This window comes from Mus caroli, unplaced genomic scaffold, assembly GCF_978045245.1.
Source record: "Mus caroli unplaced genomic scaffold, Mus_caroli_1 scaffold_8, whole genome shotgun sequence".
In the NCBI taxonomy this organism is placed as follows: domain Eukaryota; kingdom Metazoa; phylum Chordata; class Mammalia; order Rodentia; family Muridae; genus Mus; species Mus caroli.
In genome coordinates this window covers 105,610,110-105,666,049 of record NW_028227263.1, presented here as the reverse complement: position 1 = coordinate 105,666,049, position 55,940 = coordinate 105,610,110, and the positions used below count along the sequence as shown (strand labels likewise).

Here is a 55,940-nt window from a genome sequence, read left to right as displayed (position 1 = left end):
GTTCTGTAGATATCTGTCAGATTCATTTGTTTCATAACTTCTGTTAGTTTCACTGTGTCCCTATTTAGTTTCCGTTTCCATGATCTGTCCATTGGTGAAAGTGGTATGTTGAAGTCTCCCACTATTATTGTGTGAGGTGCAATGTGTGCTTTGAGCTTTTCTAAAGTTTCTTTAATGAATGTGGCTGCCCTTGTATTTGGAGCATAGATATTCAGAATTGATAGTTCCTCTTGGAGGATATTACCTTTGAAGAGCATGAAGTGCCCCTCCTTGTCTTTTTTGATGACTTTGGGTTGGAAGTCGATTTTATTAGATATTAGAATGGCTACTCCAGTTTGTTTCTTCATACCATTTGCTTGGAAAAATAGTTTTCCAGTCTTTCATTCTGAGGTAGTGTCTATCTTTTTTTCTGAGATGAGTTTCTTGTAAGCAGCAAAATGTTGAGTCTTGTTTGTGTAGCCACTGTGTTAGTCTCTGTCTTTTTATTGGGGAGTTGAGTCCATTGATATTAAGGAAAAGTAATTGTTGCTTCCTCTTTAATTTTGTTGAAGTTGGCATTCTGTTCTTGTGGCTGTCTTCTTTTAGGTTTGTTGAGGCATTACTTTCTTGCTTTTTCTAGGGCGTGGTTTCTGTCCTTGTATTGGTGTTTTTCTGTTATTATCCTTTGAAGGGCGGGATTCGTAGAAAGATAATGTGTGAATTTGGTTTTGTCATGGAATACTTTGCTTTCTCCATCTATGGTAATTGAGAGTTTGTCTGGGTATAGTAACCTGGGCTCGAATTTGCGTTCTCTTAGTGTCTGTATAACATCTGTCCAGGCTCTCCTGGCTTTCATGTTCTCTGGTGAAAAATCTGGTGTAATTCTGATAGGCTTGCCTTTATATGTTACTTGACCTTTTTCCCTTACTGCTTTTAGTATTCTATCTTTATTTAGTGCATTTGTTGTTCTGATTATTATGTGTCGGGAGGAATTTCTTTTTTGGTCCAGTCTATTTGGAGTTCTGTAGGCTTCTTGTATGTTCATGGGCATCGTTTCCTTTAGGTTTGGGAAGTTTTCTTCTATAATTTTGTTGAAGATGTTTGCTGGTCCTTTGAGTTGAAATCTTCATTCTCATGTACTCCTATATCCGTAGGTTTGGTCTTCTCATTGTGTCCTGGATTTCCTGGATGTTTTGAGTTAGGATCTTTTCGCATTTTCCATTTTCTGTGATTGTTGTGCCGATGTTCTCTATGGAATATTCTGCACCTGAGATTCTCTCTTCCATCTCTTGTATTTTGTTGCTGATGCGCGTATCTATGGTTTCAGATTTCTTTCCTAGGATTTCTATCTCCAGAGTTGCCTCCCTTTGGGTTTTCTTTATTGTGTCTACTTCCCTTTTTAGGTCTTGGATGGTTTTATTCAATTCCTTCACCTGTTTGGTTGTGTTTTCCTGCAATTCTTTAAGGGATTTTTGTCCTTCCTCTTTAATGTCTTCTACCTGTTTAGCAGTGTTCTCCTGTATTTCTTTAAGTGAGTTAATGAAGTCCTTCTTGATATCCTCTACCATCATCATGAGATATTCTTTTAAATCCTGGTCTAGCTTTTCAGGTGTGTTGGGGTGCCCTGGACTGGGCGAAGTGGGAGTGCTGGTTTCTGATTATGGTAAGTGGTATTGGTTTCTGTTAGTAAGAGTCTTATGTTTACCTTTCGCCATCTGGTGATCTCTGGAGTTAGTTGTTATAGTTGTCTGTTTAGAGATTGTTCCTCTGGTGATTGTGTTACTCTCTATCAGCAGACCTGGGAGACTAGCTCTCTCCTCTGAGTTTCAGTGGTCAGAGCAGTCTCTGCAGGCAAGCTCTCCTCTTACAGGGAAGGTGCACAGATATCTGGTGTTTGGACCACCTCCTGGCTGAAGATGAAGGCCCAAAAGAGGACCTTTCCCTGAAGCTGTGTTGCTTTGGCCTGTCACAGAAGCTGTTAGTTTCAGTATTCCACACTCTCACCTGTGCAGACTACTTTCTGCAGAGTCCTGGAACCAAGATGGCTCCCGAGGATCCTGAGGCAAAAAGGAATTTCTTTTCTGGTTCAGTCTATTTGCAGTTCTGTAGGCTTATTGTATGTTCATGGGCAACTCTTTCTTTAGGTTTGAAATGTTTTCTCCTATAATTTTGTTGATGTTATTTGCTGGGCTTTTAACTTGACAATCTTCGTTATTATTAACCGTAGGTTTGGTCTTCTCATTGTGTCCTGGATTTCCTGAATATTTTGATTTAGGATGTTTTTGCATTTTGCATTTCCTTTGATTGTTATGTCCATGTTCTCTATGGAGTCTTCTGCACCTGAGATTCTCTCTTCCATCTCTTCTATTCTGTTGCTGATGCTCACATCTATGGTTCCAGATTCCTTTCCTAGGGTTTCTATCTCAAGCATTGTCTCACTTTGGGTTTTCTTTATTGTATCTACTTCCTTTTTTAGGTCTTGGATGGTTTTGTTCAATTCTATCACCTGTTTGGCTGTGTTTTCCTGTTTTTCTTTAAGGACTTGTACCTCTTTAGCAGTGTTCGGCTGTATTTCTTTAAGTGAGTTATTAAAGTCCTTCTTGATGTCCTCTATCATCATCATGAGATATGCTTTTAATATGGGTTCAGCTTTTAGGATGTGTTTGGGTATCCAGGACTGCCTGAGGTTGTAGTCCTGGGTTCTGATGATGGTGAGTGGTCTTGGTTTCTGTTAGTAAGATTCTTACTTTTTTTTTTTAATTCTCTCTCTTTTTCTTTTTTTTTAAGATTTATTTATTTATTGTATGTAAGTACACTGTAGCTGTCTTCAGACACTCCAGAAGAGGGAGTCAGATCTCGTTACGGATGGTTGTGAGCCACCATGTGGTTGTTGGGATTTGAACTCTGGACCTTCAGAAGAGCAGTCGGGTGCTCTTACCCACTGAGCTATCTCACCAGCCCAAGATTCTTACTTTTACTTTTCACCATCTGGTAATCTCTGGGGTTAGTTGTTATAGTCGTCTTTGGTTGGAGCTTGTTCCTCTGGTGATTCTGTTAGCCCTTATCATCAGACTTGGGAGACTAGCTCTCTCCTGAGTTCAGTGGTCAGAGTCCTCTCTGCAGGCAAACTTTCCTCTTGCATGGAACGTGCACAGATATTTGGCATTCGTTCCTGCCTCCTGGCTGATGATGAAGGCCCGAACCTGTGCCTGTCCCAGAAGGTGTGTTGCTTCTGCCTGTACCAGAACAGGCTCCTTCAGCTGCTCCGGGCCAGTTGGACACCTCTCCTCTGGCAGGGAAGGTGCCCAGATATCTGTAATCCGAAATGGGTTCTGCCCCAGAAGCTGCGTCGCTTCTACCTGTCCTGGAAGGTGTTGTGCTTCTGTAGTTCTCAATCTCTCCTGTGCAGATTAGTCTCTGAGAGATCTGTTAACCAAGATGGCTCCCCCAGTTACGCTGGCAAAGCACTCCCAGGCGAGGCACCTCACTAACTATTTACATCATACTCAAAGATATTTTCATTTAATCCACTAAAAAGTCTGACTCTAAATGAAATAGTCCTCTATGGTAAAAATAATATATTATGGTTATTTTTTTATTTACCCACAGATTGATGATTAAAATACAATATATTCAACAAATTTTATTCATACATAATTAACATCTAAACCATAACATTTTCAGGAAAATCATATCAATTTTTCTATTATTTTACTACAAAAGAATCAAATACATAAAACAAACAACTCTTACTCTACTATATACACCCATATTAAATTTTTACATATACATAAATATGAAGAAAGTAAGGCTTACAGTTCATAACCTTAGAAACTTATCTGTGACATGGAATAAGAATCCTGAAGGGAAGTGGAAGAAAAGAGAATGCATCAGGAAAGTATAGGAGGCCAAATGTTTAGAGGAAATGATAAAATAAAATAGATCTCAATTAAAAAAGATGAAAAAGAGGTTAGTCAAAATGACCTTATTAAACACTTGAAAATCAATGTATGCTAGCTAGAAACATAAAGAGTAGAGAATACTAGAGGATACTCAAAACATAGTCCTAGGCAAGAAATATAATCAGCTACCACAAATGAGTAAAAGTGATAAAGAATGTTAAGAAGGTGAGCAGAATTATATCATTTGCTCCCGTAAAAGTATGGAGTGAACAAGTTAAGATACATTAAAAAGTGTTCAACTTGCATTAGAATTAGGGTAATTGAAGTAATCATTAATCATTATGGGAAGGTGAAGTGATAAAATTTAATAGTGGTCATGATAGTAACCTTTCCCACAAATTATTTGACTATTTCATTTCTCCATGGACACAGGGTTTTTAACATCATTTCTTTATATTTTCAAACAATACTCATTAGCATGCAGTATTCACTTAAAACTTGGATTCCTTACATTCTCTTCATCTTTATTTCAGGTATGAGTTGTTGTTTTTTTTTTTTTTTTTTGTAGTTTTGTTGTTGTCTTACACAGATGGTGACTAAAGAGTTAGGTTTGATTTTACTAGTATATTTATTTAATCTCTGTCACTTCTAAGTTTCTTTTGTTTTACTTATTTCATGTTATATGATCCTTTAAAATGTTTCTCTCCCTTTTATTGAATATAAATTATTTTTCTTTCTTTCTTTCTTTCTTTCTTTCTTTCTTTCTTTCTTTCTTTCTTTCTTTCTTTCTTTCTTCTCTCTCCCTCCCTCCCTCCCTCCCTCCCTCCCTCCCTCCCTCCCTTTTTTCTTTCTTTCTTTCTTTCTTTCTTTCTTTCTTTCTTTCTTTCTTTCTTTCTTTCTTTCTTTCTTTTCTTCTTTCTCCCTCTCTTCCTCCCTCCCTCCCTCCCTCCCTCCCTCCCTCCCTCCCTCCCTCCCTCCCTCCCTCCCTCTCTCTCTCTCTCTCTCTCTTTCTTTCTTTCTTTCTTCTTTCTTTTCAAGACAGAGTTTCTCTGTGTAGCCCTGGCAGTCCTAGAACTCACTCTGTAGACCGGTCTGGCCTTGAACTCAGAAATCTGCCTGCCTCTGCCTCCCAAGTGCTGGGATTAAAGGCATGCGCCACCACTGCCAGGCTGCATAAATTCTTGTCTCACACAATATGATTTTAACATATTTTCCCCTCCCCCCATTTCTTCCAGATTCTTTCACACCTCCTCTCTCTTCCAGATCTACTGCTTATCTGTCTCTCATTAGAATAGAACAGGATTCTATGAGATACCAACAAAACATAATAAAATAAAGTTTAATAATATAAAAACCCTCATATTGAATCTGTAGATGAAAACACATTAGAAAAAGAAAAGTTCCAAGAAAGTACACAAGAAGAAGTGACTCACTTGCTTAGGAGTCACACAAAAAAAAAAATCACTAAACTGAAAGCTTTTGTATATATGCAGAGAACCTAGTATAGATCTGGGTAGGCCCTGTGATTCCTGCTTAGATCTCTGTGTTCATATAAGCATTGCATATTTATTATAGAAATCACAGTTTTTCTGGTGTCCTCTCTCCCATATGGCTCCCCTACTCCTTCTGCTTCATCTTCTATGGAGTGTTCTAAACATTGAGAGGAAGTATTACATGCAGAGATATCTCACTTAGAGCTGTCTTTTTATTTCCCCTCTCTGTATATGTCTATCTCTCTGTCTCTTTCTCTTCCTCTGATGTCTCTACCCATCTCTCTCTCTTAACAATGTGTGGCTCTGTACTTGCTCGTTTTTGCTGCAGAAAAAAGAATGAATCCTCTCTGATGGTAGCTGAATAATGAATTTGTCTATGAGTATTGCAGAATATTTTTGGAGTCACATTTTAATATGAATAGTATTGAGTTTACCCAAAGTCTTTGATCTGCCAAGTCTCTTGTTCTTGATTTTCTCAAATAGTGTCAGGAATGGGTTCCATCTCATGGAGTCAAATCAGACATTGGTTTGTTACTCCTTCAAGGTTTATACTACCAATATCCTTGCAGAGTTTGTAGGTAGGAATAAATGTAGATCAAAAATTTGTGGTTGAAAGAGTGAGCATGGTATAAACCTAGGCCCAAAATACACATGTAGCTGAAATACAGCTTAGTCTTCATGTGGGTCCTCCACCAACTGAATCAGGGACATGCTTCCACTACATGTTTGATGAGTTGTGTGGTGTTATCTTGAGCAGTGGGACTTTGCTGTCAATTTTTGTAGAGCAACAGCCTGGTTTTTGACAGGTAGGATTCTACTGGATGTTTTAAACCAAAAACTCATACTAATGGTGCCCAGTCCCAGTACTCCCTGCTTCATTTGTTGAGCGGACATAGCCAGTCAGATTTTTTTTCCTGTCATTAAATGGACACTTCAATAGGATCACCTTCATATTCTATGGAATGAATTCATTGCATCAGGTTTTCATGTTGCTCCTTCATGTCCCCTATTTGTAGCTGTTCTTGTTATCATTTCCTCACACAGTTGAATTTCTCCACCCATCTCCTATATGCTCATTTTATTTTCATCCTCCTTGGCTCAGTCCACCCAGAAATTCTATCCTTCAATGGATATTTTTGGGAATGCCAAGTCCTTTCCTCTATTCCTAAATACCACAGGATGTATCTTGACTATTGTCTTAGGGTTCTACTGCTGTGAACAGACACCATGACCCAGGCATGTCTTATAAAAAACAACATTTAATTGGGGTTTGCTTACAGGCTCAGAGGTTTAGTTCATTATCATCAAGGTGAGAGCATGACAGTATCCAGGCAGGTATGGCACAGGCAGAGCTGACAGTCCTATGTCTTCATCCAAAGGCTGCTAGTGGAAAACTGACTTCCAGGCAACTAGGGTGAGGATCTTATGCCCACACCCACAGTGACACACCCATTCCAACCAGGTCACTCATATTCCAACAAGGCCACACCTCCAGTTGGTGCCATTCACTGGTTCAAGGATATACAAACCATCACATTCCACGTCCTGGTCCCCATAGACTTTTTCAAAAACATGAGTCTATGGGGGCCATACTTAAACATAGCATAATGCAAAATGCATTTAGTCCAACTCTCAAAGTCCTCATAGTCTATAGCAGTCTCAACAATGTTAAAAGTTCAAAGTTCAAGGCCTCTTCTGAGATTCTCCAATCACTTACCTGTAATCTCCAAAGAAAGACAGGAAACCAGATGGGCAAACTGCAAACTCTGTATTTCCATAGCTGATGTCAAATCGGTCTTCAGATCCCCAGTCCTTTTTCCTCTTTGTTGACTGCAACAAACTGCTTTCTCCTGAGCTGGTTCCACTCCCACTTAGCAGCTTTACTCAGCATGTATCCCATGGCTCTGGCATCTTTGCATCTTTAACATCTTTGAGTCTCCAAGGCAAGTTGATGTTACAGCTTCTTGTTTCGGTGTCTGGGATTCCACTTGATCTTTTGGGGTCCCCATAAGGGCTGGCATCACTTCTCCAGCTCTACCCTTTGTAGCACTCTAAGCTCAGGTTGATCCACTCTACTGCGGCTGCTGTTCTTGGTGATCATACCGTGGTACTGACATCTCCAATACTCTGGGGTGTTCCACTCCAACTAGGCTTCACCAATAGCCTTTCATAGGCTCTCTTCATGGTGCCAAGCCTCAAATCTTTTGTATGACCCCTTCAGTCTTGGGCCATCAACTGCAATTGAGGCTGCACCTTCTCCAATGGCCTTCCACGACCTCTCACAGTGCCAAGCCTCAGCTGTTCTTCATGATACTTTCATGCCTTCAAAACCAGTACCACCTGGATGACTCTTACACATTACCAAGTCCAGCTGCAGCACGAGGTACAACCTTGGCTATCTCTGGAACACAGCTTCTTTGTGCTCCCAGAAAATAATTTCCAGATTTCACCTCAGTGTTGCTGGTCTCTTCTTAATCATTGCAAATTTCTTAGCTCCAGCTAACCAGCATCAATTGTCCCAGTAGTTCCTTCCATTCTTAACTCTAGAGCCACATGGCTGAAGCTGCAGAGTTCTGCTGCTTGCAGGAACTATAACATGACCCACTTGTGCTATTACATTGTCTCTGGCTTTCTGTTTTCTAAATCCTTCACTGCCTAAATTTGGCTATCCTGGATCTTGCTCTGTAGATTGAGTTTGAATGCAGAGATCAGCATGCCTGTCTCCTGGGATTAAAGGTGTGTACCACCATGCTTGGATCTAAATTTATCTGGGTAGGATGTTGCCCCAAGGTCCCACTCCCTTAATCTGTTATCTCCTAGAACACAAGATTTTGCTCTATTTCACTTCCTAGTACCCCTTTAATACTCGAATCATATATTTTATATTTTTCCTTTCTAAGCTTACTATGCTTGTTCAAACTTCTCTTCATAAGACTTAACCAGAGAACAAAGTCTCTGCTGGGCTTTTTTGAAACTTCCTTTGTCAATGCAATTAATCTGAGTGTCTTCACCTTAGCTTCAGGTAGACTTTTCAGTCAAGGGCAAAAAGTAGTCACATTCTTCACCCAAATACCACAAAAACAGTCTTTATGCCACATTCTGAAATTCTTCTCCTTTGAAATATCTTGGGCCAGGTCAACACAGTTCAAATTACTCCCAGGAACAAAGACTTCCATATTCCTACTAGGATGACCCATTAAGCCCCATTTAAAGCATTCCACTGCTTTCCAAATCCAAAGTCCCCAAATCCACATTCTTTCAAATAAAAGCATGGTCATGCTTATCACAGCAATACCCCACTCCCAGTACAAACTTCTGTCTTAGTTAGGGTACTACTGCTGTGAACAGACACCATGACCCAGGCAAGTCTTATAAAAAACAACATTTAATTGGGGCTGGCTTACAGGCCCAGAGGTTCAGTCCATTATCAAGGTGGGAGCATGGCAGTATCCAGGCAGGCATGGCACAGGCAGAGCTGACAGTCCTATGTCTTCATTCAAAGGCTGCTAGTGGAAAACTGACTTCCAGGCAACTAGGGTGAGGATCTTATGCTCACACCCACAGTGACACACCCATTCCAATCAGGTCACACCTATTCCAACAAGGCCACACCTCCAGGTGGTGCCATTCCCTGGTTCAAGGATATACAAACCATCACAACTATAATCTGTTTAACAGCATATATAAAGATATAACAAAAACATACAATATTTAGCATTCTAGGATTACTGTACTTAGGATAATCTTTTCTATTTTCATTTGTCTGAAAATTTCATGATACCATTTTTAACATCTGAGTGTTAATACTCTATTATGTTAATGTATCATATTTACTGTATTCATTCTTCTGTTAGAGACCATCTAGTTTGTTCCCAGTTTCTCTTTCTTGTAAGTAGAACAGCAATGAACATGTTTAATCAAATGTCCTGGAGGTAGGGTGATGTATACTTTGGGCATATTCCCAAGAGAATTTAAGCTGGATCTTGAGGTATACTGATTTCCATATTTCTGCAGAAATATCATACTGATTTCCATAGTGGCTGTACAAGTTTGTTCTTCCACCAACACTGGGAGAGTGTTCTTCTTGTTTTATATCCTTGCCAGAATGAGCTGCCACTTGTGTTATTATTCTTAGGCATTCTGAGAGTTTTAATATGAAATGTCAAAGTAGTTTTGATACATAGAATATATTCTTGTGGTCTTTCACCCCTAAATTCCTTTCAAGTACTCCCTATATTGGCACCCACACAAATCCATACCCTTTCTTTCTCTATCATTAGAATATACAATGACATCTAGTTTATAAGGATAAAATAAAATATAATAAAAGTAAACAAAAAAGATCTCCATATAACAAAACAAAGTAAATAAAATAAATAAATAAATACTAAAAATTGGAAGAATCACATGCAAACATTAACACAAACACACACACACACACACACATACACACACACTCACACATACGTTTTCACAGTGGTACATCCAATAAAAACAAAATCAGAATCTGTATCATATACTCAAAGATTAGAAAGGTAAAAACAATAATGCCAAGACAAAGCACTGTGAGATAATAAAATCTTCTAAAGTATCATTGAATTAATTTTGTATTGGTTATCAGCTAATAAGCCTGGCCTTTAAGTTTTATTTGATTACTGAGTAGAAATCCATTGAAAAAATAAAAATATGTATTTCCAGCATGTATTATTTTGGAATATCTTGTATTGTAGCAATAAGGCTTATGTATAGTTGTTATTTCTGCAATAAAATCTTATCAGACTTATACATATGCAACAACTTTACATGCTGCCAACTCTCTGTCATTTCAGATCTTATAAATCCTTGTGTGGAAAGGATTTCTTTGTGTGAAAAGCTTTCTTTCAGCAATGTCTTTCCTCATCACTCTTACAATCTTTCTTAATGCTTTCCTGCTTTTTTCCCTAAGCCCTGAAGCCAGGGACCTTTATAGAGATTCCCATTTTAGAACTGAATATTTCAGTCTGTTATTCTCTGGTAGCTGTCCTTTTATATACCACAGTTTTCATGTTTATCTAGCATAGCAGAACACTTCTCTGATGAAAACTGAGAAAAATATTGACATATGTGTACAGAAAAGTGACATTATAAGCAGATTTCATTGCTGGGTTACTGTTGTAGAACAGTAGTATTTAGATTTTCCAAAGTCTATCTTTCCCTATCTAATCTCAGGTGTTTGGCTACCTAGGCATTGTCATATCATGAAGTGGGCCTCTATTTGAATCAGATAGTGGGTTGATATTTCCACACATTTTGAACCTCTACTGTACATATGTTGAGGGCAGGTCACCATCTTAGACTACAGCATTAAAAGCTGTGGTTTTTTTTTTCTCTTTTCCTCTAGTAATATGTAGAATACACCTGAATACTGTGAAATCTAGTCAATGACAGTAAAGGCTTTAGGTATGTGTCAGTATGAATTATCTATGCTCAGTGAATTATGAGCTGCTGTCTTGAACTATTGTGTAGAGCAACCGATTGCCTTGACAATAACCTGAGTTGTAGGGATTCTCATGGATCCCCTTTGGCTAAAAATTATTTGCAACTCATTTGACAATAAAACTCTCTTTTACTGGCTAGAGATGTTCTTTTGGATTTTGGTTTTACCATTATTTTACCATTATTTATGGATTCCAATTAAATTTTCTTATACACATACAGATACACACAACACACACACACACACACACACACACACACACACACACACACACACACACACACATCTTAGTAACTTCAACTGTAGTTGTTTTCAAATACAATCCCTCAAATGATCCATAGATTTAGCTCTTCATTCCCATATTCCCTTCTGTATTCACTTTTCTTTTCATTCCTCATTTTGTCTTTTTATAACAGTCTTGCGTCCCATCCATCCATAACTATATATTTTATTTCTGTTTCCTAGGGTAATTTTTCATACTCCCAGGGAATTATTTTATACATAACATCAGTGGCTATAAGTATTATTGCTTGCTGCATAAATACTTAACAGATAAAACCTCATGTAAATGAATAGACAACACTTTTATCTTTCTTGTCTGATTATCTCACTCAGGATAATTTTTTCTTTTAGCATCATTAATTTATCTTGTAAATTACATAGCATGCATAAGATTCAAGATTCCCTCTAACTGTCCTGCTTCACTTCAATCAAAACAGTAAACTCAAGATCATATGATCATTCTCCAATGCAAAGATATTCAGAAATCTGTGATGCAATGCACATAATCCCTTGGGAAATACCTGAAAATCATATTCCTGATCTGACCCATTATGAATAAAATTTCAAAATTTCGTTCTTTAAATATTTTCATATATTATATTAATTTGACAGTTGGATTTCTTATGTAATTTCAATAATGAATGTCACCAATACAGATGAAGATTTTAAACATTAAAGAATGTCATAATTAACATTAACTCATCAAGACCAATATGTCTATGATATATAAACAGTATTAACAGAATGTTTGACACTTATTACATAGATTAATATCGAATCATGTCTTTTTAAAAAATTTTTAATATTTTTATTACATATTTTCCTCAATTACATTTCCAATGCTATCCCAAAAGTCCCCCATAGCGCCCCCCACTTCCCAACCCACCAATTCCCATTCTTTTGGCCCTGGCATTCCCCTATATTGGGGAATATAAAGTTTGCAAGTCCAATGGGCCTCTCTTTCCATTGATGGCCGACTAGGTCATCTTTCGATACATATGCAGCTAGAGACAAGAGCTCCGGGGTTCTGGTTAGTACATCATGTTGTTCCAACAATAGGGTTGCAGATCCCTTTAGCTCCTTGGGTACTTTCTCTAGCTTCTCCATTGGGAGCCCTGTGATACATCCAATAGCTGACTGTGAACATCCACTCCTGTGTTTGCTAGGCCCCGGCATCGTCTCACAAGAGACAGCTATATTTGGGTCCTTTCAGCAAAATCTTGCTAGTGTATGCAATGGTGTCAGCGTTTAGAAGCTGCTTATGGGATGGATCCCTGGATACGGCAGTCTCTAAATGGTCCATCCTTTCATCACAGCTACGAACTTTGTCTCTGTAACTCCTTCCCTGGGTGTTTTGTTCCCAATTCTAAGAAGGTGCACAGTGTCCACACATTGGTCTTCATTCTTCTTGAGTTTCATGCGTTTAGCAAATTGTATCTTATATCTTGGGTATCCCAAGTTTTGGGCTAATATCCACTTATCAGTGAATACATATTGTGTGAGTTCTTTTGTGATTGTGTTACTTCACTCAAGATGATGCCCTCCAGGTCCATCCATTTGGATAGGAATTTCATAAATTCATTCTTTTTAATAGCTGAGTAGTACTCCATTGTGTAAATGTACCATAATTTCTGTATCCATTCCTCTGTTGAGGGACATCTGGGTTCTTTCCAGCTTCTGGCTATTATAAATAGGGCTGCTATGAACATAGTGGAGCATGTGTCCTTTTTACCGGTTGGGACATCTTCTGGATATATGCCCAGGAGAGGTATTGCTGGATCCTCCGGTAGTACTATGTCCAATTTTCTGAGGAACCGCCAGACTGATTTCCAGAGTGGTTGTACAAGCTTGCAATCCCACCAACAATGGAGGAGTGTTCCTCTTTCTCCACATCCTCGCCAGCATCTGCTGTCACCTGAATTTTTGATCTTAGCCATTCTGACTGGTGTGAGGTGGAATCTCAGGGTTCTTTTGATTTGCATTTCCCTGATGATTAAGGATGTTGAACATTTTTTCAGGTGCTTCTCTGCCATTCGGTATTCCTCAGGTGAGAATTCTTTGTTCAGTTCTGAGCCCCATTTTTTAATGGGGTTATTTGACTTTCTGGAGTCCACCTTCTTGAGTTCTTTATATATATTGGATATTAGTCCCTTATCTGATTTAGGATAGGTGAAGATCCTTTCCCAATCTGTTGGTGGTTTTTTTGTCTTATTGATGGTGTCTTTAGCCTTGCAGAAGCTTTGTAGTTTCATGAGGTCCCACTTGTCAATTCTCGATCTTACAGCACAAGCCATTACTGTTCTATTCAGGAATTTTTCCCCTGTGCCCATATCTTCAAGGCTTTTCCCCACTTTCTCCTCTATAAGTTTCAGTGTCTCTGGTTTTATGTGAAGTTCCTTGATCCACTTAGACTTGACCTTAGTACAAGGAGATAGGAATGGATCGATTCGCATTCTTCTACATGTTAACAACCAGTTGTGCCAGCACCATTTGTTGAAAATGCTGTCTTTCTTCCACTGGATGTTTTTACCTCCCTTGTCAAAGATCAAGTGACCGTAGGTGTGTGGGTTCATTTCTGGGTCTTCAATTCTATTCCATTGGTCTATTTGTGTGTCACTATACCAGTACCATGCAGTTTTTATCACAATTGCTCTGTAGTAGAGCTTTAGGTCCGGCATGGTGATTCCACCAGAGGTTCTTTTATCCTTGAGAAGAGTTTTTGCTATCCTAGGTTTTTTGTTATTCCAGATGAATTTGCAGATTGCACTTTCTAATTCGTTGAAGAATTGATTTGGAATTTTGATGGGGATTGCATTGAATCTGTAGATTGCTTTTGGCAAGATAGCCATTTTTACAATGTTGATCCTGCCAATCCATGAGCATGGGAGACCTTTCCATCTTCTGAGATCTTCTATAATTTCTTTCTTCAGAGACTTGAAGTTTTTATTATACAGATCTTTCACTTCCTTAGTTAGAGTCACGCCAAGATATTTTATATTATTTGTGACTATTGAGAAGGGTGTTGTTTCCCTAATTTCTTTCTCAGCCTGTTTATTCTTTGTGTACAGAAAGGCCATTGATTTGTTTGAGTTAATTTTATATCCAGCTACTTCACCGAAGCTGTTTATCAGGCTTAGGAGTTCTCTGGTGGAATTTTTAGGGTCACTTATATATACTATCATATCATCTGCAAAAAGTGATATTTTGACTTCTTCCTTTCCAATTTGTATCCTTTTTATCTCCCTTTGTTGTCGAATTGCTCTGGGTAGGACTTCAAGTACAATGTTGAATAGGTATGGAGAAAGTGGACAGCCTTGTCTAGTCCCTGATTTTAGAGGGATTGCTTCAAGCTTCTGACCATTTACTTTGATGTTGGCTACTGGTTTGCTGTAGATTGCTTTTATCATGTTTAGGTATGGGCCTTGAATTCCTGATCTTTACAAGACTTTTATCATGAATGGGTGTTGGATCTTGTCAAATGCTTTTTCCGCATCTAACGAGATGACCATGTGGTTTTTGTCTTTGAGTTTGTTTATATACTGGATTACGTTGATGGATTTCTATATATTGAACCATCCCTGCATCCCTCGGATGAAACCTACTTGGTCAGGATGGATGATTGTTTTGATGTGTTCTTGGATTCTGTTAGCAAGAACTTTATTGAGGATTTTTGCATCAATATTCATAAGGGATATTGGTCTGAAGTTTTCTATCTTTGTTGGGTCTTTTTGTGGTTTAGGTATCAGAGTAATTGTGGCTTCATAGAATGAGTTGGGTAGAGTACCTTCTGTTTCTATTTTGTGGAATAGTTTGTGAAGAACTGGGATTAGATCTTCTTTGAAGGTCTGATAGAACTCTGCACTAAACCCATCTGGTCCTGGGCTTTTTTTAGTTGGGAGACTATTAATGACTGCTTCTATTTCTTTGGGTGATATAGGGCTGTTTAGATCATTAACCTGATCTTGATTCAACTTTGGTACCTGGTATCTGTCTAGGAACTTCTCCATTTCATCCAGGTTCTCCAGTTTTGTTGAGTATAGCCTTTGGTAGAAGGATCTGATGGTGTTTTGGATGTCTTCAGGATCTGTTGTTATGTCTCCTTTTTCATTTCTGATTTTGTTAATTAGGATGCTTTCCCTGTGCCCTCTAGTGAGTCTGGCTAATGGTTTATCTATCTTGTTGATTTTCTCAAAGAACCAGCTCCTTGATTGGTTGATTCTTTGAATAGTTTTTCTTGTTTCCACTTGGTTGATTTCGCCCCTGAGTTTGATTATTTCCTGCCTTCTACTCCTCTTGGGTGAATTTGCTTCCTTTTGTTCTAGTTCCTTTAGATATGTTGTCAAGCTGCTACTGTGTGCTCTCTCTAGTTTCCTTTTGGAGGCACTCAGAGCTATGAGTTTTCCTCTTAGAAATGCTTTCATTGAGTCCCATAAGTTTGGGTATGTTGTGGCTTCATTTTCATTGAACTCTTAAAGTCCTTAATTTCTTTCTTTCTTCCTTCCTTGACCAAGGTATCATTGTGAAGAGTGTTGTTCAGTTTCCACGTGAAGGTTGGCTTTCTATTATTTATTTTGTTATTGAAGATCAGCCTTAGTCCATGGTGATCTGATAGGATGCATGGGACAATTTCAATATTTTTGTATCTGTTGAGGCCTGTTTTGTGACCAATTATGTGGTCAATTTTGGAGAAATTACCATGAGGTGCTGAGAAGAAGGTATATCCTTTTGTTTTAGGATAGAATGTTCTGTAGATATCTGCCAGATCCATTTGATTCATAATTTCTCTTAGTTTTTCTGTGTCCCTGTTTAGTTTCTGTTTCCATGATCTGTCCATTGTTGAAAGTGGTGTGTTGAAGTCTCCCACTATTATTGTATGAGGTGCAATATGTGCTTTGAGATTTACTAAAGTTTCTTTAATGAATGTGGCTGCCTTTTTATTTGGAGCATAGATATTCAAGATTGATAGTTCCTCTTTGAGGATTTTACCTTTGATGAGTATGAAGTGTCCCTCCCTGTCTTTTTTAATGACTTTGGGTTGGAAGTCAATCTTATCAGATATTAGAATGGCTACTCCAGCTTGTTTCTTCATACCATTTGCTTGGAAGATTGTTTTCCAGCCTTTCATTCTGAGGTAGTGTCTATCTTTTTCTCTGAGATGAGTTTCCTGTAAGCAGCAAAATGTTGGGTCTTGTTTGTTTAGCCAGTTTGTTAGTCTAGGTCTTTTTATCGGGGAGTTGAGTCCATTGATATTAAGAGATATTAAGGAAAAGTAATTGTTGTTTCCTGTTATTTTTGTTGTTAAAGTTGGCATTCTGTTCTTGTGGCTGTCTTCTTTTAGGTTTGTTGAGGGATTACCTTCTTGTTGTTTCTAGGGCGTGGTTCCTGTCCTTGTATTGTTTTTTTTCTGTTATTATCCTTTGAAGGGCTGGATTCGTGGAGAGATAATGTGTGAATTTGGTTTTGTCGTGGAATACTTTGGTTTCTCCATCTATGTTAATTGAGAGTTTGGCTGGGTATAGTAGCCTGGGCTGGAGTTTGTGTTCTTTTAGTGTCTGTATAACATCCGTCCAGGATCTTCTGGCTTTCATAGTCTCTGGTGAAAAATCTGGTGTAATTCTGATAGGCTTGCCTTTATATGTTACTTGGCCTTTTTCTCTTACTGCTTTTAGTATTCTATCTTTATTTAGTGCATTTGTTGTTCTGATTATTATGTGTCGGGAGGTATTTCTTTTCTGGTCCAGTCTATTTGGAGTTCTGTAGGTTTCTTGTATGTTCATGGGCATCTCTTTCTTTAGATTTGGGAAGTTTTCTTCTATAATTTTGTTGAAGATGTTTGCTGGTCCTTTGAGTTGAAAATCTTCATTCTCATCCACTCCTATTATCCGTAGGTTTGGTCTTCTCATTGTGTCCTGTATTTCTTGGATGTTTTGAGTTAGGATCTTTTCGCATTTTACATTTTCCTTGATTGTTGTGCGGATGTTCTCTATGGAATCTTCTGCACCTGAGATTCTCTCTTCCATCTCTTGTATTCTGTTGCTGATGCTGGTATCTATGGTTCCAGATTTCTTTCCTAGGGTTTCTATCTCCATTGTTGCCTCATTTTGGGTTTTCTTTATTGTGTCTACTTCCCTTTTTATGTCTAGTATGGTTTTGTTCATTTCCATCATCTGTTTGGATGTGTTTTCCTGTTTTTCATTAAGGACTTCTACCTGTTTGATTATGTTATCCTGTTTTTCTTTAAGGATTTGTAACTCTTTAGCAGTGTTCTGCAATTCGTTAAGGGATTTTTGTGCTTCCTCTTTACTGTCTTCTACCTGTTTACCAGTGTTCCTTTGTATTTCTTTAAGTGTGTTATTAAAGTCCCTCTTGAAGTCCTCTACCATCATCAGGAGATATGCTTTTAGATCCGTGTCTAGCTTTTCCGGTGTGTTGGGGTGCCCTGGACTGGGTGAAGTGGGAGTGCTGTGTTCTGATGATGGTGAGTGGTCTGGGTTTCTGTTAGTAAGATTATTACGTTTACCTTTCGCCATCTGGTAATCTCTGGGGTTAGTTGTTGTCGTTGTCACTGTTTAAAGATTGGAGCAGAAGCTGTGTTACACTCACCAGCAGTCTCAAAATCCTGTGGCGGGGGTCGTGGGTAGCTGGCGGTACCCTGGTGCTGGTCCAGCCGGAAGAGGCCTGTGGTCCTACTCAGGCCGGTTTTCTACTTCTGTAACTAATGCAGTCTCAGGTCCCGCGCGCAATTGGATTGGAGCAGATGCTGTGTTCCACTCTCCAGAAGTCTTAAGATCCTGTGGCGGGTGTTGTGGGTAGCTGGCGAGTGTCAGCCTACCCTGTGCCCTAGCTACCCCGGTGCTTTTCTGACCGGAAGAGGCTTGTGGCCCTATGTAGGCTGGATTTCTCTCTCCCCAACCAGAGCAGTCTCAGGTCCCGCGTGATTGGACTGGAGCAGAAGCTGTGTTCCACTCACCAGCAGTCTCAAAATCCTGTGGCTGCGGGTTGTGGGTAGCTGGCGGGTGTCAGCCTACCCTGCGCTCTAGCTACCCCGGTGCTGATCTGGCCGGATGAGGCCTGTGGCCCTACTCAGGCCGGTTTCTGCTTCCCTAACTAATGCAGTCTCAGGTCCTGCGCGCAATTGGATTGGAGCAGAAGCTGTGTTCCACTCACCAGAAGTCTTAAGATCCTGTGGCGGGTGTTGTGTGTAGCTGGCGAGTGTCAGCCGACCCTGTGCCCTAGCTACCCCGGTGCTTTTCTCTCGAATCATGTCTTATGATAACTAAGAAAAATAAAATTATGTCATGTAACTGCATTATTGAATGTTAGTTGAATGATAAACTAGAGATATCTACATATACTTCATCTACTGAAACTACACACATTGAAGTGAAAAAAATTGCTAGTTCTTGGCCAGGACGTTCACCTTAGAAAATTTTTATCAAAATGCATGTAGTAAAAATAATTCTTGTACAGTGTAAATGATCCAGAGAACAAGTTGAGACAATTAAGGTAGGATATTGGATAGGAATAGAAAAAGGTAAATCAACCATGTATGACATCTAAGTCATTCATCATATTGTATAGTTAGACATCGGAAATTTTATAAAAAATATTTGTTTAAAAAAGTATTTCACTTTATCTTCCCATAAATTATTATTTTATTCTTGATCTGTCTATTGAGAATTCTCTGTTTAACTCTATATCCCACTTTTTAATTGGCTTATTTTACTTGTTGGTACCTAATTTCTTGAGTTCTTTGTAAATTTTGAAGATTAGACCACTGTTGAATGTACGGTTGGTGAAGAACTTTTTCAATTCTCCAGGCTACTGTTTTATACTATTAATGATGGCCTTACCTTAGCAAAGCTTTTAAATTTCATGAGGTCAAATTTATTAATTGTTGATCTTACTCTCTGGGCTATTGTTCTGTTCACCATGTTGTCTCTTGTACCAATGAGGTCAAGGCAGTTCTCCAATTTATCTTCCATTATATTTACTGTGTCAGGTATTATGTCGAGTTCTTTTATCCATTTGTAGGTGAGTTATATCCAGGGTGATAAATATGGCTTTATTAGTCTTCTACATGCAGACACCCAGTGAAACCAGCACCATTTGTTGAAGATGCTTCCTTTTTTACATTGTTTAGTTTTGACTTTGTCAAATATCAAGTGTCCTTAGATATAAAGGTTTATTGAGTGTTTGATTCTATTCCACTGATCACGTGTAGGTTTTTATGCTAACACAATGAAGTTTTTACTACTATTGCTCTGTAGTATAGCTTTGAATCAGGCATGCTAGATACTTTTAGAAGTTCTTTTCCCACACAGGATTTATTCACATACCCTGGGTCTTTTTTTCACATGAAGTTGAGAACCGGTTTTTCAAGGTCTGTAAAAATTATTGTGAAATTTTGGTCTGAATTGCATTAAATCTACAGATTGCTTTTAGCAAAACGTATGTAGTTACTATGTTAACCCTCCTGATTCATAATCAGGGGAAATCATCCCAATTTCTAAATGTCAATTCCTTTCTTCTTCAAAGGCTTAATGTTCTTGTCATACTGGTCTTTCACTTGCTCACCTATAATTACAGCAAGATATTTTATATTCTTTGTGGCTATTGTAAAGGGTGTTGTTTCCCTAATATTTTCTTAGCCAAGGTACTGTTTGTTTAAAAGAGGGCTTTTTAAAATTTTGACTTTGTTTTATTTAACCAGTTTTGTAAAGGTGTTTTTCAGCTGTAGGATTTCTTTGGTAGAATTTCTGGGTTCACATATGTATTTTATCATACCATCTGTGAATTGTCACTCTTTAACTTCTTCCATTCTAATTTGTAGTTCCCTTGATTTCCTTTAGTTTTCTTATTGGTCTAGCTAGAACTTCATGTACTATATTGAATAAATATGTAGCCAGGGCAAAGCCCTGTTTTATTTCTAATTTCAATGGAATTTTTAATAAATTAAAAAAAATAGTTTCTCTCCACTAATTTAATCTTGGCTGGAGGCTTACTATATATTGTATTTTCTATGGTTAGTGACTCATCTTGTATCCTAAATATTTCCAAGGCTTTTGACATAAAGGGGTTTTGGATTTTGATAAAGAATTTAACAGCATCTAGTGAGATAATAAAGTAAATTTTTTTCTTTCAGTTTATGTATATGGTAGAATACCTTGACAATTTCTTATATAGTGAACCTTCCCTGAGATGAATCCTATATGATGATGATGGATGATGTTTGTGTTGCCATCTTGTACCCAGTTTGTGAATACTTTAATGAGTATTTTGACATCAAAGTACATTAGAGAAATTAGTCAGAATTTCCCTTTCCTTGTTAAGTGTTTGTGTAATTTAGGTATTGATGTGACTGTGGCCTCATAGAATGAGTGTGGCAATGTACCTTCTGTTTCTATTCAATGGAATCATTTGTGGAGTATTGGTATTATCTCTTCTTTGAACGTTTGGTAGAATGCTGTGCTAAAACCATCTTGTCCTGGGCCTTTCTGTTTGGTATACTTTTAATCACTGCTCATATTTTCTTAGAGGTTATAGAAATGACTAAATGAGTTCCTGGACCTTGATTTAATTTTGGCAAGTGGTGTCTCTCTAGAAAGTTATCCATTTTGTGTAAATTTTCAGATTTTGTGGAGTGAATGCTTTTGGAGTAGCACTTAATTATTCTTGGTATTGCCGCAGTGTTTGATAAAAATCCAGCCTTGACTTGAAGAGGGGTTGTTGAGAGAAGGGGTATCTGAGAGTGCCAAAACTTATGATATGAGAGTCAAATCATAAATTCCAAGCTGATACATTATCTTCTGCTTGATATTGCTCACTAGACAGCCTTCTATATATAGCTCTTCTGTCTGTAGTTTTTCTCATGACATCTCCCTCCAAGATGGCTGTCTGTTTGAGACAGTTTTCTCTTGCTATAAAATATTTGTAAATATTATCTGGATATCTCAAAGATTTTTTTTGACCAAAGTGACAAAAGCTTCTTTCAAAATATTCATGGGTTTTCTAACCAAGTCAGAAATCTTGTTAGAGAAAACCAAATAACCTTACTTAATATGGGATACAGAGCTAAAAAAATGAATTCTCAGCTGAGGAATACTGAATGGCTGAGAAGCACCTAAAAAAAGTTCAACATTCTTAGTAATCAGGGAAATGCAAATCAAATCAAAGCAACTCTGAGGTACCTACCAGTGAGAATGGCTAAGATCAAAATCATGTGACAGCAGATGCTTGCAGGGTTGTGGAGAAAGAGGAGCACTCTAGACTTCTTACCAGAGACTATGAAAGCCAGAAGACTATGGGCAGATCTCATTCAGAGGCTAAGAGAACACAATCAAAACATTCAATAACCTTAGATGGAGAAAACAAAGTATTCCATAAAAAAACAAATCTACACAACATCTTCTTCAAAGACAAATAAAGGGAAAATTCCAAGACAAGTTAGGGAAACTACAACCTAGAAAAAGGAAGAAAGTAATCTTTCAACAAACCTTAAATAAGATCCCCACATGAGTAGAATTCCAATTCTAACAACAAAAATAACAGGAAGCAAAAATTACTTTTCTCTTACCATCAGTCAATTCCCTAATAAAAAGACATAGACTAACATTCTGGCTATGTAAAGAAAACCCAATCTTTTACTGCATACAGGAAATCCACCTCAGGGATAAAGAGAGACACTGCCTTAGAGTAAAAGGCTGGAAAACAATTTTCAAAAAAATGGTCCCAAAAAACAATCTATAATATGCAGTGTAATATAGAATAAAATCGACTTTCAACCTAAGTTTACCAAAAAAGATAAGGAGGGACACTTCATAGACATCAAAGGAAAAGTCTACAAAGATGAACTATCAATTCTGAATATCTATGCTCCAAATGTAAGGGCATCCACATTCATTAAAGAATCTTTACCAAAGCTCAAAGCACATATTGCATGGCACACAATAATAGCGGGTGATTTCAACACCCCACAATCAACAATGGACAGATCATGGAAACAGAAACTAAACAGAGACACAGTGAACCTAACCTAACAGAAATGATGAAACGAATGGTTTTTTTTTAACAGCTTTCTATAGAACATTTTATCCTAAAACAAAAGGATTTATATTTTCCTCAGTACCTCATGGTACCTTCTCCAAAACTGACCATATAATCAGTCTCAAAACAGTCCTCAACAGATACAAAACTATTGAAATAATCTCATACATCCTATCAAATCACAACTGTTTTTTGCTGATCATCAATAACAACATAAATAATAGAAAGCCCCCACACACATGGAAGCAGAACAACACTCTATTGAATAATAACTTGATCAATTCAGAAGTAAAAAAAGAAATTAAGGATGTTTTAAAGTTTAATGAAAATAAAGCACAACATATCCTAACTTATGGGACACATTGAAAGCAGTTCTATGAGGAAAACTCATAGCTCTGAGTGCCTCCAAAGAGAAATTAGACAGAGCACACATTAGCAGCTTGACAGCTGGAAATAATCAAACTCAGAATTGAAATCAACTAAGTGGAAACAAAAAGAACTATACAAAGAATGAACCAAACCTTTCAAGAAAATCAACAAAATAGATAAACACTTTGCCAGACTAACTAGAGGGCCCGGGCCAGTATTCTAATTAACAAAATCAGTAATGAGAAGGGAGCTATAACAGATTATGCGGAAATTCAAAAAAATCATCAGATCCTACTACAAAATCCTATACTCAATACAACTGGAAAACCTGTATATAATAGATAATTTCTATACTGATAACACACATAATAGTTAAATCAGGATCTGGTTAATGATCTAAACTATTCTATATTCTCTAAAGATAAAGAAACAGACATTAATAGTCTCCCAACCAAAAAAAAAAAAAAAAAAAAAAAAAGCCCAGGGTTTAGTGTCCAGTTCTATCAGACTCTGAAAGAAGACCTAATTCCAATTCTCCTCAAACTGTTCCACAAAATAGAAACAGAAGGTATTCTACCCATTTTATTCTATGAAGCAACAGTACTGATACCTAAACCACACAAAGATCCAACAAAAAAAAAAAAAGAGAACTCCAGACCAATTTCCCTTATGAATATCGATGAAAAAATACTCAATAAAATTCTCACAAACCCTATCCAAGAACACATCAAAATGATCATCCATCATAATCAAGTAGGCTTCATCCCAGAAATGCAGGGATGGTTTAATATATGGAAATCCATCAATGTCTTCCACTACATAAACATACTCAAAGACAAAAATCACATGATCATGTCATTAGATGCTGAGAAATCATTTGACAAAATCCAACACCTATTCATGATAAAAGTGCAGTGTAACCATAAAAGCCAACGAAACACCTGATCATTCACTCACATCCTTTTCACAAGCTCTAAGTTTCTACACTAATGCAAGTTACATCTTAGTCACCTTTTGTAGTTGTCCAGAGTAAGATGCTTCATTTTGTCTCATGTAATAAAATAATTATATATTATAATAGAAGGAACTTCTGCTGTCATATTTTTTCTGATCACCAGAAATAAGAATACCTTAAATTGAATCTTTAGAGACAGTTTGCTCTACTATTGTTCACTTTACATTGTAGAATATTATAGAATATCCTAGAGTCCAAAATCAAATAAATCAATCACATGATTTTTCTTTGAATGAAAGAAGGACAAAATGGCTGAACATTGTTACACATCTTCAACAGCAGCATGTTATATATAGAAAAAGTACTTTATACCCATCAGGTTATGCCACACTAGTATAATTATGGGACAAGAGACCAACAAAAGACTCTAATAAAACAATGTTACAAAAACCATTTAATGTATCTAGAGCATAAAATAAAACTAATCATATCATTACAAAGAGAGTTTAACACAATTACACAAAGAACTATGAGCGTACATGATCACATGATATTATACTAGAATAAGACATTTAGAATGATGTGACACAGGTGTATACCATAATATTTAATTTACTATCATAGATGAGTTTTAATTTTTAAGTAAATAAATTGTTGTTCCTTCTTGAATGTTTTTTGTGCCTGACAGTATGACAGGAGTTTTTTTCAGGCCTTATCAAAATGATGTAGCATTTGGGGGCAAAAATCAATCCAAAGAGTGCTACACTGGAAGCTAAGATGGAGAACACTTCCATAGCCATCATGACCTTCCCCTTAGTGCTATGGTAGACAGGGAGGAAAGTGATCCAAACACAGAAGAATACCTGCATGCTGAATGACAGGAACTTGGCTTCATTGAATGTGTCAGGCAAATTCCTGGACAAAAAGGCCATGGTGTAGCTCCCAAGTGCTAAGGAGCAGAGGTATCCCAGTACAATGTGGAAAGCAACTGTAGAACCCATGTTGCACACAATGATGATGTGACCATGTTCAGCCTGAGTATCTTGTTCAATGAAGGGTGGAGAGGTAAAGAGCCAGATTCCACAGATAATAATTTGGATCAGTGTACAGATGGGAATGATGAAATTAGGGGCTCTTGATACCATTAACCATCTCACCATTCTAGCTGGAACAGTGGCCTTGAATGCAATAACCACTGTAATAGCTTTGGCCAACACTGTGGAGAGAGCCACAGTGAACAAAATTCCAAATGCTGTCTGCTGCAAGATGCAGGTTGTTGTGTTGGGCTGGCCAATGAAGAGCAAGGAACTGAGTAAACAGATGAGGAGTGTCAATAGCAGGATGTAGCTGAGAGTCCTGTTATTGGCCTTGACAATGGGTGTGTCTCTGTGCTTCACAAAGACTACAAGAACCACAGCTATGAGTAGAGAGAAGCACAGTGCTGTGATGGTGAGTGCCATTCCCAAAGGCTCATTATATGACAAAAAGCTCACAGATTTTTGGAGGCAGTGACTCTTCTCTGAGTTTGCATAGTGACTTTCTGGACACTTCATGCACTGATCCATATCTGTTCAGAAATGAAAGTGACTGTGAATCAATCCTCTGGTGTTCCTTTTGACTTTATTATTTTAATTATCTATAGCTCATTGTATTGCTTCTTCTGTCAACTTCCTTTACTGTTTCATAAAGACATTTTTTTTAAGTACTCTAATTTCAAATCTATAGTGCTTTTTGCCTATGGTGTCAAAAATTAAAAAAGCCTATTGCCTTTCTTTGTTTTTTATGCTTTGTGTAATTTCATGATTGTGTTCCATATATTTTATGAGCCATAACATTTCAGAACAATATAATATAATTTCAATTTGATTCTGATACCACCTTATGAATAATGTCTAATTTTGGATATATATTTTTGACAATACTGTCAGTATTTGTTTGAAATTCTTTCTTAAATGGTCTTCTTTGACTTTACCAATATTTATTTATTTTTCATAAAATCTCTTTGGTACTGCAATTTGATTAACAGTCTGTATGATTTCATTCTAATAAATGCCATTAAATTCTTAAAGCTTAAATCATTCATTAGTATTATGTTGCTACCTTTAGCTATGACACTTTTTTTAACATAGGGATAGAACTAACATTAGGTATTAAAAATAGGTTCTGAGTAATTTTCTGGTACATATTTGTGAGTTTTTACCTTGAATTAAAAAAAATATATGTGAAGACCAAAGTGTGGACACTTTGCCCCTTCTTAGAATTGGCACAAAAACACCCATGGAAGGAGTTACAGAGATAAAGTTTGGAGCTGAGACAAAAGGATGTATCATCTAGAGACTGCCATATCCATGGATCCATCTCATAATCAGCCTCCAAATGCTGACACCATTGCATACACTAGCGAGATTTTGCTGAAAAGAACTTGATATAGTCTTGTGAGACTATGCTGGGGCCTAGCAAACACAGAAGTGGATACTCACAGTCAGCTATTCGATGGATTACAGGGTCTCCAGTGGAGGAGCTAGAGAAAGTACCCAAGGAGCTAAAGAGAACTTCAACCCTATAGGTGGAACAACAATATGAACTAACCAGTACCCCGGAGCTCTTGTCTCTAGCTGCATATGTATCAAAAGATGGCATAGGCGGCCAACACTGGAAAGAGAGGCCCATTGGTCATGCAAACTTTATATGCCCCAGTACAGGGGAATGCCAGGGCCAAAAAGTGGGAATGGGTGGGTAGGGGAGTTGGGGGAGGGTATGGTGGACTTTTGGGATAGCATTGGAAATGTAAATGAGGAAAATACCAAATAAAAAATATTAAAATAAAAAACATATGCAATCATCTGCATGGACCCGGCAGAGGGTGCCAAGCGCCCCAGAGGACTCTCCACAGAGCAGGACCCCTAGCACGCCCAGGACCTCAGACTAACAAGTGAGTGGAATGCAATATCAGCTCCAAAGAATCCCAGAGGGTCTTGTGCCAGAAGGAACAGGGGAATAGTAAACCCACCTGGCTAGGGGCTGGATTTGGTTCTGGTTGAGGCCAGCCCTGCCATCTTCCACCTGAACCCAGCAGATGGTGCCAAAATCCCCAGAGGACTCTCCACACAGTAGGACCCCTAGTAACCCAGGACCTCCTGATCACTGGAGAGCACGTGGGTGGCAGAAGCAACAGTGCTTCTTGGACAGGGTCTTTTTGGACCTTAATCCTTAGCCAGGAGGCAGAGCTGAGATCCAGACCACCGGGCACAATCATTGCCAGAGGAGAGTTGGTCTTCAGGGAGGGCTTTGACCCCAGGACTCAGGAGGTGGATCAGAGGTCCAGACTTCTGGACCCAAGCCCTGCAAGAGGAGAGCTTGTCTCCAGAGAGTGGGACTCAGGTAAGAGTTGGACTCCCAGGAGTGCTGACAGAGGCTAACAGAATCACAGGAGATCAAGCTCCAGCCAGAGACAGCTAGAACATTAACACAAGAGATTACCAGACAGTGAAAGGCAAATGTAAGAACTGGACTAACAGAAACCAAGAATAATGGACAGAATCAGAACCCAGTACGCCCACCACAGCGAGTCCTGGATATCTCAACACACCCAAAAAGCAAGACTCGGATTTAAAATCATATATCATGATGGTGGTAGAAGATTTTAAGAAGGGCATTAATAACTCCCTTAAAGAAATGCAGGAGAACACTGCAAAAGAGGTAGAAGTCCTTAAAGAATTACAGGAAAACACTGCTAAACAGGTATAAGTCCTTAAAGAGGAAAACCAAAAATTCCTTAAAGAATTACAGAAAAACAAAACCGAACAGGTGATGGAATTGAACAAAACCATCCAAGATCAAAATATGGAAGTAGAATCAATAAAAAACCCAAAGGGAGATAACTCAGGAGTTAGAAGTCCTAGAAAAGAAATCAGAAACCATAGATATGAGCATCAGCAACAAAATACATGAGATAAAAGAGAGAATCTCAGGTGCAGGAGATTCCATAGAAAACATGGACATAACAATCAAAGAAAATGCAAAATGCAAAAAGATCCTATCTTAAAACATTCAGGAAATTCAGGACACAAAGAGAAGACCAAACCTACAGATAATAGATATAGATGAGAATGAAGACTTTCAACTTAAAAGGCCAGTAAATAACTTCAACAAAATTGTAGAAGAAAACTTCCCAAACCTAAAGAAAGAGATGCTCATGAACATAAAATAAGCCTACAGGACTCCAAATAGACTGGACCAGAAAAGAAATTCCTACTGACACATAATAATCAGAATAACAAATGCACTAAATAAAGACAGAATATTAAAAGCAGTAAGGGAAAAATGTCAAGTAACATATAAAGGCAGACCTATTAGAATTACTCTAGACTTCTCAACAGAGACTATGAAAGTCAGAAGATCCTGGACAGATGTTAAACAGACACCAAGAGAACAGAAGTGCCAGCCCAGGCTACCATACCCAGCAAAACTCTCAATTATTATAGATGGATAAACAAAGGTATTCCATTGAGAAAACTAAATTCATACAATATCTTTCCACAAATCCAGCCCTTCAAAGGATAATAAAGGAAAAACTCCAAGAAAATGACAGAAATTATGCCCTAGAAAAAACAAGAAAGTAATACTTCAACAAAACTAAAAGAAGACAGCCACAAGAACAGAATGCCCACTCTAACAACAAAATAACAGGAAGCTATAATTACTTTTCCTTGATATATCTTAGTATCAATGGACTCAATTCCCCAATAAAAAGAAATAGACTAACAGACTGGCTCTGTAAACAGGACCCAACATTTTGCTGCATACAGGAAACACACCTCAGGGACAAAGACAGACAATACCTCAAAGTAAAAGGCTTGAAAACAATTTTCCTAGAAAACAGTCCTAAGAAACAAGATAGAGTATCCATTCTAATATCAAAAGAAATCGACTTCCCACCCAAAGTTATCAAAAATGACAAGGAGGGGCACTTCATGCTCATCAAAGGTAAAATCTTCCAAGATGAACTCTCAATTCTGAATATCTATGCTCCAAATGCAAGGGCATCCATATCCATTAAGGAAACTTTAGTAAAGGTCAAAGCACACATTGTACCTCACAAAAAGTTGGGGACTTAAACACCCCACTTTCCTCATTGGACACATCCTGGAAACAGAAATTAACAGAGACACATTGAAACTAACAGAAGCTATGAAACAAATGGATTTAACAAATATCTACAGAACATTTTTCCTAAAACAAAATGAGATACATTCTTCTCAGCACCTCATGGTACCTTCTCCAAAATTGACCATATAATTTTTCACAAGACAGGCCTCGATAGATACAGGAATATTAAAATTATCCCATGCATCCAACCACAGACTTAGGGTGATCTTCAATAGCAACATAAGTAATAGAGAGCCAGCATTCACATGGAAAGTGAATAATGCTTTATTCAGTGATACCCTGGTCAAGGAAGAAATAAAGAAAGAGATTAAAGACTTTTTAGAGTTTAATGAAAATGAAGCTACAACACACCCAAACATATGGGACACAATGAGAGCAGTTCTAAGAGGAAAACTCAAAACTCTGTGTGCTGCCAAAAAGAAACTCGACAGAGTATACACTAGCAGCTTGATAGCACACCTAAAAGCTCTAGAACAAAAGGAAGCAAATTCACCCAAGAGAAGTGGACAGCAGGAAATAATGTAACCTAGGGCTGAAACCAAGTAGAATAAAAAAGAACTATACAAAGAATCAACCAAACCAGGATCTGGTTCTTTGAGAAAATCAATGAGATACATAAACCCTTAGCCAGACTAACTAGAGGGCACGGGACAGTATCCTAATTAACAAAATTTGAAATGGAAAGGGAAAAATAACAACAGAACCTGAGAAAATCCCATCATCAGATTCTGTACAGAAGGCTACTCAACAAAACTGGAAAAACTGGATGAAATGGACAACTTTCTAGACAGATATCAGGTACCAAAGATAAAACAGGATCAGATTAATGAGTCAAACAGTCCCATATCCCCTAAAGAAATAGAAGTAGTCACTAATAGTCCTACAACCCAAAAAAGCCCAGGAGCAGATGGGTTTAGTGTAGAGTTCTATCAGACCTTCAAAGAAGACCCAATTCCAATTCTCCTCAAATTATTTCACAAAATAGAAACAGAAGGTACTCTACCCAATTCATTCTATGAAGCCACAATTACTCTGATACCTAAACCTCATAAAGACCCAACAGAGAAAGAGAACTTCAGACCAATTTCCCTTATGAATATCAATGCAAAAATATCATCGCACACTGAATCCAAGAACAAAAAGATCATCCATCATGATAAGTAGGCTTTATCCAAGGAATGTTTCAATATATGGATATCCATCAACGTAATCCTCTATATAAACAAACCCAAAGACAAAAAACCACTTGATTATCTCGTTAGATGCTGAGAAAACTTTTGCCAACATCCAACACCCATTCATGATAAAAAGTCATGGAAAATCAGGAATTCACGGCCCATACCTAAATATAATAGAAGCAATATACAGCAAACCAGTAGCCAACCTCAAACTAAATGGAAACTTGAAACAATTCCACTAAAATCTGGGAGTAGACAAGGCTTCCCACTTTCCCACTACCTATTCAATATAGTACTTGAAGTCCTAGACAGAGCAATTTGACAACAAAAGGAGGTCAAGGGGATACAAATTGGAAATGAAGAAGTCAAAATACCACTATTTTAGATGATATTATAGTATATATAAGTGACCCGAAAAATTCCACCACAGGACTCCTAAACCTGATAAACAGCTTCAGTGCAGTAGCTGGATATAAAGTTAACTCATACAAATCAGTGGACTTCCTCTATACAAAGGATAAACAGGATGAGAAAGAAATTAGGGAAACAACACCCTTTACAATAGTCACAAAAATATAAAATACCTTTGTGTGGTGACTAACTAAGGAAGTGAAAGATCTGTATAATAAGATCTTCAAGTTTCTGAAGAAAGAAATCAATGAAGGTCTCAGAAGTTGAAAAGATCTCCCATGCTCATGGATTGTCAGTATTAATATAGTAAAAATGGCTATCTTGCCAAAGGAATCTACAGATTTAATGCAATCTCCACAAAATTCCAACTCAATTCTTCACTAAGTTAGAAATGGCAATTTGCAAATTCATCTCGAATAACTAAAAACCTAGAATAGCAAAAGCTATACTTAACAATAAAAGAACCTCTGTGGGAATCACCATGCCTGACCTCAACCTGTACAGCAGAGCAATTTGATAAAAACTGCATGGTTCTGTTACAGCGATAGACAAGTAGATCAATGGAATAGAACAAAAGACCCAGGAATAAACCCACACTCCTATGGTCACTTGATACTTGACAAAGGAGCTAAAACCATCCAGTAGAATAAAGACAGCATTTTCAAAAAATGGTGCTGGCTTAACTGGTGGTTTTCATGCAGAAGAATGGGAATTGATCCATTTGTATTTCCTTTTACAAAGCTCAAGTCTAAGTGAATGAAGAAAATCTACTTAAAACTGGAGACACTCCTGAGTTCAAATCCCAGCAACCACATGGTGGCTCACAACCATCCGTAACAAAAATCTGATGCCCTCTTCTGGAGTGTCTGAAGACAGCTACAGCATACACACATATAATAAATAAATAAATAAATAAATAAATCCTTAAAAAACCGGAGACACTAAAACTCATAGAGGAGAAAGTGGGGAAAGTACTTGAAGATATGGGCACAGAGGAAAAATTCCTGAAGAGATGAGCAATAGCTTGTGCTGTAAGATCAAGAATCAATAAATGGGAACTCATAAAATTGCAAAGCTTTTGTAAGGCAAAAGAAACTGTCAATAAGACAAAAAGGTTACCACCAGATTGGGAAAGAATTTTTAACCAATCTGAAATCTGATAGTGGACTAATATTCAATACACAGAAGGAACTCAGGAAGCTGGACTCCTGAAAATCAAATAATCTTATGAAAAATGGGACACAAAGCAAAACAGAATTCTCAACTGAAGAAATAACAAATGGCTGAGAAACATCTGAAGAAATGTTCAATATCCTCAATCATCAGGGAAATTCAAATCAAAACAACCCTGGGATTCCACCTCATACCAGTCAGAATGGCTAGGATCAAAAATTCAGGTGACAGGAGATGCTGGTGAGTATGTGGTGAAAGAGGAACACTCCTCCATTGCTGTAGGGATTGCAATCTTGTACAACCACTCTGGACATCAGTCTGGTGGTTCCTCAGAAAATTGGAAACAGTACTACTGGAGGATCCAGCAATACCTCTCCTGAGCATATTCCCAGAAGATGTTCCAACTGGTAATAAGAACATATAATCCACTATGTTCATAACAACCTTATTTATAATAGCCAGAAGCTAGAAAGAACTCAGATGTCCTTCAACAGAAGAATGGACAAAGGAAATATGGTACATTTACACAATGGAGTACACCTCAGCTATTAAAAACAATGAATTTATGAAATCTTTAGGCAAATGGATGGATTAGGAGTATATCATCCTGAGTGAGGTAACCCATTCACAAAAGAGCTCACATTATATGCATTCACTGATAACTGGATATCAGACCAGTATTGACTGGTTTTGGGTGTCAGCTTGACACAGGCTGGAGCTATCACAGATACAGGAGCTTCAGTCAGGGAGATACCTCCACTAGATCCAGCTGTAGGGCATTTTCTCAATTAGTGATCAAGGGGGAAAGGCTGCTTGTGGGTGGGACCATCTCTGGGCTGGTAGTCGGGTTCTATAAGAGATCTAGCTGAGCAAGCCACAGGAAGCAAGCCAGTAAAGAACATCCCTCCATGGCCTCTGCACCAGCTCCAGCTCCCTTCACTGCTTGAGTTCCAGTCCTGACTTCCTTTGGTGATGAACAGCTGTATGGAAGTGAAAGCTCAATAAATCCTTTCCTCCCCAACTTGTTTCTTGGTCATGATGTTTGTGCAGGAATAGAAACCCTGACTAAGACTAATTGGTACCAGCATAGTGGGGTATTCCTGTGACAACCTGACCATGTTTTAGGGAGGACTGTGGAAGGACTTTGGAACTTTGGACTAGAAGACCTTTTCAGTGTTAAGAATTCTGTGGGATGTTGTGTAGAAGCTTGAAAGATAATGTTGAGAACAGGGCAGAAGATGGGAGCCTGGTTTGTGAAATTTCAGAGGGAAGATTAAAGACTATTTTCGGGGCCATTGTTATTTTGATTGTTAAAATTCTGTGGTTCTGGTTAGTTGGGGCTGAAGAATCAGCTGTGATTAACAAGATCACTCGGGAGGCAGAGGCAGGAGGATTTCTGAGTTCGAGGCCAGCCTGGTCTACAAAGTGAGTGCCAGGACAGCCAGGGCTACACAGAGAAACCCAGTCTTGAAAAAAAAAAAAAAACAAAAAAAAAAACAAGATACTAGAACTACTAAAGCAAAACCTTTCCATTACTGAAACTATTGATGCTGGTTAGCTGGAGCTAAGAAATTAGAGATGATTAAGAAGAGACCAGCATCACTGAGGTGACAACTTCTTGAAAGTGTTTTCTGAGAGCACAGAGGCTATGTTCCAGAGATAGTCAAGGTTGTACCTTGTTCTGTGGCTGGACTTGGTAATGTGTAAGAGTTACCCAGGTGGTTCTGGTTTTGAACGCATGAAGGGGTCATGAATAGCAGCTGAGGCTCGGCACTGTGAGAGGCCATGGAAGGCCATTGGTGAAGGTGCAGCCTCAGTTGCAATTGAAGGCCTAGTACGGAAGGGTTTATGCAAAGGGGTTGAGGCTTGGCACCATGAAGAGAATCTATGGGTGGCTATTGTTGAAGCCAAGTTACAGTGAAAGACAGCAGTGTTTCAGAGATGCCAGAACCATGAGATGACCACCAAGAACAGCAGCAGCAGTGGACTACAGGTAGCTGGAGCACAAAACATGTGTGCTACAAAGGCCATGGCTGGAGAAGTGACCCAAGCCCTTAGAGGAGCCCAGAAGATTGTGAGTTGGATCCCAGACTCTGGACAGTTGAAGTTTAATTTTTGATTTTGATTGTGACTGTGCCCTGATATTTTTCCCTCTTGAAGGAAGAAAATATTTTAGTGGATCCCACAGTTAAGAGACTTTTAATTGTAAAAAGACTTTGGATTTTAAAAGATATTGGATATTTTTAAAGGATTGATCTTTTAATATGTAAAGACTGTGGGACTTTTAAAGTTATTTAAGATCTTGGGGATGAATAAGAATTAAGGGTTGAGGCTTACTAGTGATGTGTTTGTGTGCCCAGTTGACAAGGGGTCAAGTGTACTGGCTTGTTTTGTCTGTCAACTTGACACAGGCTGGAGTTATCACAGAGAAAGGAGCTTCAGTTGGGGAGATGCCTCCACGAGATCCAGCTGTAAGGCATTTTCTCAATTAGTGATCAAGGGGGAAAGGTCCCTTGTGGGTAGGACCATTTCTGGTCTGGTAGCCTTGGGTTCTATAATAGAGCAGGCTGAGCAAGCCAGGGGAAGCAAGCCAGTAAAGAACATCCCTCCATGGCCTCTGCATCAGCTCTTGCTTCCTGACCTGTTTGAGTTCCAGTCCTGACTTCATTTAATGATGAACAGTAATGTGGAAATGTAAGCTGAATAAATCCTTTCCTCCCCAACTGCTTCTTGGTCATGATGTTTGTGGAAGAATAGAAACCCTGACTAAGACAAGCCCAGAAACTTAGAATACCCTAGGTACAATTTGCAAAACAAATGAAACTCAAGAATATGGAAGACCAACATGTGGATACTTCCTTCTTCCTTAGAATGGGGAACAAATTATCCATGGAAGAAGTTATGGATATGGAATCTGATATGGAAGGAAGGATTATTTAGAGACTGCCCCACCCGGGAATCCATACCATAGTCAGCTACCAAAACCAGACACTATTGCTTATGCCAGCAAGGTTTTGCTGACAGGGCACTGATATAGCTGTCTCTTTTGAGGTTATGCCAGTAGCTCGCAATTACATAAGTGGATGTTCACAGTCATCTATTGGATACAACACAGCGGCCCCAATGGAGGAGCTAGAGAATGTACCCAAGGAGCTGAAGGAGTCTGTTACCCTATAGGAGGAACAGCAATATGAACTCACCATTATCCCCTGAGCTTGTGTCTCTAGCTATATATGTAGCAGAAGATGGCCTAGTCTTCCATAATTGGGAGAAGAGGCCCATGGTCTTTCAACGATTATATGCCCCAGTAAAGGGGAATACCAGGGTCAGGAAGTGGGAGTGGGTGGGTTGGGGAGCAGGGCCGGGATAGGGTATAGGGGACTTTCAGAATAGCATTTGAAATGTAAATGAAGAAAATATCTAATAAAACAGTGTTAAAAATAAAATAAATAAATGAATCTTTCTTTAAAATGAAAAAACAAATTCAGAATACTCCATAGAAGTTGTAGCAAAAGTGCACGGATGTCAGATTAAACAGAGGACACCAGAAGAACAATATTTTGTATAACAAATATGCTCTGCTTACATGAACACCCAGAGTCTTCAGCAGGAATCACAGTGTCTACACAGGTCTGCACTAGGTTCTCTGCGTATATACTAGAGCTTTCAGTTTGGGGCTTTAATTGGATCACTATGAAAGTGAGTCTATGATTCTTGCATGCTCTTTGGAACTTCATTTTTTTCTACTGTTTTCTCCTCTATAGCTTCAAAAAATTTAAAAATATACATTATTTTATTCTATTTTCTGTGTATATCATAGAAACATGTTCAATTCTAATGAGACACAGATTAGGAGTAGATCTGGATGAGAGAAGAGATGGAAAGGAATCTGGAGAAATGGAGGAAGGGGAAATATATTCAGATTATATTGTGTGAGAAAAGAATCTATGTTCAATAAAAGGTAGGCAAACACTTTACATGAATACCTAACTTGAAATAAGTAAAATAAAAGAAACCTAACAATTACAGAGATTAAATATATGTACTGGAGAAAAAACCCTAACTTCTTAGTCATCTACTGTGTAAAAGAACAACAACAACAACAACAACAAAACAGCAACATACCCTGTACTGGAAATAAATATAAATAGAGGATGTGAGGAATCCTAGTGTTAAGCGAATCCTACTTGTGAGTGAGTATTGTTTAAAGAAGTAAAGAAATGGTGCTAATTTCACTGTGTCCATGGTTAAATGAAAGAGACTATTAATTTGTGGGAAAGGTGCGTATTCAGGGAAATATATGTGCAATGGATCTGCAATGTAATTCAAGGATAATTTCACTATCTAGAGTGTGTGATCAATGCTTAAATTTCTAAACAGGGAATAAGAGATAATCTTTTACTTATCGCCAGTATTTTCCCATTAGCTTAGGCATATCTGACTCACGAGGACAAGCTAGAACATTCTCTGTAAGCACGTATTTACCTGTCTCATTGGAAATCTCATTGTTGGCACAGGGAATACAATCAAAGCAGCAGACAGCCTTGCCTTCCTGGGCAGCTTTCCTGAATCCAGGCCTACAGCTTTCACTGCACACAGACTGAGGAATCTAAGAGAAATGAAAGCTATTATCAAGCCGGGTGTGGTTGCATATTCCTTTAATCCCAGCACTTTTGAGTCAGAGGCAGGCAGACTTTTTAGTTTGAGGCCAGCCTGGTCTAAAAAATGAGTTCCAGGATAGCCAGAGCTATACAGAGAAACCCTGTCTTGAAAAACCAAAAAAAAAAAAAAAAAAAAAAAAAAAAGTTCAAATGTCTGGGCTTCTCTGAAATTTTTGAGTAAATATAGCATTTATGTGTATAATCGACTAGTTACTTTTCTAATGCTTACACGTGCAATTGAATCTAACAAGTTTTGATATTGCTATTTTTATCAGGTTTGGGCTACACAACCCACATATTTAAGTCTTGGTCGCACCTGAAGACGTTAATAAGTATATGTGTTTAAAGTAGTGATCAAGAAAGTCATGACATGCATTTAGATTTAATTGTTCTCCATGCTTACTGGCTACTAGTGGGAACTCTTATATTGAAAGTGGTTGTTAATGTTGACTGACAATTTTACAGGTCTTGGATTCATTATGGAAGTAAATCACAGGCATCTCCATGAATTGTTTTATACTTGCACCTACCAGAGATAAGAAAAACCACGAAAAGTTGGCTACTGTCATTCACAGAATGTAAATATGATAGGAGTGAGCAACCACATTTTCATCTCCAACTTCACTCTAATTCTAGTCTATGAAAACGTTTTCATCACCTCCTCTGGCTTTTAAAACATCCTTTGCCCCAATATAATGAGTGCTAACAGAATCAGCAAGAACAACCTATCTTCTCCTCAGTTGCTTTTTTTGATAATTTACATGAAGTAGCAATTCAAACATTAAACACACACACACACACACACACACACACACACACACACACACACACACACAATCACACAGATTGTTATACCATTAACCCTTTTTAGAGCCTGGGAAAGTAAAATGCTGCCTTACCTTCCTGTAATTTCTACATCTTGGTGACAAAATGAACCTATTATTACTCTGAGGCAGTAAATATTAGACAGTCTAATTTTAAAAAAATATAAGGGCATAACAAAGTTAAAATGAACACATCCATTGATCAGAGTCAAGGAATTAGTAATAGTCTCTGTTATCTGTTTTTAAGTGAAGATCCTTATTGGTAGTTCAGTGGTTGTTGGTACTGAGTGAGAGTTCAATGGTCATGACATCCTGAGATTTATCTTAGTATTTATGAAAGGTCAAAGGATTGAGGGAAGTCACAACTCACCTTTGTAAACCCTGTAGGCCACTGTATCATCTGTTCATATAAAGAGAATTGTGGACCCTGTTGAGCACTTAGAGAATAGGTTCCTACTTTCACCTTTAACCCAAGACCACTAGGAAAATTCCAAAAATTAAGAATGTCATATTGCTCATCTAAGTTTCTTCCCCCATGCGTTGCTGTGTGTCTTCTCACATGACTTCTCATTATCGTGTTCTTTAGGAAAGGGTGAAGCTAAAATGAATGCAAAAACATATGTTGTAAAACATAGGATGTAATAAAAGATTTTTTAAAAGTATTACAAAGAATCTCATTTGAAACAGCCATTTCCAGTGGAAATAGTGAAAGTCATGAAGCCAGGACAGCTGTTTGTCACAGTTCCAACAAAGGTAAACCAAATGCCTGAATCACTCTCCTTCAGTTTCTCTTTTGGTTTTGGTCTCTCCCTCTTGCATTCTTGGAAACTTTTTGCATTATGATTTATTATATGTTGTTTCCTGAGAAAACTATGTCTAAATTGTTAGGAAAATCACAAACTTAATATTCCTTCTGCTTTCTAAGGAAATAATTGTATTTGGCACTATTTGGAAGTGTTCCTTATGTCCTAGAGCTCATGATAAGCATGAATAAGCACAAACCTATAAAAAGTATAAATGAGGCCATGACTCCAGGGATCTTCTTGGGTATATGCCCCTAAGCACACCTAAATATTATAGATGGAACAAGTTAAACTTAGAAATTTTAGACAAACTCTTACTGGCCAGGAGAACTGGTAACTGAATCAAGACCATTTTTTTTTTACAATACACTTAGAGCTTTCTGAAAATGTAGCTTTAGCATAGGGAATCATATACCATATACACATGGACAGATAGAACTCACTAAACAAGATAGATTGACTAAAATATACTTTTACTATTTGTAAAAGTGGAGACACAATAAAATTATATAAATAAAACATTACATATTAGTGATTACTATTCATGTAACAACCAGTTCAGATATTTTCTTTGTGTGGAGGGCTTTAAAACTGCAAATATACTGCCATCTTAAATGCAGGCTGTCATACAATAAATATGTTTGCTTTGCTGGAGACATTCCTTAAAATCTTTGAAATGTAGTTCTAGGGTAGATAATAAAAATAATATCTCGTCTATTTGTACGTTCTAATTTTCATTGATCTTCTAAAACCAAAGATGTAATGAAAAATAAAAAAAAAACATGGTTGGAGACAAAATGATACAATCTGTATTTCTTCGATAATGATTAGGCTGTCTTTCTTCTGTGGAACCTGTATAAATGAAGAACATACCAGACTGCTAGTTAGACAGAGCTTGGTGATTCCCCTGACAATGATGCCTGGGTCTCCTCTCTCACTGAAATGTTATCTTCTCCCAAGGAACCCTAACAACTGGTAGTATTGATCCCTGGACCCCAACTCTTATAAGCCCAGGTGATAAGAATCATTGTTAAAGGAGCAATCAAAGATGTTGAATAGATAAAAGATACTTGAATTGATGTGCATTAAATTTCAAAGATCTCATTCTGCACAAGATAAATCTTTGAACTAAATACAGCTAAGTCACCAAGACACCAATTTTCACTGATTGAACAAATTCATATTTCTTTAATAAGCTTACCCAACCTATTCACTTGTGGAATAGAGCTTCTGTCCTTAAAAAGAGGGCCTAAAAGTCTGAAGTTTACTTTAAACTGATCTTTCACTTTATAATACTCTGTTATATATGCGCAGGAGCATTTTAACACAAAAAGATTTACTGCTCTGTCCTCTTCCCTAAGAAATAAATATGGGAAATATCAACTTTTCACACTGAAGATATTATGAAGAAATTTGTTAGATAATGTTTTACATAATTCAATATTAACTTAAGTTTGTTCTTGTTCCTGGCACTCTATTCATAAAGAACATTTACTTGGGATTTAGCATTTACCTCCAGAGAAACAATATTCCCTCCATTGCTTATTGACAGCTTAGTCTAAAATATGTGATGCTCAATTTGAATGCCTAAAGAAATAATAAAAAAGGCTACATAGTTGACATTATATAACACAGTAATATATATTACCTGCCACTGGAAGAATACCATTTCTTCACCTTTGGCATATGGTTGGGTCTGTATTTGTTGAAGATTCATCTCATGGAGACTATAGGCAACAGCATACACAGCATTGTATATATTGTAGCCTTCTTCACTCATGGCTGGGTCAAAATGGTGTCTTGGAAGTAAATCCAAAGAAGCATTGGGTTGGCAGTTCTCCAAAAGTTGACAATCAAATTCAGAAAATGAGCACTTGAAAAACAAATGCCAAAATTTAGGAAGATAGTTGTCCTCTGGGTATTTGTTAGGATTAACTGTTTGGACAAAATTTATAAACTCAACCATCTCTTCATGGTGGTGTGAAAAAACTAGACTCCCATGAAATGACTCTACCATAAAATAATCAGAGTAGGTATCAACATCCCATGAAGAGGTCAAGACCCAAACTTTCCATGTCACTAACAGTTGTGCAATATGTCGCATTAAACCTTGTACAGAAATAATGTCTCCATAAATAACTATGACATTTGCTGATGATTCCTCAATATTATCCATCTTTTTCCATATCTCATTGGAAAATGCATTCCATGCACTAGAGATAATTTTCAAAAAGGCTATGCAGATACCATGGCTTTCCATATTTTCACTTAAGTCTGATAGTATCTCAGTCCCTCTGTGATCATCTGGGATGATCAGACCAACCCAGGACCATCTGAATTGATGCAACAAAAAGACTATAGCAAGTGACAGAGATGTGTCCTTGGGGGACATCTGATAGAGAGAATTAAACTGACCTTGGTCATTCAAGATAGAATCAAAAGGGCCAATGGTGACCTGAAGAGATAACAAAATACATTGGCATCAGACACAGTCTTAGTCTTAAATCAAAAGGTAGAAAGAGTCAAGATGAAGATGGACTTGTCCTGTAAACCCATTACATTCTTTCCAAAAAATTGCTGACAGGTCTCAAATTGCAATTACATAGCTGGTCTTACCCACCTCTACTTTCACTCTTAGTAATGTAAATATGAATTTAATATAAAGTATATCCATACTTTCCTTTGATAGGTGATTAACTACAGTGCCACTAATTTAAATTTACAGACACTTATAATGTCAAAAAGGATACTTGTCTCCTAGGTTCCACATCCCATTCCTCACCTGAGGTATTTTATAGAGTTGTAGAAATGTTCCAATTTGGGCAGATGCTGACCATGATGGTCCTGTGATTACAACAGGTGACTTTCTCTTGTGTCCACAGTAACAATTAGGAAGGGGATTATTTATCCTTGTGCGCCAAAGAAAAATACTACGAAGAATATTCTTTTCATTATATGGAATATTATAGATATCATATCCAATGGTTGTATTGGGTAGAAGATCAGGGTTTCTGTTGATCTCTTCAATAGCAAACACCAGGGCCAGAACAAACGGGTAGTTCTTAAACTTATACCTGCACAGATTTCATAAAATTATACAGGAGAAACCCATAGATCGTACAACTTTTTTATTTAATGCAGTGGTTTTGTAATTTAAATGCCAATGTTTCTATGAAATCATTATTATAATATCTTCTCATGAATTCCTGGAATTAGAATGTGTGTTTTAAGCAGATGAGATTAGAAATATCCTATACTCACTAATTATTATCTCAGGGACTCTAGATTATCATCATATTGCTTTATTTATCTTTCTTATATGGAAAAATAACTGTCTGTGAATAAGGAATTAGGTTCTGAAAAACTTCAGAACTCTTGTGGTTTGGATCTTGCCCTTTTAGTCTCTATAAATTTGAAAGGACAATATATGTTGATCCAATCACCCACTTCTCTGTGACAGGAGCCACCTTAAAAATTAGCACAAAATTAATTCAAACAATATATTTCCAAAGGTGTGAATTCTATGACTTTGTAACAGGGAGGTCTGGAACACACTCTGTAGAACTTGCTGATGTGGAACTAATGGAGATCTTCCTGTCTCTGCCTCTCAACAGATGAGGTTAATTTATATCAAACTACACTTTAATATTTTTCATTTTTGTATGTATTTATGGGTTATATATGTTTCATTTATGTAGATGTGAGGTTCAGTGCAGTTTAAATTCATCAGTTTCATGAACTATGAATGCAAGGCAGAGAAGAACATCCATGTTCTGTCCACACTCTTAGTGGTATCTCCTCATCATTTGTTTAATTAATAACACAGTATTTATTTAACTGATTAGGACAGATTTTGACCATGTAACCTTGGCTGGCCTGGAGCACACTCTGTAAACAAATTTGACCTCAAAATTATTAAGACTTTTTAACCTTTCCTTTCCCAGTGCTGCATAGGAGAGATAATACCATGTTCAATGAGTTCACAATTCTTTTATTGTTTTCAGCACATAAGCCTGGAACTCTAGTCAGAAAACTTTCAGGGAATAACCTCTGCCTATTCTATACTCCATATAAGTGTTAGATAATAAAGGTATACCCATGATCTTTGGGGTGTCTGAGCTCAGGTCCTCAACTTGAACCTATAGGACTTTACCTTGTTAGGCAACTGTTGATTTCTCTCATAATAATGTGTTAAGAGAAAAAAGTTAGACCTTTGATGATGCCAAAGACCCACAGACCGAGGAAGAACATGCAATTTTAGTGTCAAAGCATGCTATTCCTAAAGCTGTTCCCTTAAGATTATATTTAGTTAATTGTTCTTCAATTGGATAAAAAATTTTTATTAGATATTTTCAAGATTTATATAGAAAAGAAGCATTATGTTTTATATACATAGGGAAGGAGAATATTTCTCCACTAAACATTCTTAAAAGAACAAACAAGGCATCTTTAGATGTAGACGTTTTCTACAGAATTCTGTCATTTTACAGAGCAATTGTGATAAAAACTGCATGGTTCTGGTACAGTGACAGACAGGTAGATCAATGGAATAGAATTGAAGACCCAGAAATGAACCCACACACTTATGGTCACTTGATTTTGACAAGGGAGCTAAAACCATCCAGTTGAAAAGAGACAGCATTTTCAACAAATGGTGCTGACACAATTGGTGGTTATCATGGAGAAGAAGGAGAATTGATCCATTCTTATCTCCTTGTACAAATCTCAAGTCTAAGTGGACCATAGAACTCCACATAACACCAGAGACACTGAAATTGATAGAGGAGAAAGTGGGGGAAACCCTCGAAAATATGGGCACAGGGGAAAAAATTCATAAACAGAACTATAATGGCCTGTGCTGTAAGATCATGAGTCGACAAATGGGACCTTATAAAATTGCAAAGCTTCTGTAGGGCAAAAGAATCTGCCAATAAGACAAAAAGGCCACCAACAGATTGGGAAAGAATTTTTACCAATCCTAAATCTGATAGCGGACTAATATCCAATATATACAAAGAGCTCAAGAAATTGAAGTCCAGAAATTCAAATAACCCCATTGTAAATGGGGTACAAAGCTAAAAATAATTTTCAACTGAAGAATAGTCACTTTTTTTAAACTTTTGTTTTTGTCTTTTTCTTTTTTGCTTCAATGAATATTTGCATCTCAGATACTTTGTACTTCACCACTACTTTTCTAAAATTCTTTTTTTTCCATTCATGTAGCTGCTGGTATGCCAAATATTTGACATGTAAGACAGGTCAAAGAATATTGTCTTTGTTTCTCCCTCCTCTATACTCCTTTTTCTGGGAAGCTGCTGAAATATATAGATTGCATGACCTAAAGTGTGTTTCTTTCAATCTAAGTGGATTTTTCCAATTATAAAATAAAACAAAGACCCCATGTGTATCATAATTTAAAACAAATATGTAAGGACACAGTCTTATTTATTAGGATTGAATTATGGCATTCACAGGACTCATAAAGAGCAGGAGAGACTACAACGACTAAAATAGTACAAAGAGTAGGTATGAAAAGATTTTATGTAAAAATGTATTTTGGAGAACACTGAGGAAGAGGGCGGCCCCATGGAAAGTCCAGCATACTCAACAGAACTGGACCACTGATATATCTCATAAACTGATCTACCTTATACAGCTGAGTTCTGCCAAGTCTGGCTTCAGTGAGAGATAAGCACCTAACCTTTGAGAGATGTGGCCATCCCCCAGGGAGTGGGGAGGTCTGGTGGGGTGGGAGTGAGTGGTGGTGGGTGGGGACATTCTCTTGAACACAAGGCGGGAGCTATTGGATAGGATGTGGTGAAGGGACAGACCAGGAGGGAATGAGGACTGGAGTGTAAAATACGATTCAAGAATAATAAAAAATATTCTCAAGTCAAAACCACTAGAAACCAAAATTATCCACACCATGAGTTTGTATATCACAGTGAAATTCGATATAATTAGAATCACAATTCTGAGTCATATTAGGAAAGTCAAATATCATACATCTTTCATACTCTTCATCTAGAATATATATCAGAATATATATACAAGATTGGATCCTGTAGGACTTGATGGAAAGACTCCATTGCTGAGGACACTACATACTTGAATCACAAAACATGGAGAAATCATGTAGTAACCCACCTACTTTATTTCTCCTAGGTACATTTCATAGGGCTGTAAGATGCTATGCCTGCTACCAAGGAAAATAAAATAATCACCATTCTCACCAACCTGTGAACTATGAGGGATATAGTAATGACTGAGTTTATCTGATAGACCATCTGGTACTAAAATGGGCACACATGTTACAGATAGATCCAATCTCTTTCTAACTTAATGTAAGATTCACTCCATAGCATAGAAAACATGCATTGCACTATAAAATTGGCAAGACTCTGTGTTTAAGGTTAAGTCATAGATACACAGGGATAATTTAATACTCTTATTATGCTAAAGTACAAAATCAATCACTAATGACTTATTGATGTACCCATCAATTAGTGCATCCATCAGCCCTCCTCATAAATTCTTTTTATAGTAAATGGCAAATAATACATAAACCTCAGACTGATTATGGTACAGATAATAATAGAATATAAAGTGCTAATCCATAAATGGGTTAGATATCATACCCCTCCCTAAAAGGCTGAGCAATCATGGCAAAAAAGAAGTGTGAATATTAAAGATCAGAACTTGTAGATGACTGAAAGGAAACATTATTTTCAGTCCACAAGAGTTGCACTTTTGAGCCCATGATCAATATGAAAGCACATAGAAGACCATGTGTGCTCAAACAAGACAAAATATCACACGGAGGATATAAGCATGAAATGTCACTGTGAGCCAAGTTACTGTTGAGATTTGATAGTTACTGTATTTGATTGTTAATTTCTTCACTGTTGTGACTCTTAGGAAGTCAGCCACACTCAAAGCAAAGTTCCAGTGACCGTAGTACTTATAGAAAACAAACTGTACTTGACTCTTAAAAATCTAAGAAACAAATTACTTTGGTAAGAAGATAAGGATCAAAAGAGAGGAGATGAGAGAATGGAGTGGTATGGGAGAATATGGTCAAAATGTTTTGTGTGAAACCAGTAAATAATTAAATGCTTTTTGAGGCACACAAAGTTAAAAAACATATGTCTAACATAGGGGCATTTTGTCAAAATTGTGAGAAACAAGAAAAATAAATATAATTTTTGTCAGTAGGCTGTATAGATTTAAATGCATATATATGTATATATATATGTATATATATATGTATATATATATATGTATATATATATATATATATATATACATGATATGTATCATTTTGACAATTTCATACAGGTAAGCAAAGGCTTACAAACACATTATCTAATGCAACCACCACTACATATTTCATGATGAAGCAGCATGACCCAAGCTTATCACCATAATTCAATGACAAGGAGATAGGGTTGTTATTTTCAAGATTTATTTTAGATTCATATTTTGAGAAAAGACAGTATTTTATAAATATGTACAATTCATATGTGCCATTAAAACTGTTTAAGTGCAACACAATTTTCTTTGATACTTTATCTTTATGGTAATTATATTATTGTGATGAAACACAATGACCAAAAGCAAGATGGGGAGGAAAGGCTTTGTTAGCTGAATATCTGCACAAAATAATCCATCACTCAAAGACATCTGGACAGCATATACAACTAGGCCAAAATGGGGAGGCAGGAGATGATACAGAGATCACAATGGGGTTCTACTTACTGGCTTGCTCATAATGTATTTCTCATCCTGCTTTCTTATAGAGTTCTCGATTGCCAGCTTCAGAATGGCTTCACCCACAGTGGGCTGAGCAATAACACTACGAGTTTTCCTACAACACACTATTATGGGAACATTTTCTTAACGGATGTTCCCACTTTCAGATGACTTTAGCATGTCTCAAGTTAGTACAAAACATTGCAGCATATTTAGCTTATACTTATTCATTGCTGTTCATTATTGGAGGAAGTCATGACAGGTACTCAAGTAGGTCAGGATTCTTCACACAGGAGCTTATCCACTGGTCATGGAGCAATGCTGATTTTTTTTTTTTTTTTTTTTGTGGTTTGGTCACTGTTCAGTCTCCTTTCTTATGGAAACCAAAAAACACAGTTGCAGAAGAGGCACTCAACCAACAATGGAATGGACACTCCCACATCAATGAATGATTAAGAAAAGACCCTACGACACTGCCTATTCCCTGATCTCATTGAGGCAGCTACTCAATAGAGTCTTCCTCCTCTATAATGACTATAGGATGTGTCAAGTTGACATAAAACTAAACACCACACCAAGAAATATGAGATAAAATTTCTACAACTGTTTTAGAGAATATGAAAATAATAACAGATACACTGAAAAGTATAGAGGAAAGAGCCCAAAGTGCCTTGAACACATAGGCACAGGGGAACTTTTCTTGAACAGAACACCAATAGCTTTTGCTCTAAGATCAAGAATTGATAAATCTCACCTCATAAAATTGCAAAGCTTCTATAAAGCAAAGAACACTGTCAATATGACAAAACAGCAACCAACAGATTGAGAAAATATCTTTCCCAATCCTATAGCAGGTAGAGGGCTAACATCCAATATATACAAAGAACACAAGAAGGTAGACTCCTGAGATTCAAATAACCAAATTAAAAAATAGAGTATAGTGCTAAACAAAGAATTTTCAACTGAGGAATATCGAATGGCTGAAAAGTACCTAAAGAAATGTTCAAAATCCTTAATCATCAGGGAAATGCAAATCAAAACAACACTGAGATTCCACCTCACACCAGCCAGAATGGCTAAGATCAAAAACTGAGGTGACAGCAGGTGCTGGCAATGATGTAGATAAAGAGAAACACTCCTCCTTTGCTGGTATGATTGAAAGCAGGTTCAACCACTCTGGAAATCAGTTTGGCAGTTCCTCAGATATTTGGTCATAGTACTAGCTGTGCACCCAGCTATACCATTCCTGGGCATATACCAAGAATATGCTTCAACATGTAATAAGGACACATGACCCACTATGTTCATTTCAGCTTCATTTGTAATAGCTAGAAACTGGAAATAACCCAGATATTCTTCAACGTAGGAGGGGATACAGACTTGTGGTATATTTCAACAATTGAGTTCTACTCAGCTATTAAAAATGATGAATTTGTGAAATTCTTAGGCAAATGGATGGAACTAGAAAATATCATCCTGAGTGAGGTCACTGAATCACAAAAGAACACACATGTACAGTCTGTACTCACTGATAAGTGGATATTAGCCCCAAAGCTCCAAACACTCAAGATACAATTCACGGACCATATGAAGCTAAAGAAGAAGGAAGACCAAAGTGTGGGTGCTTTGGTCCTTCTTAGAAGTAAAACAAAATACTCACAGGATCAAGATGGAGATAAATTGTAGAGCAGAGTCTGAAAGAAAGGCCATCCAGAGACTGTCCCACCTGGGGATTCATCCCATATACAGTTACCAAACCCAGACACTATTGTGGATTCTAGGAAGTGCATGCTGACAGGAGCATAATCTAGCAGTCTCCTGAGTGGCCCTGCCAGATCCTTAAAAATACAGAGACAGATGCTCACAGCCAACCATTGGACTAAGCATAGGGTCTCCAATAGAGGACTTAGAGAAAGGACCTCAGGAGTTGAAGGGCTTTGCAACCCCATAGGAAGAAAAACAATGTCAAGAACCAATCCTCTAGAACACTCAGGGTCTAAGTCTTTAACCAAGGAGTACACATGGCTCTAGCTACATATGTAGCAGCTGATGGCCTTGTAAGGCATCAATGGGAGGAGATGTCCTTTGTCCTAAGAATGCTCAATAGATGCCCTAGTGTAGGAGAGTTAAAGGTGGGATGTCGGAGTGTGTATGTGAGTTGAGGAACACCCTCATAGAAACAGGGGGAGGGTGGATGGAACAGGGTCTTTACAAGAGGGGTGTACATCAAGAAAGGGGATAGCTTTGGAAATATAAATAAAGAAAATATCCAATAAAAAATAAAAAAGAAATTGGTAATAATAGCTTAATAAAGGTACAAGCTAATGAATACTAAAGAAAAATCTTAATGAGTGGTTATTTACAAGATTCTTATTAGAATAATGATACTAACAGAACATGCAGAAAAATCTGCAGATAAGTTCAGAATTCTGAGAAATTTCTTGTATTATTTCTACATGCTTACTACATCAGTTAACTTATATTGAAAATTAGAGAATACTTCATGAATTATTTACTTATTCAATTAGAGCCAGATAAATTTGAAACATCATGCAGTTTAATAATTTCTTATTCTGTTAATTTAAAAGTAAATTTACCTGCAAAGGTCTAGATATTTTCTAAACATATTTCTGTAATCTTTATCTATTTCTGCAAGTGATAGTTTGAGGTAACTGGTAGAAAATTTTCCACTGTGTTTTCAATGACTTCTATAAACACTCACCTAAGCAAACCATGATAAAATCTTTAAAATCATAGAAAGTTGTACACACTTGATGTGCTGTTTGTGTTTGTGTTTCCAGCTATGCTGGATATTACTTCTATATATTAAAGCTTCTTTATTAATTGCCCAGAGAAAAATGGAGCTAGAAAACACAACCCAAGTGCCAGTTAAAAAATAAAGTGTAGATGACAAAATATCACTGAACACAGTAAAGTAGACACCAGAGTTGTCCTTCAAAAAAAGTGAACAGAGCCCCAATACATGATAGACTTCCATGAAAAGATTTAGAGTATACTCAATGGCCATTGTGACTGTGTCTGAAGGAAAGATTACAGGGCTGCAACTGATGGAAACAGATACTTCAATTATGAGGTCACAGGCAAGAGTGGAGAAATGTACTCAGGATAAAAATATATTTAGGGGTAGAAATATTTTCACTGTTAAAACACAGAAGGATAAAATGGACAAAGCCATCTTGGATCACTTATAGATACCAGAGACATGTCTTAGAAAATTTGCAGCAGCTCCATTTTTCTACTCTCTTACTAGGGAAAATATAACACCAATATAAGAGCATGGAGAAAAATATGTCTGTGAATTTTACAAGATTGTTAATATTTTATAATGAAAATACATCTTTCCAGTAATGAACTTCTTTAATTTTCCTTTTGGCTATATAAATTTTGACTACAAAATGAATGAGTTTTTCCTTCTGAACATATTTCTTTGTCTACTGTCTTTGATTTTTTTTTTTTTACTAAAAACCACACCAAGGATTTAATAATTAAACAGCGATGTGACACTGAGCACAATTCATATTTATAAGTATGTTTTCTTTCTTCTTATCCATTTTCTTCCTACTGATTTTCTCATGTGTTCCCAAATATTTACAAGGTCTATTTTTCTACTTCATGGTCTTTTACTATTGATCCATAGAGATCAATTGAAATTCTAGATATATACTTTATATAAGCACAGCTTATCTTCTCTATAAAGAGAAATAACCTAATTCTTGTCATTAGTTCCCTAGGAAATCAGACTTCTCTCATGCTATTTCTTAATACTGCAGATTTCAGAAAATTAAAAAATGCCCTTAAGTGGCTGTCCTCCAAGATAGTGTATTTTGGAAACACGTACACAGAAAGGAGGAAAAGCACTAGAAACATATGGGAAGCAGATAAAAATTTTGCATCTGTCTGAGAATTAAAAACTTAAGGACAAAATGACAAAACCAAAACAATTAAATGAAAAAAGAAAAGAAAAATTAGAAAAAGCCATGTCTAGATGAGAAAGTACTCACAAATTTTAATGGTGAGTGTCCTCTTTGAAGTCAGCTGTGTAAAAAGTCAGTATTTGTCATTCTAGCAACATTCTAGGCACTCAAGTGTCTCTTAACTCAGTTACATCTTCTCTTCCCTCAAGTATATCTAGACATCAAGAAGTTCAAGGTAATTCTTAGAATAACATATCCATACTCTGAAATCATAACACTGAAAATATTCAAATTATCTGGTGACCCACACCTGACAGAAGATCATGTATATTGAATAACAACAGGGAAATCAAAATCTATAATATCAAAATTACCTCTTTTCCTTTAAGGAGGAAAAGAAGTACACAAGAAAATATACTTCAAGGGATTTTTTAATGGAAAAGAAGGATTTTGAAAAACTAAAGCAAGTTTTCTTCCCTGTACCTAATAAGTCATAAGAATTCTGAATTCTTAGAATAAATAATTATACTTACTGTATAGCATAGTCTTGGTATTCGTATGGCATATATTCATCAAGATCTTTGTTTGTTGTGAAATAAATATGAAGAGGGAAAAATGCACCAATTGTCACATCTCCTTCACGGTAAAAATAATCACTGCATGTTACATAGCATTCAATGTCAGTAAAGGCACAGACAAAAATGGGAATACATAGGAGCCCAAAGGTAAAAATCCAGAACATCCTATTAAGATGAATATCTGTCCATCCAAAAAACAGACAGAGACATGTTCAGTGATGCCCAGTAAGTATATATTTAATTCACATGTTTGTGCACATTTTGTGCTTCTGACTGTTAGTGAGTGCAGCTGTCACATTAATTACCCACACTTTTTTTTTTCAGGACACTTCCTCCACTGTCGATGAGAGTTTTGGAACTCTCTTCCCTAAGGCTTTGCATCTGAGGCCCTGTGTTCTGCTTAAAAACACGTGAAAAATATATTTTGGATCTTCTCCTCTAGCCAGAGGCACCATGATTTCAGCCAAAAGACAGCACGAGCTAAAGTATCAACTTCCTGACTGGATTGTTTGTCCAAGTTTGAAACTTTTAGTACAGAATTTTGGCTGAGGAAATCATGCTACCTCAGAGATTGCAATAGTAGATGAATTGGAAGAAAGCCTGAAAATGTCCATGCTCATCAAGCATAGGATAAATCAGTAGGCCATGGTATCATAATCAAAAGACAACTTTGCCTTTCACTCTTCCTATTTACTTTTTTTTGTCTCAGAATTTTCTTCTATGGTATATTTTTATTGCAGAAACATATGATATCTCAACCCAACACAACCCGTTTCTTTCTTACTTTGGAAAAGCCAATAGTCCTGCTGCATTTTTCATTTCCAAATTATCTACTTAATTTCAATGAAAAATAAAAATCAAGTCTCCTGTTTATTTTCTGATATGAACTTCTCTACTCTTACTCTTTTCTTCAATCCAAGATTAATCTTTGAGTAGAGATATCATTGTGATCAATTCTTTCCTCTAGAGCAGTATGATCACCCACTGCTTACTATGCTTTGAAAACATTAGGGAATTTCTCATTTATAGAAAATGTAAATTTAAAGGCACCATAGTGTGTCCTTTCACCTAAGATACTAGGGGAAATGATCTTGAGTGGGATTTTATATTTTGCCACCTGGAGTTTAGGACAGTGAATGTACTATATATTTTGATATTGTAATGAAAGTATGCTTCCCCAATAAGTTGACTTGCCTACACAATAATGGGAGAATAGAGTGAACAAAATCCCAAATGAAGCAAAAATGAAAAGCACTACCATAATAAATGTAAACTGGTCAAACTGTGGGTTGTTGTGATTGTCTTTGCTTTAGATTAACAATATACAATGAGTATAGTAGACAGAACCTGTCTACTAGAACACTGAAGGCAATGAACAGGCACAGAGAACCCTTCTCAGTAAGTCACATTTCAGTGCAATCATGGGCAATAGAGCAAGCCTTTTTATCACTAAATTCAAATATGCTCCTCCCTTTGTAACTGAGTACTTAACCTGTATAATAGGATGAATAATTCAACAAGATTCTTTAATGGAGGATAATCATAATATCTAAACACTTGTGGTTGAGGAATTGTCCTGGTCACAGGACTGGACATCTATAAAACCTTTTTTTCCTTGGTATGTTCTGACAAAACCCTAGTTGCAATGTCTGAAATGAGTGACTATTTAAATGTAATCTCATGACTACTGACATAGATATCATAATCCAAGAAGAATAAAAAACACTGTTTTCTCAAGTAGTAAAGGATAAACATTAGAGAAGAATAAGTTTGTAAGCAGATGAGATTACCTATGAAGAATGTGGCCATGTCCTAACTTCTAAGGTGCAATGGTGCAGCCTTAATACTCATATCCTCATCTCTAGCAAGAACATAGTTTCTTGTTACCTGCTTTCTCCAATATATATTAATTTATGAGTTGTGAAAGTAAATTTAACATTTTAAATTTATACTTCCTCTAAACCTGTATTCCTCTGGATCACATTTAAAACTGCATTAAATGACACACCTTGTAGATATTCCAACCAGCATGTCTAGAGAAACTGTAGGCACATAATATGACAGTCAGAGACAGATGCAAGATGCCTAACTAGCATTCTTTTACTGTTCTATCCACATTTGTTACCCAGAACTACTTCTAACTACCAGGGAAAATTTTTTGACAGTTCTTTTTCTTTTTCTTTTTCTTTTTCTTTTTCTTTTTCTTTTTCTTTTTCTTTTTCTTTTTCTTTTTCTTTTTCTTTTTCTTTTTCTTTTTCTTTTTCCTTTTCTCTTTCTTTCTTTCTTTCTTTCTTTCTTTCTTTCTTTCTTTCTTTCTTTCTTTCTTTCTTTCTTTCTCTCTCTCTCTCTCTCTCTCTCTCTCTCTCTCTCTCTTTCTTTCTTTCTTTCTTTCTTTCTTTCTTCTTCCTTCCTTCCTTCCTTCCTTCCTCCCTTCCTTCCTTCCTCCCTTCCTCCCTTCCTTCCTTCTTCCCTCCCAACCTCCCTCCCTCACTCCCTCCCTCCCTCTCTCTTTCTCTTTCTTTCTTCCTTACTTTCTCTCTCTCTTTCTTTCTTTCTTCTTTCTTTCTTTCTTTCTTTCTTTCTTTCTTTCTTTCTTTCTGTATCAAGAGTACTAAAGATGGTTCCTTTACGAGCTCTATAAAACATATCAAAGCAAAAAAAAATGACATCATAACCAATAAAGCATCATTTATTAGCCTTTGAGTTGAAGATTTTCAACTCAAAGGATCAGCAAATATCTTCAACAAAATTGTAGAAGAAAACTTCCCAAATCTAAAGAAAGAGATGCCCATGAACATACAAGAAGCCTATAGAACACCAAATAGACTGGACCAGAAAAGAAATACCTCCCGACACATAATAATCAGAACGACAAATGCACTAAATAAAGATAGAATACTAAAAGCAGTAAGAGAAAAAGGCCAAGTAACATATAAAGGCAAGCCTATCAGAATTACACCAGATTTTTCACCAGAGACTATGAAAGCCAGAAGATCATGGACAGATGTTATACAGACACTAAAAGAACACAAATTCCAGCCCAGACTACTATACCCAGCCAAACTCTCAATTAACATAGATGGAGAAACCAAAGTATTCCACAACAAAACCAAATTCACACATTATCTTTCCACGAATCCAGCCCTTCAAAGGATAATAACAGAAAAAAACCAATACAAGGACGGGAACCACGCCCTAGAAAAAACAAGAAGGTAATCCCTCAACAAACCTAAAAGAAGACAGCCACAATAACAGAACGCCAAATTTAACAACAAAAATAATAGGAAGCAACAATTACTTTTCCTTAATATCTCTTAATATCAATGGACTCAACTCCCCAATAAAAAGACATAGACTAACAAACTGGCTACACAAAAAAGACCCAACATTTTGCTGCTTACAGGAAACTTATCTCAGAGAAAAAGATAGACATTACCTCAGAATGAAGGGCTGGAAAACAATTTTCCAAGCAAATGGTATGAAGAAACAAGCTGGAGAAGCCATTCTAATATCTGATAAGATTGACTTCCAACCCAAAGTCATTAAAAAAGACAGTGAGGGGAACTTCATACTCATCAAAGGTAAAATCCTTCAAGAGGAACTATCAATTCTGAATATCTATGCTCCAAATACAAAGTCAGCCACATTCATTAAAAAAACTTTAGTAAAGCTCAAAGCACACATTGTACCTCACACAATAATAGTGGGAGACTTCAACACACCACTTTCACCAATGGACAGATCATGGAAACAGAAACTAAACAGGGACACAGTGAAACAAACAGAAGTTATGAATCAAATGGATCTGGCAGATATCTACAGAACATTCTATCCTAAAACAAAAGGATATACCTCTCCTCAGCACCTCATGGTACCTTCTCCAAAATTGAACACATAATTGGTCATAAAACAGGCCTCAACAGATACAAAAATATTGAAATTGTCCCATGCATTCTATCAGATCACCATGGACTAAGGCTGATCTTCAATAACAAAATAAATAATAGAAAGACAACATTCACGTGGAAACTGAACAACACTCTTCTCAATGATACCTTGGTCAAGGAAGGAATAAAGAAAGAAATTAAGGACTTTTTAGAGTTCAATGAAAATGAAGCCACAACATACCCAAACTTATGGGACGCAATGAAAGCATTTCTAAGAGGAAAACTCATAGCTCTGAGTGCCTCCAAAAAGAAACTAGAGAGAGCACACATTAGCAGCTTGACAACACACCTAAAAGCTATACAAGAAAAGGAATCAAATTCACCCAAGAGGAGTAGACAGCAGGAAATAATCAAACTCAGGGGTGAAATCAACCAAGTGGAAACAAGAAGAACTATTCAAAGAATCAACCAATCAAACAGCTGGTTCTTTGAGAAAATCAACAAGATAGATAAACCCTTAGCCAGACTCACTAGAGGGCACAGGGAAAGCATTCTAATTAACAAAATCAGAAATGAAAAAGGAGACATAACGACAGATCCTGAAGAAATCCAAAACACCATCAGATCCTTCTACAAAAGGCTATACTCAACAAAACTGGAGAACCTGCATGAAATGGAGACGTTTCTAGACAGATACCAGGTAACAAAGTTGAATCAAGATCAGGTTAATGATCTAAACAGCCCTATATCCCCCAAAGAAATAGAAGCAGTCATTAATAGTTTCCCAAGCAAAAAAAGCCCAGGACCAGATGGGTTTAGTGCAGCGTTCTATCAGACCTTCAAAGAAGATCTAATCACAGTTCTTTACAAACTATTCCACAAAATAGAAACAGAAGGTACTCTACCCAATTCATTCTATGAAGCCACAATTACTCTGATACCTAAACCACAAAAAGACCCAACAAAGATAGAAAACTTCAGACCAATATACCTTATGAATATTGATGCAAAATCCTCAATAAAGTTCTTGCTATCCGAATCCAAGAACAAACCATAACAATCATCCATCCTGACCAAGTAGGTTTCATCCCAGGGATGCAGGGATGGTTCAATATAAAGAAATCCATCAACGTAATCCAGTATATAAACAAACTCAAAGACAAAAACCACATTGTCATCTCGTTAGATGCGGAAAAAGCATTTGACAAGATCCAACACCCATTCATGATAAAAGTCTTGGAAAGATCAGGAATTCAAGGCCCATACCTAAACATGATAAAAGGAATCTACAGCAAACCAGTATCCAACATCAAAGTAAATGGTGAGAAGCTTGAAGCAATCCCAGTAAAATCAGGGACTAGACAAGGCTGTCCACTCTCTCCATACCTATTCAACATTGTACTTGAAGTCCTAGCCAGAGCAAGTCGACAATTAATGGAGATCAAAGGGATACAAATTGGAAAAGATGAAGTCAAAATATCACTTTTTGCAGATGATATGGTAGTATATATAAGTGACCCTAAAAATTCCACCAGAGAACTCCTAAACCTGATAAACAGCTTCGGTTAAGTAGCTGGATATAAAATTAACTCAAACAAGTCAATGGCCTTTCTCTACACAAAGAATAAACAGGCTGAGAAAGAAGTTAGGGAAACAACACCCTTCTCAATAGTCACAAATAATATAAAATATCTTGGCGTGACTCTAACTAAGGAAGTGAAAGATCTGTATAATAAAAACTTCAAGTCTCTGAAGAAAGAAATTATCAAAGATCTCAGAAGATGGAAAGATCTCCCATGCTCATGGATTGGCAGGATCAACATTGTAAAAATGGCTATCTTGCCAAAATCAATCTACAGATTCAATGCAATCCCCATCAAAATTCCAACTCAATTCTTCAACGAATTAGAAAGTGCAATCTGCAAATTCACTTGGAATAACAAAAAACCGAGGATAGCAAAAACTCTTCTCAAGGATAAAAGAACCTCTGGTGGAATCACCATGCCTGACCTAAAGCTTTACTACAGAGCAATTGTGATAAAAACTGCATGGTACTGGTATAGTGAC

The 55,940-nt window shown here is 37.1% G+C and overlaps 1 protein-coding gene across 1 annotated transcript; it reads right to left on the bottom strand.

Moving 5' to 3' along the window:
• Positions 1 to 24,140: 24,140 nt before the first annotated feature.
• LOC110288875 (vomeronasal type-2 receptor 116-like) lies at positions 24,141 to 50,164 on the bottom strand. The gene is made up of 6 exons (XM_021155116.2): positions 49,942 to 50,164; positions 40,504 to 40,795; positions 39,370 to 40,176; positions 37,289 to 37,516; positions 35,919 to 36,042; positions 24,141 to 25,069 (listed from the first exon to the last, which is right to left on the bottom strand). Exons 1-6 carry the CDS (start codon positions 50,148 to 50,150, stop codon positions 24,141 to 24,143), a joined length of 2,589 nt encoding a protein of 862 aa, XP_021010775.1. The 5' UTR covers positions 50,151 to 50,164.
• Positions 50,165 to 55,940: the final 5,776 nt, after the last annotated feature.

Bases quoted from the DNA above. Each gene is read 5' to 3' on its own strand.
- LOC110288875 (XM_021155116.2), bottom strand. From the start codon at position 50,150: ATGTTCTGGATTTTTACCTTTGGGCTCCTATGTATTCCCATTTTTGTC. The intron at 40,796-49,941 runs GTAAGTATAATT...AAATCTGTGCAG, and splicing joins TACCAAGACTATGCTATACA to GTATAAGTTTAAGAACTACC. The intron at 40,177-40,503 runs GTGAGGAATGGG...TTATCTCTTCAG, and splicing joins AACTCTATAAAATACCTCAG to GTCACCATTGGCCCTTTTGA.